This window comes from Lathamus discolor, chromosome 4 (genome assembly GCF_037157495.1).
Source record: "Lathamus discolor isolate bLatDis1 chromosome 4, bLatDis1.hap1, whole genome shotgun sequence".
NCBI lineage: Eukaryota > Metazoa > Chordata > Aves > Psittaciformes > Psittacidae > Lathamus > Lathamus discolor.
In genome coordinates this window covers 77,146,510-77,218,598 of record NC_088887.1, presented here as the reverse complement: position 1 = coordinate 77,218,598, position 72,089 = coordinate 77,146,510, and the positions used below count along the sequence as shown (strand labels likewise).

The following is a 72,089-nucleotide window of genomic DNA, read 5'->3' as shown; positions in this document are numbered from 1 at the left end:
TACTGTGTGCAGCAACACATTAGTTATAAACTGTCATCAGAGTATAAACCGTCACCAACCTTCAACAAAGCATATATTAATAGACTCAAAATTAAACCTAGGCTCTAGATAGGGGAAAAGAATCAATTAACTTTAAAGTTCATACTTCTATTAAAAAAAAAAAAACAACCAAACAAACAAAACAAACAAAAAAAGGAAAGCAGAAATAAACATATGTTAGACTACACTTCCACTTAAAATGACATCGAGGAAAATGTAAGCCACTATGCAGAATACACAAACAGAACAAAATTCCGGTCCTGGTACATTTCCTGGTAGTCCTATGTCCAAATAGCATAGATGTGAAACACCATGGGACACATCTTAACAGAAAATATAGTGTATCCTGAGATGATAAGTCTATATACATTTAGTTAAGCAAAAATTAGGGAATTAAGTATAATTAAGCTACTTAAACTTTGGAGCTGAGAATACAGACAGAAAGACTTGGGTTAACCACAGTTTTCATTGCAGGATTTGACATCCTAAAGTGCAGTCAACAATGCAGTGGTCAGACAGTAAATTTAGTGCATGGCTGCATGAAGGCACTAATTAGAAAGTGCTAAGGAAAGGGACAAGATATAAATTGTGCTTCTTTAGCACTTCATCCAGAACTGCAGAGAGGCTTTTCTTTCTGTTTTGGGTTACAAGCCTAAAAGTAGACCTCTACTTTTTAAAGATTTTATTTAACAGGTAACTGAACTGAATATACAGAGTGGCTGAACACAAAGAGGATTGTTGATTTGCAATTACTTTCCTTCAAAGAATTTAAAACTCCTATTTTAACACTGGTTTAGAAAAATTAATCTAGAGATCAGGATCACAGCCCAGATTTCTCCACTAACAGTGAGATGCATTCTTCCAGATTAAGTTTCCTTACCCCTGGAATGAGTTATGCTTTCTTCTGGCTGCAAGCCCGAATCTGTACTTCAAGGCACAGTGGTCAAACTTCAAAGGAATGGCTGTGCAGCATGATCACCCCCAGCTACTGCCCTGAGGAAGTGTTGAAATTAAACCTTGTCCTTCAGAAGAACCAGAGAATCAATACCTTTTGCTCAACGACTGTAGTCACACAACTGTGATGTAACAGTTTGCAGTGTTGTTACTTCCTCTAAGCACCTATGCAGAAAAATGTAAATCTCACTGAGACAAGATTTATATGACCCATGCATTCTTAATTCAGATAAGCATCAAGATATTAATTTTTGAAAGGAGTAAATGTGGTCTGATGACAACATTTAGGGTAGGGGGGCTTCTCTGAACTAATTTACATGTCCAAGGTCAGAATAGAGAATCATAGAATAGTTAGGGTTGGAAAGCAACTGAAGATCATCTAGTTCCAACCCCCCTGACTTAAGCAGGGACACCTCACACTAAACCATAACACCCAAGGCTTTGTCCAACCTGGCCTTGAACATCGCCAGGGATGGAACATTCACAACCTCCCTGGGCAACCCATTCCAGTGCCCCACCACCCTAACAAGAAAGAATTTCCTTATATCCAATCTAAACTTCCCCTCTTTAAGCTTGAACCTGTTACCCCTTGTCCTGTCACTACAGTCCCTGACGAAGAGTCCCTCCCCAGCATCCCTATAGGCCCCCTTCAGGTACTGGAAGGCTGCTATAAGGTCTCCACGCAGCCTTCTCTTCTCCAGGCTGAACAGACCCAACTTCCTCAGCCTGTCTTCATACAGGAGGTGCTCCAGTCCCCTGATCATCCTCATGGCCTTCCTCTGCACTTGCTCCAACAGTTACATGTCCCTTTTATGCTGAGGACACCAGAACTGTACACAATCCTGCAGGTGAGGTCTCACAAGAGCTGAGTAGAGGGGCAGGATCACTTCCTTTGACCTGCTGGTCACACTCCTTTTGATGCAGCCCAGGATATGGTTGGCTTTCTGGGCTGCGAGCGCACACTGAAGCCCGCTCATGTTCATTTTCTCATTGACCAACACCCTCAAGTCCTTCTCCACAGGGCCGCTCTGAATCTCTTCTTTGCCCAGTCTGTAGCTGTACCTGGGATTGCTCTGACCCAGGTGTAGAACCTTGCACTTGGCATGGTCAAATTTCATGAGGTTGGCATCAGCCCACCTCACAAGTGTGTCAAGGTCCCTCTAGATGGCATCCCTTCCCTCCAGCGTATCAGCCGGACTGCACAGCTTGGTGTCATCATCAAACTTGCTGAGGGCGCACTCAATCCCACTGTCCATGTCAGAGATGAAGATGTTAAACAAGACCGGTCCCAACACCGATCCCTGAGGGACACCACTCCTTACTGGTCTCCAGCCGGACATTGAGCCATTGACCACAACTCTTTGTGTGCAGCCATCCAGCCAGTTCTTTATCCACCAAGCGGTCCATCCATCAAATTGATATCTCTCCAATTTAGAGAGAAGGATGTTGTGTGGGAGAGTGTCAAATGCTTTGCACAAGTCCAGGTAGATGACATCAACTGCTTTACCCTTTTCTGTCAGTTCTGTAGGCCCATCATAGAAGGCCACCAAATTGGTCAGGCAGGATTTCCCCTTAGTGAAGCCATGTTGGCTGTCACCAAGCACCTTGTTGTTATTCATGTGCCTTAGCATGCCTTCCAGGAGAATGTGCTCCAAGATTTTGCCAGGCACAGAGGTGAGACTGACTGCTCTGTAATTCCCCGGGTTCCATTTTCCCCTTCTTGAAAATGGGGGTTATATTTCCCTTTTTCCAGTCACTGGGAACTTCACCTGACTGCCATGATTTTTCAAATATGATGGCCAGTGGCTTAGCAACTTCATTCGCCAGCTCCTTCAAGACCTGCAGATGGATTTCATCAGGTCCCATTGGCCTGTGTACGTTCAGGTTTTTAAGATGGTCTCGAACCAGATCCTCTCCTACAGTGGGCCCAAGGTCTCATTCTCACAGTCCCTGCGTCTGCCTTCTAAGACTTGGGCGGTGCAGTCAGCGCCTTTGCCAGTGAAGACCAAGGCAAAGAAGTCATTCAGAACCTCAGCCTTCTCCAAATCCTGTGTAGCCAGTTCTCCTGAGAGCTTCCTCAGGGGGCCTGTGTTGTCTCTAGCCTGTTTTTTATTTGCTACATATCTATAGAATCCCTTCCTGTTATCCTTAACATCCCTAACCCAGTTTAATTCTAACTGGGCCTTAGCTTTCCTAACCTGGTCCCTAGCTTCCCGGCCAACATCCCTGTATTCTTCCCAGGCCACCTGTCCTTGCTTCCACCTTTTATAAGACTCTTTTTTCCTTTGAATTTTTGTCAGCAGATCCTTATCTTTCCAAGGATGTCTCCTGGCCCTCCTGCTGCACTTCCTTCTATATAAATATATATAATATATTTATATATATAATATATATGTAAATATATAAAAGTAGAAATAGGTGTCTGCAGGATGTTACTGATTTCCTCTTTTTTTATATCCTATTTGTGTTGGGTCTGTCTGGGAAGGAGTTAACTTTCCCCACAGCAAGCCCTCCTAGTGCTGTCCTTCGTATTTGTAGCTAGAACAGTACTGATAACACACTAATTTTTTTTTTTTTTTTCTTGGCTGTCTATCCAGCTCCCTGTTACATCCAAAGGCCAGTAGGCTGGGGTTGGGAAAGATATTGCAGTTGGATAATGTGAGAGGACTTCGGTAGGGGTGTCACTTTGGAACAGCTGTCCCAGAAAAACAAAACAGATATTACATACCATATGATGTCATGCTCGGCAATAAAAGTTAAGAGAGGGAACCTAGAATGATTTAGTCAGGTAGAATATATATATATTTCACGAGATGAACACTTTCTTCTTTTTTTCTTTATAATTTAAAAGCTTTTTAAAAAGATGATAAATACTTCAACCTTCTTGATTTCTTTCTAAAATAAATAAAAACTAAAAGAAACAAAAGGAGAACCAATGCGACTTCAAACATGCAATTGTAAAAATTACTATTTTAAAACTCATAATCTTCTATCAAACAACACTGATTCTTGCTGTTTTCATTATTTAAGACAGCTCAACTTGTGTCTCTTATTAAGATCGATGAAGTTTTTCAGTAACTGAGACTGTTGCTACTTTTATGTCCAAACCAAAAAATACCCAAGGAAAAAGTTAAGAAATAAATGTTTCCAATATATTTTTCCATCCATCATTATGCAAGGTTTTTCTTGAAAAAGTTATCTTCTGAAGAAAAATCATTGATATTGCCCATGTAACTAAATTATTTCTCCATGACAGGACTTCACTCACATTTGCATTTACTCAGCTTTTTTTTTTTAGTGTTTTATGTTTTAAAACAAGAACAGTACCTATCACATCTGATCTCATGAAAGTTTCTCTCCTGAGAAGAGGCACAATAAGAAAACAACTGAGAGGAACAGGAGGAAAATATAATTTTTTCCTCAATGTTACTAAAATAGCATGTGTGTACATTATTTACCTTGCCTCTGATAAAACAGAGTATGTTATCCTGTGTTACAACAAAGAATATTAGGAGTTTAAAATTATAACAATGTACATCCTTGTAAATGGAAATTGGTTTTTGTATCCTTACATTTTCTTTTGAACTGCAGGGTGGGTGAAGTGAGTTGTGTGGGGAAAGCAAACATGTGCTAGGTACGGCTGCAACAGAGTTTCTTTTCTTCTTAGTAGCTCAAAAAGCGTAATGGCTTGGATTTTTAATGACAGCACACTGATGTTTCAGCTATTGATGAGCAGTGCTTACATAGTGTCAAGGTCTTATCTGTTTCTCACTCAGCCGTGCCAGCAAGTAAGCTCAATGACACAAACAGGATTGGAAGGGACCTTTGGAGATCATCTAGTCTAACTCCCTGGTTAGGATGCTAGCCAGCAGCTCAGCACACCTGATTAACTCTTTTGATGGCCCCAGCCCATGTACTGTCCTCTGCTAAGACTTTTAGGGCTAGACCTAAAATAAAATTTTTGGTCAGCTCTTTCAGAAAAGGCCCTATTTTAGGCAATCTGGAGTTTACATAAAGGAGCATTTCAGTGCATTAAGTTCAACTTGGGTGAAATGAATACATAAAGTCAAGACATCAAAATTAGAAAGTCCTGTCTTAAAGTATTTGTGAATCATCTATATCTGTGTATAAATGCTGAAAAGGCACCAACTTGTCATGCCAAGAGACACTGAACAGCTTTTACATGTATTAGGTAGAGCTAGTCCCTCTTTAGTGCATCCCCTTTGGAAAAAGGTAATTCATGTGGTAAAAAACACAAGCAGGGAATGAATTTACAGGTAAATAAGATAGATAATAAATAGGGATCCGGTGCTTGAGTTTGAGAGACAAATCTAACTTTTCTAGTGAAAACTCCGCAGCTTGCAGTTAGGTTTACTTTATACAAGTTCAGTTGCCTGGAGGTCACATTTCTAGTCTAAAATAATTTTCTAATTCTCTTCAGCTCACAGAAAGATAAAACAGTTAATTCTATCTCAAAATATGAGTTAGGATTCAACTAAATGAGATATTCCTTTTCTTTTTGGAGGAAGATTCAGATTTCCAGACCACAGGACCCTAAAATTAGACTTCTGAAAGTAACTAAAGTGTCAAACAACGAATTTCAGGTTAGTATCAGCGCTTATCTGCAAGTGTAACTTATGGAAGTAGTCTAGGAGAGATGACAGTATTCAAACCTGTCCCCCTGTCCAATGTTTTCGATTAGTGCGCTCAAGCTAAAATCAGAGTATTAATGTCAGAGATCCTCTGTTTCCCAAAATAGAAGTTAAGAAAAGGCTTGCTGAACAACCGGTTGCTGGAAAATACATGCTCCATTATCTTACACATACTCTATTTTGCTTGTTTTGTTTGAGTTTGCTTTAAATACGTGACTGTGCTTTCATGTGCTGGGATCATGTTTTCTTAGTAGCATCTAGTATGGGGCTGTGTTTTGAAAACAGTGTTGATAACACAGGGACATTTTAGTTACTGCCGAGCAGTGCTTACAAAAAGCCAAGGCCTTTTCTGCTTTTCACCCCAGCAGTGAGTAGGGTAGGGGTGCACAATTTGGGAGGGTAGTGGATACAGTCAGGACAGTTGACCCCAAATTACCAAAGGCATATTCTATTGTATATGGCATCATGCTCAGCAACAAAAGAAGGAGAAAGGGGAGATGCTTGAAGAGATGTCATCTATCTTCCCGAGTAACCATTATATGTGATGTAGCCCTGCAGAACTCCTGCTTGCTGTTGGGAGGTGGTAAATTAATTCCTCATTTTCCTTTGCTTGTGTGAGCAAGTTTTGTTTTAATTATTAAACTGTCTTAACTCAGCCCACAAGTTTTTTCACTTTTCTCAATTCTCTTCCCCATCCCACTGGGGGGGTGGTGGAGTTAGTGGCTGTTCGGTGCTTAGTTGCTGGCTGGGGTTAAACCACAATAATGATATTCTGGGTATCTAAAATACATTGCAACAGAAAGAAAAAAAAAAAAAAAACGCAAACAAACAACCAAACAACAGATGAGATTAGTTGCCTACTTAAAAACTATGAGAAAAAGGTGTTCAGATCTAAGGTACTCAACCTTAGATATTTTTATAACCAGTTGAGAGAAAAAGGGGCTTCCAGGTCATGATTTATGTCATATTGAGGAGCATATCTAAAAGTAGGTTAGATCACTTATGCCCTTAAAATATTTGCTTGTTTCCATTATTAGTTACAGTCACCTATTCTCTGCTGACTTTATAAAGATCCAGGAGAGAACAGCTGACACGTCCAGAACTGATGAATAGTTCCTTCCCTCAACCCTGTATTGCTTTCATTTCATTCGGATCAGAAAGAATCTGAGATACTTCTTTCACCATTTTCTTCTGAACTATTTGAGGTGGTTTTTTTAGAGTAGAGAGCTACAGAAATGTAAAGTAGATATTTGATCCTAAGACCAATTTTCTACTGCTCTGTCTCCCTTTATAATATTACAACTTAGATAATGTTATTTTTATAACTTATGAATGCTCTCCATGATAGGCAAGAGAAGATAATTAGGTATCATTGAGAGAGTCAATGTGTTAATTTACAGATTATCTAGCAAGCTAATTCTTTGTTAAAAAAGATGTTTTCTAAACTCTCCTGCCTCAGAAAGAGGACTTTAATGGCTTAATATAATTCCTTTATTTCTTCTGTGACAATTGTTTCAGACTGAAAAATTAGAGTGAATTCACATTTAAAATGGAATATTAGGTTAACCTAAGCAAATTGGACATACATAAATCTATAGGCCATAATGAGAAGCACCCATGAGTGCCAAGCAAGCTGGCTGATGTCATTGCAATGCCACTATTTGATCGATCACAGTAACTGGGAGATGTGCCTGAGGACTGAAGGAGAACAAATGTCACTCCCATCTTCCAGAAGGGGAAGAAAGAGGACCCAGAGAAATACAGTTCAGTTAGCCACACTTAGATCGCTGGGAAGCTGATGGAGCAGCTCATCCTGGAAACCATTTCCAGGCACATGAATGACAAGAAAATTATTAGGAGTAGTCAGCATGTCTACAGCAGGGGAAGTCATGCTTCACCAACTTGATAAGCTTCTATGTTGAAATAACTGGCTTGAGAGATGAGAGGAGAGCAGTGGATATTGTCTAACCAGACTTCAGTAAGGCCTTTGACACTGTTTCATCTAAGCTTCTCATAGACAAGCTGTTGATGTATGGGCTGGATGAGCAGACTATGAGGGAGATTGAAAACCAGCTGCATGGCCAGGCCTGAGGATGAGGATCAGCAACACAGAGTCTAGGCCAGCAACTAGCAGTGAACCCCAGAGGTCAGCCCTGTTCAACATCTTCATTAATGATCTGGATGATGGGGGAGGGTGTACCCTGAGCAAGCTTGCTGACAAACTGAGTAGTTGCAACACCAAACTGAGAGGAGTAGGTGATATGCCAGAGGATTGTGCTGTCATGCCAGAACAACCTCAAGTGGCTGCAGAATTGGGCTGACAGGAACTCATGATGTTCAGTAAAGGGAAGTGCAAAGTCCCACACACCTGGGCAGGAACAACCCCATGCACCAATACATACTGGGGGGCACCAAGCTGGAAAACAGCTTGGCAGAAAAGAACCTGAGGACCCTGGTGTACACCAAGTTGAACATGAGCCAGAAATGCAACCTGGTAGCAAAAAGGGTAATAGTATCCTGGGCTGAATTAGACAAAGTAATGCCAGCAAGCCAAGGGAAGTGATCCTTCTTTCCCCTTTATTCAGCACTGGAGAAGCCACATCTGTGTCCAGTTCTGAGCTCCCCAGTACAAGAGAAACTTAACAACAGCTGTCAAAATTGCACCTAGTGGGCAAGTTATGTGGTCATTCCAACTATACATTTTGAAATAGGCAACTAGATATTTTCAAACTAAGAAGCACTTTAGCATATATTACTGTCAATACAGGGCAGATAATTGCCTTGACCTAAAGTTGGTAACCACATAGGTAGTTCAGTCCTAAATTTTCCACTAGATTTAGTTTAAAGAGGTAGGTATCATGAAAAATCTCTGTACAGGTGGAAGTGAACTAATGACTCAATATATTTATGACTCCAGTCAAGTAAAATAATTTCCAGTGATTAATTCTTTCACAACACAGCTGCAAGCATTTTCAATTTAAGCCATGACACCAGAGTAGAGATTAATTTGTAAATTACCATAATGGCTTCCTGAAGTTGGGCAGACTAGTCAAGCCAGCTGTTTTACCTCTCACTAATACAAACTTGCTGTAATATACTATAAGGGAGGAAGGTTTTCTCAATATCCTGCAACTTGTGAAACATAATGAAAAGGGCATGCTTATTCCTTGCTTTTGTTTGTTTATTAATTTTTTCTTACATATAATAATGTTTGGGGGGGAGGGGGGGGGGCGGTTTGGGTTAAATGCCAAACTCAAATGCCAGTATTTCTGACTGAGAAATCACATAAACTTTTCTTCTGAAAGATCTTTCTTTAGAAGCTTACTTTAATTGATATTTTATTTTTTTTTTCTCAGACGGTACTGCTTCACCATATGGCAGCAGGCTTTTAACTAATAAGTTGGCACTTAGAGAAGAAAGGGAAGAATATTATGGTTAACTTTAAATCACAGGTGCGGTTCCAGATAAAAGGAGTGTGTTCAAGTGCCAGCAAGGCAGAGCACATTTAATTATGTCATTTGCCATTTCAATGAAACAAACAAGGACTGATTATACAGTTTTGACACATTTTAAACTGTGTTATTTTCCCTCATGTCCCAAAGTTTCTTTAGGATCAAAGTGATGAAAGCTTATTAAACTTCACTAAAAAGTCTCCAGGAAATGCTTTGTCGTGATAGATCAGTGTCTGGGTATCCCAGGGAACGGCATTTTATCAAAGCATTTAGATGAAACTGTTTTTTAAAGCTTGTTTGCATGAAAGTAAACTATTGTTTGCTTTAGTTGATAATTCTGCTTATGTTAGGGAGCTGGGATTACTTCGTGGATGTGATTTTTTTCATGGATGTGATTATTACTTCTAACTGCCACATCAATGTGGGAAGGTCAGGCTGACACAGAGGGTCAGGCTAAGACAGAGACTACCAGCCAATTTAATTTTTAGAAGTGCTCACCTGAAGCTCTACATTAATCCTGAGAGTTGGTCGTATATCTAACTGTGCAAACCCAATGACATTAGGTAAGTTAATTAGAACATCCACTGGGGGTTACTTTGGGTCCAAGCCAATGAGTAATATAAAATACTTCTGAACACACAAGGCTGGATAAGGTTTGATAAAAATAGATTGCAGAAATCAAGGTGGAATTAAACTCCAGATTGTATACCCCTAACTTAAAGTATCTGGATGTGGTGTCTGTTCTTTACGAGTTTCAGCTGCTGTAATACTTAAAAATAAAACCACAATTTTTTAGTCTCATCATAGACATCTCATGCAGCTTGAGGCTCATTAGAGTATACCACTTGGCTGTAAGCAGGTGATCCAAAAAGATAGTAGTCTCCCTTAAGATCTGTATCAGACTTTTCACTTTATGAGAGTGCTGTAGATACCTAGCCACTAGGCATATTTTTCAGCAGTTATGTTTAACCCCTGTTCAATATGGTTGATGGAAACTGAAGATCTAACCAGTCTTACGGTAAGTTTACTTGTTTACATTCCAATGCCTGTGATACTATACTGTTCCTCAATTTCAAGAAAATAATTTATATCAGTATTTACATCGGTAGTAATGCTGATATGTTGCTATAAAAGCCTCACTTTGGAAAACTTAACAGGTCAGTGTTGGAAATACAAACCCAAGTCATAGCCAGTGTGTTCCTTTATCCCTAAATTTTGTCTTTTGTCCTCACAACATGATATATTACATCTAATGAAAATGTTCACAACCTCAAAAAAACAAAAAAAACAAAAAAACCAAAAAAACAACCAAAAATCTATGGTGCATGATAACCTATAGAATAGTCACTCCAGTAAAATTTTTTTTGTTGTTTTTGAGTAACCTTTTTTACCTGCTACAAATTATTACCGGAAGAGTTCAATTTCATATTAGAAATAGTGGCATGTTTTATAGTTGTTGTTTTTTCCTATTGTTATAAAAACAAGTGAAGTTTAACAGCTTTTGTGTTTCATAGAAACTAAAAACAAAATGATTGTAAGGACAAGTGTAGATAGATAAATAGCAGTATTGGTTGTGAGCTGTAATATCTGTGTTATGATGTTTACTGACACAAATTAGGTATTTCCAAGTGGAAGCAAAGTTGTCATTCATGAATTTTCTAGGGAAAAGAGTTTGTATGCTCTTGAAAGGCAGACAGGAACTTCAGTGGCTGCATAAAGAAAATACCACAATTGGGTTAATTAAAACCCCGGAAGGAAGCCATGTCAGCAGCTCGGAACAATGACTCATACCCAAGGTCCCACACTGATTTCAGAGACATGTGTTGGTATAAAAGCTAGAGTAATGCGAGTGAATCAAGAGTATGTTTTAAAATATATTGCAATCATCAATTTACTAGACCCTATAAACAAAGCTGGGTGAATAACTGCTTAACTTAAAGTTTGCTGTATACCTAAGCTAGTGAGACATTGCTTTTTACCAGAACAAGTATATCAGGGAGGGTAAACGGAAACTTAAGAATATTGTTAATCTATTTTGATTTTTCAGGCTAACCAAAAATAGATTCACAATGAGCATAAGGAAACATTTTTCACTTCATCCTGCAGAGGAATTTGTTACTTCTGTGTTTTATTTTTAGATGAGAACAGGGATCTATCTGTTGCGCAGATTCAGGAAGTACCATACGGAAGTAAAAATTAAACTGGTGCCACTTTAATTGTTTCTGCAAATCAATTATTTTCCCCTTTTGTAACCCTTACAATAAACTTCTCACAGAACATTTCCAAAGACACACAGCAGAGAAAGAAAGAAAGACTACAAATCCTACTTAATTTAAAAGAAATTCATATTATGGAATCAATTTATTGCCCCACCCCCCCACCCCCCCCCAATATGTTGTCACAAAGTATTATGGTTTTTAGCTTAATTTTCTTGGAAAGGTTTAGATACCCTTGCAGAAACACAAATGGTCAGTAATGATTCTAAATGAGAAGACTGTTGCATATCAAGAAGTTAGTGATACACCCAACAATTAACATGAGTATTTGTAGGCCTGCTAATATCACATTGCCTTCAGGCCTGTGTTGTGCTGAAGATGCATCTTGGCCACTGGATAAACTTAGATGGCTAATTGTAACAGATGGACCTGTAGGCAACTCCCACTTGGCAATGACATTATACCACCTGCATGTCTTTATGTTAATGTAAAGCAGCATGTTCTTATATGAACATCCTTGTGCTTGACAGTAAAAATGATGGATAGAGTTGTTTTCCTCTAAGAACATGCTATCAAAACTTTAAAGATTAAAAAAAGAAATCCAGGAAACCTCTTCATGGAAATGATCCATGAGCAGTAATTGATATTAAGAGCTTTCAAGTTCCATTATTTTTCTGCATATTCTAATTACATGAGAAAAAGAATTTGTTTGCTTCTGTATTGATTTATCTACCTGTATTTCAGAACCCTAAATGTTTAAAAGCACAAATAGTGGTTTTATACTTTGGATTATATTTAAAATAACCTCTGAGACTGATCTTACTTTTTGACTCTTAACTCCAACTTGGAATCAGTGGGGTTTAAGTGCATACTTAAATATTTTGTTGTGGTGCTAAAAGGCACATGTTCGGTTTTATTCATTTTCATAAGAAAAAAAAAGGAGCCCTTGAGACAAGATCTTTAACATTTTTGCTATCTTTTCTACTAACCTTTCTGGTTACATGCAGTTCATTAGTTTCACAACCTCCAATATTATAGAAAGTATTTTATGTATTTCATTACAGCAAGTCCTAAATAAAGCACAAGAAACAAATGTTATATTAGCATCTCAGACTTCTTTCTTATTGCTGACTTCAGTTTACAGTTGCCTATTACCTATTTCCTATTATGTTAGGTTATATTATTACAATGCATGCTTGATTGGGCTTTATGTCTGCAATAGCAGTGCGGAAACATTAAGGTACCAGTACAGATGCACAGCCTAAAACATTAAAACTAGTACTGAAGATACAAATACCTGTAATCTAAGAAATTTAAGCTTTGAGTTTTCTAGAGGGGAGAAAAGTCAGTTACATATTTATGCCTCTATGAGGAGAGATCTCACAATATTTTCACACACTTCTCTAACAGGGCATATGGTATGATTTCATGTCATACAAAAAGCAGAGCTACTGTAGAATGTGCAAGGCAGCTGTTGGTTTTCCTGACAAAGTTGAAACCTTTTTTTTTTTAACCCTCCTCAAAGTTGGGTTTCTAAGATGAGAGCATTTTAACAGCTGATGCAAAGAAAATGCATTACTATGCCATTACTATGTATTTCAGAATGTTTCATTTCAACGCATCCTTTTTATTACACAGTCATTTTGTTTGTGTCCTACATTTATATAAACTTAATAAATGGACTGGTTCATTTATAATTAGGAGTTCATCATGCAATCATTCTGACCAAAATGAACATTTATGTACTATATAAAATTAAATTACATTAAACATTTTGATCATCCATAAAACTCAGACCATACACAGAGAAAAAATATGGGTTCTCCCAGGACAAAAGTAGTAGAGATGTCATATGAATGCTCTGAAAAAGGGTGACCATATGTGAAATAATAATAACATAATAAAATAGTCTTGATTTTTCTAAAGAATTATTGGTGTGCAGTTCTTTACATGGTGTGCTAAAATAGAAATGTTCTTAGCAGAAAAACTTGTACCTGTGTACTCTTAAGCTTGGCAAGTTAGTGACTGCTCCTGCCTATTTATTTGCTGTATGTAATTTGTTAGTTTTCTGGCACTGTGACACACTGTGTGCACTTCATTAATCTGTTTTAGTCTTCAAAACTGGGTGGTCCCATCCTACTGCAAGATGTAAACTGTCACTGGCCAATATCCTACCATACTATGTGCAGGAATTGTTCAGGAGAATGCTTTTTGGCATGTTCCACAACTGTTACTTGGAATGATGTGAACAGTTTTACAGCATAAATAGCCAAATTCCAAGGACAGGAAATATTCTATTGCATTATTTACTTTAGAAGGAGAAATTTTTCCAGATAAAAAATAATATTTGCCTTACAATAACAGTCCGCTCCCACGGTTATGATTCTATAACTCTTCACACAGTAGAAAGGGTTTATTTACTCCCTTCTGAAAGGTTTTTTGAGTGAAATCATCACATCCAATTTTTTCAATTCTATGTTGAATATATCTACAATTAGGCTCTCTTTCTAGTCAACAGAAAAAATAGGCAATTTAGACCATGAGTCATCTGACTTGTTTTACAGATTAAAGATGAAATGTGCCCTAAAAATACATATTTGTTCTCTTTTGACTCTAAATAAGGACTAGGTATTGAGCTCTAAAGGAGATGTCTACATTACAGACAGTTAGACCAATTCGTCTCCAGACTCCAAACATGTGAACAACTTTGGAAAAAAAAGAAAACCAAAAAAGAAAACCCAAACAGAACAGAAATCCCTGTCTCAAACCATTTTATTTTAACTCTTTTTTTTTTTTTTTTAACGATAATTCTTTGTTAAATCCACTTTTTTTTTTTTTTTTTTTTTAATGTGAAAGTCATTCTTTCAGGTATCTTTAAAAGAAGATTTTCTTTTATATTAGTCAGGAATCTTGACAAACATTGGTATTTCATTATTGTGGCTGTAAATTTTTTTTTTTTGGCACAATCCAGCCCTGTAGTATTATATAAATATGCATTGTATTATCTATCATACTACTTTCTTAGGTTTTAGTGTTTAAATGTACATTCAGTTGGAAGATTTAGTTTCTCACGTCATACTTTTGACAAGTTTGTTGCACTAAGGTTATGTAATTCTCCTCATAATGAAGATGAAGAAAAAAAGACTGAATAGCAGACATAATCTTAATTTAATCTTCTTACTAATTATTAACAACTATGTAATTTACTTCTGTAACTGCAAATTTTCAATTGGATTTTATAATGTAGGATCTTAAACCCAACAGGTATAAATATTTGAATCTCTAAATGAAAGTTTAAATCACCATAAATAGTCAGATAGCACACTGCACATATTGAAAATACAAAATTTATATTTTAAAATTCATAAAAATACTTGATTGCCTTGGGATTGCCTTTAGCTGAATTTATTTACAAAATCTAAAGAAATAGGTAATGATTTTTTCAGGCTCCAAGTCCATATCTAAGATTTATTCCAGCTACTAAAATATGTTGTCTTCTGTGAGTTATCTTCTGCATAGAGGAAGGCTCATCTTATTAAGCAGACAGAACTAAACCAAGTATTTTCAAATATAAGTAACTTCAAGGATTTTGTTGAAAAAAAGGAAGCTTGAAGAGCATATATGAATTTCCAGGTAGCATAGAGAAATTGAAAAACTTTGAAAACATTTCAATATCTGAAAAGCTTAGGTGCAAACACTGTAACATCATGGAAGTTTTTCAAACATTAGTAAAGAAAGAATAAGAAATACCCTAAAAACTTCTGCTAATGGTTCAAAATATTCTGATTTCTGTCAGAATTTTTATCTTTTCTTCTTACTGAGAAGCTGTAAAATTGATATTATAATGTTATTAAATTTAATAAAACAAACTGAATAGAGAAGTTTAAAAAAATGTGTTTATATTTTCAGTAAGTATGTTGTTTGGAAAATGTAAAAAAAAGCAAAACAAAACTAGGTTATCTTTAATTTACTGACTAAGAAATTAGTCCTGTTCATTACAACTTTTCTGCAAGTACAGTCTTAGAGGAAGCTAGTAATGCTAATGTGTTGATAAGTGTTTGACTAGTGATATAGGTACTTATGAGTAGAACAAAAGTTACCAAAAGATTTAAAAAAATCACTCTTTTACATGTATATCTTAGCTCTGTATTGTAAGGACCAAATGGAACCAGATGTACAAGTCCTAGAAGTGAGTACAAAAGCATACATTTTTGAGAGGTGTTTTGTGAAACAGCAGTTGAACTGTTATTTATAGCATGAACAAAAATCTTGAAATATATTTGCAAGGAAACTTGGAAAATGGAAGACAATATTTTGTTTTTCTGAAAACAATAACAATATAGACTTATGAACTCCAAATTGTTGGCTTTGCAGCTCATTAATGCACTCTCTTGGATTTCAGCTGTGTATATTTAAACAGTTGCACTGCTTTTCAGATAGGTTTTGTTGGCTTTTTACTCCAAAATGACACTGACATTGAGACCATCTGTCAAGCTGTGAAGTAAATGATAGTTGAGAATATCTTTGGTAATATAGTTATATACCATCTATTCAATAAAAGTAGGAAAAAAATAGATTACATTTGAAAATAATATCTATTATTTAGAAGGTTTTATGGCTTGATGTTATATTTTGGGGGGATTGCATTTTATATTTTATATTTTTATATTTTTATATATTTATTTCATATTTATAGAATATTTTATGGGTATTTTGTTGGTGGTGGTCAGGTTTTTTATCTATGCCTTGGAACATAAATTATCTGAAGAAGCAATAACTTTAATGTTATGTCCTTTCTATATTTTGGTAGCTAAATACTAATTACTAATACTTTGGGGATGCTATACAGTGAGAGAGATATTTAGTTTATGCAGATCAAAGTAATCATGTCAGCTTGAAAAAAGCACATAACTTATTATCTATAAACTATAATTAGGTTTTCATATGAATAAATAATTAAATAATAGCATTTGATTTTAATATTAGTTTATTATATATGTATATATATTTATAACTGATGTTCTATGAAGCAAAAAAAAATTCCCTAAAACCCAGGACCATTGCATCACTGCTGTCATATAGAAGATACAAGAAAGGAATTGCATGGCTCAGATATATAAAGAACAGAGACAACTTGTAGCTAAAACAAATGGTAAATAATGCTATTAATGCAACTGTGTTCCTTATTCAGCTATACGGTCTGAACTAGTGACTTTGAGAGATTAAAGGGTTTTTCTTCAAGAGGCAAGTTCAATAACACATCCATACTTCCACACTAGCACTGCTGGCTCCATCTGATGATGTTCTCAGGCTTCTTAAAAATATAGAAAAAAAAAATCACAAGGAACGCATGGAATGGAAGGGGGACAAGCAGATGCTTTTGGACTAGAACACTCAGAAACATAACCAGGTTTAATAACATCTATAAAGAATCATATCTTAAGGAGATACATTACATAAAACAATGTTTAGTATGCTTTTTTATGAATGTTAGATAGAATATCAATCATGAACAACAGTTCGATTCCAAGATAGAAAAAGATTTATGTCTCAACGATCTTTTTAGTTGACTTTGATTTGAACTTCAGAACTATACATTGAAAATGACATCTATAGTACATTCAGGTATTTTACGGTGTCGGTCGTTTCAAAAAAAATCTTGGTGATTTGTGTTCACAGATACATATCAAGTGCAGTCAATTTTCTTCTAAGATTCAATTGGAACTACAGCTATAAAAACAGGCACAGCAAAAAAGAATGTATCAGTACTGTATAACTCACTCCTCAGTATATTATATTAATGAAACATTTAAATTCTGACTCATTCTTGCAAAATCTTTGAAGTTTCAGAACTGAGATTCTTTAGTCCTGTATATATATATATTTTACAAATCCAAACTTTAGCTATTGCTATAGAAAACGACTGGAATTTTATGAGGAGTGAAATACTTGCACTTACAGAAGATTCTCATGGCACTGTGGTTCATGGTGCAATCTGACGTTCCCCTAGGCCATATGTTTTCTTCTTAGTATCATTGTTCCAAGATTTATTGACTTGGTTATTTTTGAAGTAAGAAAACAGATTAGTGCTCTGAAGAGCAGTTTGTTTTGGACTGAAACAACATTATCAAAAAGTTCTATGAACATGAAACCCTGCTTTCTCTATTTTCTTTAGCTCAGCTTAGCTGCTTAGTAATATAAGACCAACATTTAAAACAAAGTAGACAATGTTATAAAACATAATTTCCAAATTAGCTACTTTTTGTTTGTCCTCTTGCCACAAAATGCAGGACGCATCAAACTTAACTTTCAGCCTTTCCTTAGTTACCCATATTTATGGGAATCAGGAACAGGTTCAGAAATCTGTTCTGACAATTCTCACTGGCAGGAAAGTACCAAGAAAGAGTTTGCTTTCTTGTGTTAAGAGATAGTGCTTAGGTCTGAATATAAAGAAACTGGAATTGGGATGAAAATGGGATTCAAACAGGCCTGAGAAGGAAAAGAACTAAGTTTTATTACAAACTAGTATTTATGAGGGATGTACTTTGAAGGTATCTTTTGTATTCTAAGCCAGAAATCAGCACAACGTTTGGTATTCTAAACTTCTCCTCAAACATCCTGTTACCATAGAATTGCTTGAGTTGGAAGGGACCTTAAAGATCATTCAGTTCCAAAACGCCTACCATGGCCAGGGACACCTTCCACTAGACCAGGTTACTCAAAGCCCCATCCAGCCTGGGCTTGAACACTTCCAGGCATGGGGCCACAACTTCTCTGGGCAACCTGTTCCAGTGCCTCATCACAGTCACAGTAAAGATTTTTTTCTTTATATCTAACCTAACCCTACCCTCTCTCAGTTGAAAACTATTACTCCTTGCCATACAATGAAATAAAATGGTAATAACCCATTTTTATTACAGAAGGGAAAAAATTTTATCAGTAGTTAAATTAATGGATAAGTATTGTTTAGCTGCTACAAGAAGTAAGGATATCTGTTACAAGTGAAAAATGTAAGCTATAGCCTTGAAGAATTCAGCATTTCACGCAAGTCTAATGTCCACTTCACCATTCAGTACGCATTCAGCTGACTGCAGAGAATGATTTCTCAGCTTGAAATTAATGAAGAAATACTGCATATACCCCATAGAACAGATATTTAGGATACGGAACACATGGACAATTAAGATAGCTTGGAACACAAAACGTATAATACAGAAATAACAGAAGAAAAAATAGCACTCAAAACTTGAAATGAAAACTTAATGATGCATTCTGAATAAGTTGAATGATACTGACAAATAAGGTTCTTTTTCAGCAAAATCTTTCTTGTTCATTTACAGATGTACAGGTTGGCTAGAAGCTTAAACTCAACATGCAGCACACGATGCTAGTATTTACACCCACATTGTAGGTGCTTATTCTGTGGAAATAAATGGAAGTGATAGTTTTGCAGATATTGACATGAATATTACAGCTGAATGAATACATTTTCTTCTTGAAATTGCTATCAGTTGCACAGCGTAAGTTTAGATGTATTTTTTTCCAAACAAAATTAAGAAAGTGCATTTGTGACAAACACATAATCAGTTATTCCCAGATAGACTCATGTATCAAGATATTTTCCTGCTTGTGTGTCCTCTTTTTATATGCCATTTACAGTGTTTCATGTGTTGTTTTAAAATCAGGTACTTCTGATGAATTGCATTGAAAGCCAAGTAAGTTGTGTTAAGTATTTTTGTCATGATTCTAGCCTCTGTTAGTGAAATATTTTTTGTACTGCTGCATGACACTGCACTGTAACATGCATTTAAATCTTTTTCCTGTTTCTCACAGAATGAAGTCCAGATGATCCTCAGGGGGAAAAAAAAAAAACAACAACCCACAAAAACCCAAACAACAAAAAAACAGGCAAAACACCACACAACCCTAAAATGTCAGGCAACTCTAAAATTTCTATTTATTGCCACTACTATATCAAAGGAAGGAGAAAATTGTTAAGAAATAAGGGCTTTATCTCAAGAGACGTATCTGCATATAGGTCACCATAAACTATTTTTCTACTATGTATTTAATCCCCATTTTACCATGCCCTCGTGAGATCCTCTGTCTGCCTAATTAGGAACACCGTGAACTATAGTGATTTATTTCCCTTAGTGCTAAAGAAAGAATAAGAAGACATGACATTAACAAAACCTGTAACTTTTTGCTATCGTATAATTTTGCTGTCATATATCATTGCTTCCTAATTCTGTAAAACCCCATAATGCCATTTTCAAGTCTCATACTGTAAAAAATGCTGTCTGGTTAATACATATGAAGGATGGTATCAGGTAATCTGATTTGTATGTCCCTCACACATGTGGGTCATCAACCAAATAAAATGTTTAGGATATTTTTCCATTTAGATGAGAGCTGTGGTGTGGTCTGGACAGAAACTAATTTGAATAATTGGTCAAAACTCTAAAAGGCACCATAGTGCATTGTAGGCACAAGCAGCTTGTAAAGCTATTGTAATGTTAAACATTTATATATTTAGTAGAGGTAAACAGATTTTCAAGGTCTCCAGAAGGACACGTTTGTTCTATTAGGAGTATGATGGAGGCATTAAGCTCTCTTCACTGACTATGAACAGCATTTACAAATTTTGGAAGATTGTCTCACTTGACACCTGTACTTACCTTTGATATAGACATCCCAAAAAGTCAGAAGACTGGATCTTTTCCCAAATGTTCTCCTCTGACCAGTTCTGCACTGTGAAGGACTTTTAGACCTTGCCAAAAAGAAGCAGAATAAAATCGGTCTTTTAAAAAAAATGCTACTGCAAGCATCAGAACTAGCTTCTACAAGGAAGATCTGTTATTATGTGTCAGATATGGTTGGTCTCATATTGCCATTACATTACTAATTAAAAATTTGTCAATTTAAAAAGAAATATTATGGATAGCTATATTTAAAGTGAAGACTAAGAGCTTATATGCTTTCCCCTTAAAATTTTACTTTTGTTCAAAACATGGAGAATTGTAGTGTTCTGTGCATACTTCACTTTTATCTAAGCCATGTTTTCTTACAAATTTGTTGTTTTACTTCTACAAAAACTCTATGTATACTTAGGATGAATGGCAGGTCTAGGAACGTCTGTTGCTATTGTAAAACCTAGGGATGCAGCACTAAACATATAACTTTCATTTATCTTTAAGACCATATGCTTGATGTTATATTGACAGTTACTGACAATCTGATTTTTGGTAACACACCAAGAATTACCACAAAGAATGTAATGTAATTGTTTTGTACTAGTACATTAAACTTTGTATGAAGTTACTGTGGTAGAAGAGTAAATGCATATCAAGTTAATTTTACTTCCTCTATATCAGATTTGTACATTAAACTTTGTATGAAGTTACTGTGGTAGAAGAGTAAATGCATATCAAGTTAATTTTACTTCCTCTATATCAGATTTGTAAGTAAAAGATTATGCCTCTTAGATTTTAAATGTTACTGTTTTTCATTAGCCACTGGGAAGTTTGATTCCTGATATTCCCTGTAGTGAGATAACGATGTTCTAGATCTGGACATATAATCCCAAATGTTCACCAATCCCCTCACTATATGGGAATGAAGAAGTAAGATATCCTGCACTTCCTGAATGCTCCTCTCCATCTTAAGAAATTATGCTCCATAATGCACTCTAAGAGTCTGCTGGGCTGCTTAAAGATTGTTGTGCTGCTTTTCCAGAAAATGTTAGGATGACTGAAGTCTCCTGGAGAATCAGAGCCTCTGACAAGGATGTTTCTTCTGGCTGAAGTAAGAACGTTTCATCTGTGAGGTCGGCTTGGTTGGGTGGACTGAAGTAAACACAGAACACAAGATTTCCTTTGTTAACATGTCCCCTAATCACCCACAAACTCTCAACCTTTTCATCACTGTTTTTCAAATACACTATTTGCAGTCAGTCCATTTATTTTACACAGAGGGATACCCCCACCCTTCCCTTTCCTTCTAAATAGATTAGAGTTGTCAATTGCAATGCTTCAATCATGTGACTCATGCCACCGTATTTCAATGATACCAACTAGGTCATAGTTTTGTAGCTGCACAGTGGCTTCCAGCTCTTCCTGTTTGTTATCCATACTGTGTGCATTGCTGTAGAGGTATTTTAATTGGGCTGTGTTGCCTTTTTAGAGGAAAGTTCCTTTGCGGTATTCCACAATTGTTTTCCTTTGCTGACTCCTAACACATCAGCAGCACCCGGCTTTTCTCTGTTACTCAAACATCCATCCCCTCCTGCTGCTAAATCTAGTTTAAAGCTGTCCTTTTAAGTCTGACCAGCTTGTATCTAACACCCATTTTGATTTTTTTTCTGAAGTCCCTTGTTCCAAAGGAAATACATTTGATTTTTCTCAATCAAAATAGAAGAAATCTGTTTAATCTTTTCTCATCTTAAAGCTACCCCTTCATAACAGCATACTTTAAAGACTAGTCCACAGACTAGTCCACCACTGGAAAGCCTCAGCCTCTTCTGTTGAAGTGACAGTACTTCACACCTATGACAAAGATTTAAATAAGTCCTTGGAAAGAAAGTGAGACTCTTCAACCTTATATTCAGGGTATTCACTTGGACAAAGAAGTCTGTCTTCCTGAACTATCCTTAAAAAACAATAGATTTTATTTATTTTGTTTTTTACCAATTTTGTTCTTTGTTTTTATTTTTGACAGATATAGGATGAAGTGCACATACTCACTCCAAAGATTTCCCTTCCCTGTAATGAATGCCTTCAGGACTAGAAAAGTAAGATAGGACAAGTGGAACATCAGAGAATCTTTTCCATTAATATCTTACCTGATACTTGGCATACAGGGCATATACACATGCAAGTTTGTACTCCCTCAGGCAAAACTGCAACTCATTTCTATGCTAGTTTAAATGAATCTGATTTTATTTGAAATAGATTGAAGTACTGATGTGGCCAATCACTAAGTCTCAGCTGAAAACTATGACTAACAGCTGGAAGTGCAGATGAATAGCTTTCTGATCTGACTTCTAGGCAGCATTTTCTAGAGATTTCTTTAAGTAGACATTTAAAATTACAAATCAACAATAGTACAGTCAATTTCATGGTCTGTTTGCACACAGGACCTCCTTCACTCCCTGAGTTTTCCCACAGCCAGTGTGTTCTCTGTACACTCAAGCAGTTAGACCTAATGTGTGGCATCAATACTGGACTAAAGCAACTACAAATAGGCTCTATTTCCTCTTGTGTAAATGATATTATCTACATAATTTTTAACTTGTTTGAACATTCTGATCCCAGCTTTTTTCTAACTAATTTTTTGTATTGACATCATTACTTTCTCAAATGTGACTTGATAAAATAAAATAGTATTGATGTAGGTCTGCAAAATGCATCAGATAAAACCTGCTGTTTGACATCCGGCTCGAATGCAATTATTTTTCAGTGAACGCACCAAGCTAGAATTACAGGCATCCCTCACCCATCCGTTCTATCCCTGTCAATCTGCATATTTCCTATTCAGTTTTAACCTCTGTTTATTTTTTAAGGTTATATTCATTTTACTTTTCTTTTAGAGATACAGTCTGAAGTCTTGAAATTGATTCCATGGAGGTTCTACTACAGATGTTTCTCTTGGAAATTTGCTTTTCAGTTGTCTTTTAGTGCTTCACAGGAGACCGAAGTTGTTGAAGTTCATACCTTATTGAATTGCAAGACACCCAATATTTCTCACTTTCATCTGTGTGACTCTAATTGAAACAAGCCTTTATACTCTTTTTTTCACAGCTGCTATCCTGACTGACTTTTCTTTTATTTGATATGATTTATTTCTCCCAGTCCTTGAGGATTCTGACAATGCTTGAGTCATGCTTCAGACTGTCAATAGTGGTGGTATACTATCTACTAACTACTGTCTCTGCTGTCATTCACTTCAGTGCCCAAAGAAATCTTCAGAATAAATTCAGCTTCTATATTATATTACAAAATTGTCATCTATATTCAGATGGGGATTTTCTGGAAGAAAAAAAGACTGTGATTTTCTAGAAGAAACTTTCTTTTTTTTTTTTTTTTTTTTACTTAAAATGAAATTGAGAAGCTATTTTTCCAGAAACATATTTAGTAGATTATAGGATAAAAAAGTAATCTTGTCTTCATACCCACAAAGGAACACAGACCATGGAAGAGAAGCCCCAAAAATAACTCTGCCTGGCTACTCCCAGGCCTATCATGGGCCGTCAGTCCATCAAAGGCACATCTTCACAAGCGGAGAGGATCACAGGGAGGAACAGTGGTGAGCAGGAACCCAAACTGAGGACTCAGAGGAAGGGACGCTCTGTCCAGTCCCCTCCCATGGCTGCCCCAGGAGATCCTCAGCCCCAGTGTCCAAGTGTGAAACCCATCAGGAAGAGTCAAAGGGAGAGGTTCTTCAAAACACCTCTCAAATTGATGGGAATTGCTCCCTAGGGTTGTGGGACCTATTATAAGATGCAGAGAAGCATTTTGAGATTGTACAGGACTCATTACAGGATACTTATGGGAGGTACCAAAGACAGGAAAAAGGGAGGGGTTTAGATGATTTGAAGAGTAACAGTTGTGGGAAATAGAGGCATAAGGAAATAAATGGGTTAGTACATATATAAGCAGGAGCTGAGCAGTGTGGTTGTCTGGCTGTGCCCTGTGCCTGATCAGTGCCGTCTCTCCTGTCTTCACATTAAATTCCTTTCTAACTCTTCTGGGTATGCGCTCTCTGTCCTGTGTCTATGGGAGTGTAAGTCAGACAATTGGATGGAGGCTGTTTTAGTCTCTTTGAACTCCACATTCAGCTATTTTCCAGAGGGGCTCTCATTCATGTGCATGTGTGTTCAGGAGTCTATCGCCAGCAACCAAAATGAGTGCAGATGTGTGAGTGAGTGTGCGATCGTGAATGAAGATGAGGTTGAACCAGACAGAGAGCAGGTGTAGTGACCTGGGAGTGTATGTGTCCCTAAGAGTGAGCTCTGGCTGTAAGAGCACCTGTGATCTCCAAGGGTGAGAGCATAGGAAGACTGGCTGTGGGGCTGGGGACTCTGAGACAGCTTGGGGCAGTGTGAGGGAGAAGGGGTGCATATGAACGAGGGATACTATACTCAGCTAGAGTGGGGCTGTGGCTCTGGGGGTTCAGGTAGCAGCTAATAAGCAGACTGGGATCCAGAAGCAGCTACTGGGCAGACTGAATGCCTGAGGGAGGGGTCCATTTTGTACATACATACATACATCTGAATCTATATTCTCATCATCAGACCACAGTCTTGTCCAGGCAAAAGGGATGACACCATTGTGTTTATGCGAATGTTCTGAGTGAGGCTGTTGCCCACGTATGTACGTATATACATAAGTGGTATGTGTGCATGTGTTCTGTGTACTTGTGTCTGCTGGGAACTTTCAGCCCTGCTAAGGGCTGGACCTTGTGGTATGGAGCTGCAGCAGCCTCATCTCTCTTGGGTTGTCAGATCCTGAATGATACATCCCTCTAACAATATTAAGCATTAAAATTTAGATTTCAAAGTATTATTTCAACTTTTTGTCATTTTTAATACAGTATTTTAGTTTTATGTTTCATCATCTGTAAATTTTTTTTCATCTGGCTGACTAATGACATTTTATTATCTTATTCTAGCCATTAAGGATTGCTGTAATTTAAACATTTAATCTTCCATTTAGATAGAATCACTGACTGCTGGCTATTCAAAATGTTTTAATATATATATATATATATAAAATAATACAATGTGAAAGCACTTTATTATACTTTGACAGTAACAAACAGCAGAACTGAAAATGTAATAGCGATATTGCAGCTTTGCGGATTAATGTGTAACGACATTAAAATAAAAGCAACCCCAAAATAAATTTTGAAAATTAGAAGATAGAAAGCAACAGCAATGACAGAAAAAAAAAAAAATCCCTGAAATGGTTTTCATAAAACAGTATTAAACCCCTCAATTTTATTTCATTCTTTGCCACTATTCCAAAAGGTTATATTACCACTAGTTTCTCATATTTTATGAATATTTTAATGTAAACAAAAGTATTCAGAATGTTAATCTCAATTCAGATTTTTAGGGTTTATCCTGAATTTGTATGAAAAATCTCATCAGCCACAAACAGTCAATGAATTTACATTATGTAACATGAAAGGGAGGAACTTTAGCTGAATCCCTTCAGTTTTCTGCTTGGAGAAGACAAGAGGGGCTAAATTTCTTTAAGAAAACACTGTGCTCTTGTAATAATGTAAACCTATATAGACATTTTTCACAGGAAAACTGTTCGAAGAGAAGTGAAGCCACAGCCAGCCTAAAGTCAGAAAAAAGTTATGAAGAATCCAGATCCTGCAGTTTATCAGAATGTGATTTCAAATTATTTCTCAAAGAATGCAAAACTCCCCAAAAAGTCCTAAATTGTAACTTGAAATATTGAAAAGGCCTCTCTTACAACAGTGCTGGCTGCAGCAGGTTGCAGATGTTTTTAGCAATCTTACCAATGTTAACTGACTTACTATGTTATATTTTCAAAATATATTTCTAGTTGTTTGTACAATATGTAAAACAGTTCCCTTATAGTTCTGGTAAGTAGTTTTGTTAGGAATCTAAAGCAGAATAATACTGTAAATGTCTGAAAAGGAATAACTGCAGGTTGCTTTTGTCTGATGCAGTAATACTTCATTCATTTTGGTTTTGCTTTCATAGCTCTCCTCAAAGTGCTTGGAAGTGTCAGTGTTATTTTTATAGAATTTGATTGTAGCATTGATGTTACATCTTTCAGTAAAGGATGGAGCCTTAATGCATCTTGAAAAGCATCTGAGAATCATAATCTAGCAACCAATTTAACTGTAATAATTTTCTGTTTCCACATCATGCAAGCACTTTGTAGAACCATCCTTGAAAGCTTAAATATATTGTCATGTTCTATGGAGAAACACAAAGAATTCTGACAGAAAAGAGCAAAAGTGAACAATCTGCATGTTCTTAAATCTGCTGTAAAATATTCAGGATTCATAAAGATGCACTTAAAAAGCAAGAGTTTGTCCATCATCTATCTACATGTTTATACCTAAAATTTAATTTAGAAAATATTAGAATATTTCAAAATTAAAAAGAAATAAATCAGAATTTGGTTTGAATTATCTTTGAATTTTATTATGTAATTAGGAACTTTTCACTACTCTCAATTATGAGGAAAAATATGAAACAACAAAGTTAAACCTTAAAAAAAACTTAATAATGGAAGATTTTTTTTTTTTTTCAAAAACCTAAACATTAGGTTAAATCATAAACTCACTTTGAAATTATTTTAAAATATGCAGATGAATAATGTTTCTAAAACAGAAAGTGTTTCAACAATGAGGAGATATAACAAAGACTACATCACATTATCATGAGAAATAAGCATGAATTTGCATTAATTTTTTTTTAATGCAAGCACTATAATTCATTTATTACATACAATAAACATCAAAGCATTAACACAGCTACGTGGTTTCCTATTCTTAACCAAATATTTTCTATGTGTAATTCATTTTCAATTAAAACTACTCACATAAATGTTGTCGATCTCCATGAGTATCATATTCTAGAAAACAAGGAAAACAAGCAGTTTTTCATTAGCAATACCTAGAATACTGGAAAAAAGATAATTATTAAATAATTACTGTCATGTCATTACATTGAGCAATTAGCAGCTTAAAGGATACAGAGTAACTAACTGTACTCATGAATGTTCCATTTCTTGAACTAGAGTCATTTAGAGCATGTATTCCATTAAAAATAAATATGTTTTAATTTCAGGTGTCAACCTTTAGGAAAGAGAACAATACCATGAATATTTATTTATTGCTGATATTTATTCCAAAGATCCTAAGGGAAAGTGCTTTGAAGCATACATATTTATTAATGAATTCATAATATTACTAAGGGATACAAGTAAGAAGAACTGCCTAATTATTATTTATCATAAAAAGAAACAAAATATTTAGTGTAGAGTTGAACTCCATATTTTTTTCTAATTTTAATTGTCTAGGGTAAAAATCCAGGAGCTTTAATCCTGATGTCTCAGTACCATTTGAAACACTCAGGTGTTTCATGCCTGACCTCTACTTACTGATGAGGGAGGGCATGATTATTTTTTAGGTGCTTTATTTGCCAATCCGGACAGAGACCCCTATTCACAAAGATATTTTAAAGGGCACAAGAACATGCAGGTTAAGGCAAATAAATTCAGCTGAATATGAAATGTAGAGCTAGTGTTATAACTATGATGTTGACTGTTACGGAAGTATAGGCATTTTATTCACAGGTAGTTCACACTATATAAAGTAAAAAGGTAAATCTAAACCAGCCTAAATGAGTTTAAATTAAAATTAACATGACACCGACTCTCTACTCCCAAGTTGTGCGCCCCTAGCCTACTCACTGCTGGGTTGAAAAGCAGAAAAGTCTTTGGCTCTTCATAAGCACTGCTCAGCAGTAACTAAAACATCCCTGTGTTATCAACACTGTTTTCAGCACAAATCCAAACACAGCCCCATACTAGCTACTACTAAGAAAATTAACATGATCCCAGCACACGACAGCACAGTTATGTATCTAAAGCAAATCCAAACAAAACAAACAAAACAGAGTATGTGTAAGATAATGGAGCATGTACCTTCCAACAACCAGTACCATGTTGTTCAGCAAGCCTTTTCTTACTTCTCTTCCAGGAAACAGAGGATCTCTGACATTAATACACCGATTTTAACTTAAACCCACTAATGGAAAACATTGGACAGGGGGACAGGTTTGAATGCTATCATCTCTCCTAGACTACTTCCATAAGTTACGCTGGTGGATAAGCACTGATATTAACCTGTAATTCATTGTTTGAGACTTTAGTTCAGATATGGTGAAACTAGACTGTTGGTGCCTTATGGTATACTTTATTTTTCATTCTTGCCTCCAAAATGCTTAAGCAGTCTCATTTTCAGATAAAACTCATTCTTCCTTTAAATTATTTTGTTCAGGCAATGAATGAAGAACAGTATCTTCATCTGGGAGGTGCTCCAGTCCCCTGATCATCCTCGTGGCCCTCCTCTGGACTTGTTCCAAAATCAAACTGCCACGGGCTGAGATAACAACAGTCCAGTAACTAAGGTATAACACAAAACCACTACTGCTACCACCAATAACAATGATGATAATGGAAATAACAAGGGGAAAGTATACGAAACTAAAAGGGGAAAGGAAAGAAAACAATAAACAGCAGTGATGCAGAATACAATTGCTCACCACGCACCGACTGATAGCCAGTCTGACCCAAGCAGTGGTCTAGCCCTTCCAGGTAACTGCCCCCAGTTTCTATACCGGGCATGATGTGCTGTGGTATGGAATACCTCTTTGGTTAGTTTGGGTCATGTGTCCTCTCTCTGCTTCCTCCCGGCTTCCCCTCCTCCTTGGCAGAGCATGAGACTCAGAAAGTCCTTGGTCAGAGTAAACATTACTGAGCAGCAACTAAAAGCATTGGTGTTATCGGCGCAGTTCCCAGGCCGAAAGTCGAAAACACAGCACTGCACCAGCTACTAAGAAGGAGAAAATGACTGCTACTGCTGAACCCAGGACACAACTTTTCTGTATATATATTTCATTAGAAAAGTATCTTATTGTAGGAATCCATTGTATGTTCATAAATTTGGCTAATAAAAGTGGACTGGTAAGTGCAGGTCATGAAAAGTTTTCAATTTTTTTTTTTAATTTTAAAAACATTTTCTAAATTTTGTGATTGATTTTTTACTTAAAAAGTAAAAATTAAAAAGTAAGATTGCTTGACAATGTAACACTCTGAAAATTTCACTTCTAATCTCATTGCACCACATAAAACTAAGGCTTTTTTACTGCCTGAGGTCAGGGGTCTTCATATGGAAAGAACAGAAAAAATATGTGAACGTACAAGCACATAGTTTTTAATAATGCCCTGTCAAATTGTTTTCTAAACCTGCACAAAAAAAAACCAAAAAAACCAAAAAAAACAAAAAAAAAAACCACAAACAAAAACAAACCAACCCACACCCACAACATTTTTTCTCATGTAAAAATTTTGTGTACTTATTTCTTTCCACTACTAAATTAAAGTTACTGATTTTGTTGTATTTTTGCATTTCAGGGCCTTATATTTACTTGAGGAATTAAAATCCTGACAGCTGGCTTTCTCAGATTTGATAGTTTTCCCTGCAGGTACAAGGATTTCTAAAAGTGCTATTCAGGGAATAGAACTTGAAAAAAATTACTGAAAGGATCGAAAAAATGTATTTGTTACTTTCTATAATCATAAATAAAATTTCATATGTACTGAAATGTTAAGAAAGCATTACAGCTTTGGCAGTGTTTTATTTTTCCCTCATAGAGTTGTTTTCCCTTCCTTTCAAAATTAAATCTTTAGAGAGACATTTCAAAGGGAATTTTAAAATGTATTTACTTACCTTATATTTGTAGTGGAATAAAAAAACACACTAAGCAGTATAATAATTGACAGTGCTTGGAAATAAACTGTTGGTGATTTGCCTTTACTGTAAAAAAGTGGAAATTCGTCTTTGCATTTGACTGATTTAAAACTTGAAGCCAATAATGAGTAAAGGTCAGGAGATAGCTCTTAATGTTAAACAAACAAACTCTTTTCCTTTATATATCTGAAATCAGCCCTGCTAAAACTAAATACAGGAAAAACTGAATGATCTTGAGCTAGTCACTATTTTGTAATTGTGATGGCCTAAGGACATATGTAGTCACATTTGCAGTTTATAATTCAGGATATACTTGGGGCAAAAAACAACAAATGTAGCATCAGTCCACTAACTAATAGAATATTATAATTGCAGCTATCTACACAATTAGACTAACTGGGAACAAATTAAAATAAAAATCATGTAAGCAGTATTAAAAGAATATCTAAAAGTGAACCCAAGCAGATCACAAGGCAAAGAAGAAAAAAGCATTAACAATCTGCTCCTCATACTAAAGAGGAAGAAATCAGTACAAAATTTAATGACCTATACCCCTCGGATTTTAAAGTCAATGTTTAGCATGCTTCAGTTATTTTGCTGCATGTGAATTTTTGCAATGAAGAGAAAACCAACATGTTATACAGAAGACTCACTCTTTTATTTTCAAATCATTCTTCATGGTCGTTTTCTACTTGCACGCTTCTAAAGCAGATGGCAGGTTACAACACCGAATATTGCCCTTGCATGGTAATTTTCTTCTGTAGGTGTTTGAACATAAGAGCTGTTTGTTCACAATTATAATCATTGCAGAAGTCCTTGATTGAGAAAGGGAAATTTCTAAGGGGTTACACATTTTCTAATAGGCTATGATAAATTCTATGCATGCTGAACTCAAAGATTTTGTTTTCTAGATCTTCGGTGCATCTGTTAATGCTGTAGGATTATTTTGGGGTGACTACACTAATTAAAACTGATTCTTTGTGTTATTATTTCTGGAAGAGATTATATAGCCTTTTCAGTACTTTTCCTTCATTACTGAATTGAATAAAGTATTTTGGAAGAGCTAGGATACTGTTTTAACATATCAATGTGTTGTTTTTCTCTTTTTGATAATAAATAGCAACATATGAATTTATTACCTGTACTGTTGCACTCAAAACTAGACACAGAGAAAACTGACTTCACATCTAGATCTAGGGAAGTATTGTTTGCCTAACTAAAATCTCAATTACCAAATTGAAATGCAACAAAAAAGCGACTATAAATCCAGTTACAATATCAGAATAATAGTTTAAATCAATACAGAAAAAAGTCATTGATGGTAATACAGTAAAAAATGTTAAACAGAAGTCCTCACTACCTCCTGCAGGCTGATGCCCTGACCTGTTCTCAGCTGGTCTCCATCCCCATGACCACAAAGGTGCCTGGTAAATCCTGGGCTGTAGTACCCTGTAACAACAGGTTGATGATCATGAGATAGGGACAACTTTGTTATGTTATTAACCTTATTCACAGTTGTGAAGCCAGAACATGGTAAATTATCATCAGATAATTAAAAAAATCCCCAACTAAAACCAGTTTAGATGAAACCAAACCCAAATAAGACCCAAGACTGCACTCTCATGTTAATACAAACCCTATGGCCTTTTACCAATCATAGAATCATAGAATGGTTAGGGTTGGAAAGGACCTCAGGATCATCTAGTTCCAACCCCCCTGCCATGGACAGGGACACCTCTCACTAAACCATCCCACACAAGGCTTCATCCAACCTGGCCTTGAACACTGCCAGGGATGGAGCACTCACAACCTCCCTGGGCAACCCATTCCAGTGTCTCACCATCCTAACAGGAAAGAATTTCCTCCTTATATCCAATCTAAACTTCCCCTGTTTAAGTTTTAACCCATTACCCCTTGTCCTGTCACTACAGTCCCCGACAAAGAGTCCCTCCCCAGCATCCCTATAGGCCCCCTTCAGATACTGGAAGGCTGCTATGAGGTCTCCAAGCAGCCTCCTCTTCTCCAGGCTGAAAAGCCCCAACTTCCTCAGCCTGTCTTCATACAGGAGGTGCTCCAGTCCCCTGATCATCCTCGTGGCCCTTCTCTGGACTTGTTCCAGCAGTTCCATGTCCTTTTTATGTTGAGGACACCAAAACTGCACACAATACTCCAGGTGAGGTCTCACAAGAGCAGAGTAGAGGGGCAGGATCACCTCCTTTTCATGCAGCCCAGGATACGGTTGGCTTTCTGGGCTGCGAGCGCACACTGCCAGCTCATGTTCATTTTCTCATCAACCAGCACACCCAAGTCCTTCTCCGCAGGGCCACCCTGAATCTCTTCTTTGCCCAGTCTGTAGCTGTGCCTGGGATTGCTCCAACCCAGCTGTAGGACCTTGCACTTGTCGTGGTTGAACTTCATAAGGTTGGCATCAGCCCACCTCACAAGCGTGTCAAGGTCCCTCTGGATGGCATTCCTTCCCTCCAGCGTATCAACCGGACCACACAGCTTGGTGTCATCGGCAAACTTGCTGAGGGCACACTCAATCCCACTGTCCATGTCAGCGACGAAGATGTTAAACAAGACCAGTCCCAACACTGATCCCTGAGGGATACCACTCGTTACCGGTCTCCAGCCGGACATCGAGCCACTGACCACAACTCTTTGTGTGCGGCCATCCAGCCAGTTCTTTATCCACCGAGTGGTCCATCCATCAAATTGCTATCTCTCCAATTTAGAGAGAAGGATGTCGTGTGGGACAGTGTCAAACGCTTTGCACAAGTCCAGGTAGATGCTGGACTTCAACATTAACACTGTATTATTAAAAAATCTTGATAGTTTTTCTTAAGGCCTAATCTCATTGCACCCTATAAAACAAAGGCTTTTTTACTATCTGATGTGAAGACTATGAAAAAGTGAAATTGTAGACAAACATTTATAATGTCACCAAGGGACACATACGGATTTTGGAGTCAAAGTCAATGAGCAATTACAGACCCTTTTAAATGCTAATTCTTTTACTAGGTCACTGTCAGCTCACTTCAATATGTTCATCTGTTTAGGCAGTTTACATAGCTCTAGCACCGAAAGAGAACACTGGTAATCTGCTTCATTATCTTCTCCTATTCAGCCTTAAAATTATTATACATATTTCACGTGTGTGAAGATACTGGATCTGCTCTTAACTCTAAACTGTATTTTATATAAAGTGATTGATATAGGATGAAGGCTAAACTACCTTTATTCTAATTCTTAAGCCTGTGCTTTTTCTTCCATGCTGTTTGTGTTCCGTAACAAATCTTATAAATCTTTTGAAGCCAGATTGCTACTCCTGACTTGGTCTAAGTTTAAAGAACCAACAATAGGTTTAAAAAAAGTTGCTGCCTTTCAAAGCACCTAAAATAGCTAATAAAAAAGGAATTACAGAATGACCTCATAATTTCATCATCACATTATTCAGAGTCTGACATGCCATCTGACAGTTCCCTGAAGAAGCCAAAGTCTATGCTGATATCCAGGATCTGTATGCTGTTCTGTTTATTCCCCCCACTGCACCTGGGAACTAGGACTTCGCTATTTCATAGTTGCGACAACCAAGGCTTCCACTGATTATCACATCTCCAACCAGATCTTCCTTACCCATGAGTTGCAGATCCAGGAAAAAAGGACTTGCCTGATAGGCCTGTCCAGCATATGTATTCTGAAGTTGTTCCAAACACCCTTCAAAATTTCCTGGATTGCTTATGTCCTACTGTGTTAAACCTCCAGATATCAGAGAGGTTGGAGTGACCTCTAGGAGACAGGATCTGTTGTCTGGAGAGTCTCTTGTGTTTCCTAAGATATTGACTATTTCTTAGCCCTCACTGGATTCTCTGTGAAACACACCTATCACACTGTTACCCTCAGCTCTGATCCTGACTCACTAGCTCTTAATCTGCCTGTTGACCTTTCTACAGCAAAACTCCATGCATCTGAAATGCTCCTTCATATAAAGTGCAACCTGCCTTCTCTCCCCATTCTATTGCTCATGACAGCATACCACTCTCCCAGTTATCTTCATAGTGTAAAAATCCTCTCTCTGCACATGGACCTCAAGGTCCCTGAAGGCACTACCAGGCCTGGCTGTCCCTGCCCATTGCTCCAGGGCTCCTTCCACCCTACCCATGGCCCAGAACCCCATGTCAGGCCCCTGGGGCCATCATCTCCAGTGATGCTGCAGCAGGAGCAATCTCCAGCTCTCCGAAACGCTGCTCTGCCTGGCCATGAGCCTCCCAAGCTGGGCCCACCCACAGGATCACGTCCTGGTGCATCCTCAGCCTGGCACAACCAGAGAAGGTGCCTGATGCCCAGCACTGGGGCTGCCATGCTACCCTGCTCCTGGATGGGGGGTGGGATGGGGCCTGGCTTCCAGGTCCTGCCCTGACACCCCATAGGAGGTCCCCGCCTGTCTTCTGTTAGGGAGCAACCACACTCTTGCTGATGAAAATTCTTCCGATTATCAAGACAGGATGGAGTCTCAAGAAGTATTACTTCATCAACCCAGGGATTACTCAGTCTACCTACAGTAACTGAAATAAATTAATCTGTAGATTGAATTATCACAGGTGGGGATATATTGAAGCCCACAAGAAAGATGCACACTTGGTTCCAATCTTCACTATCTTCTGCAACAGTGTTCTGCGAAATCTTAGAGAATCTGTGTGGCCAAGACACCCCTTCTTGTGTTTGTCTCAAAACAACTCCAAAGACTAAAGGAACGCTCCTTGCCGCCGGCGCAAACGGCCTGGGGTGGGCAGAGCAGGCACCGCGCTCCAGGAAGCGGGGGCGGGTTTCCTGTGTGTCTGCCCTCGGGGCGCGAAAATGAACTGCCCGGAAACAGGTGCGCAGACCCTGAGGAGGCAGCCCGGGCACGGCGTTAACCGCGCCTGGGGCTCGCCGGGTTCAGGAATCTACCTGAAAGAGTTTCTGCTTTCTGACCAGGAAGACGCCGGTGGATCTATGGGGTGATAAGACTGTTTTTCTGTGTTCTTGCTTTCCTTTCTCTTTAGTATTTTGTCCACAAATAAGAACCTGGCGCGGTTTTAGGGAAGTTTACAATAAAATTAATTATTGTTTTGCTTTTCAGTCTCCGGAGGGGCTGTGGTTTCTACTGCCAGCCGTGCTGTGTTGTAAAATAACCCCATAAAGTAAATTAAAATACAACAAGTCTTGTTGTCAAATCTGCTTCCTTTTATTTTTTCTTTAGATACGGTTAAGTACAATGTTGTTAAAGTTTTGGGGTTATGCTCTCTTAATGCATGTGTTCTGGATTAGACTTCAGTATACTTAGAAATGAAATGGAAATGGATTTATGATTTTGTAATCTAAGTAAAGTTGAATTTTTTTTCTGTTGATTAACAACTAATCCAGAACTAAATGCTTTTCTGACTTCAGCCTTGTTGGACTTGAGAGACAAAGTGGTAATTGGTCATAGCCAGTATGTGTTCATGAGGGGAAAGTCTTGCTTAACTAACTTAATCACCTTTCATGATGTCACCCATCTAGTTAACTAAGGGAAACCAGCAAATGTGGTGGTCTGGGATTTTAGCAGAGATTTTGATACTGTCTCTCACAGTATCCTCCCGGACAAAACAACATACACCTGGACAATCCGTAATACATTGGGTGAGCAACAGGCTGATGGGTTGGGTTCAGTCACAGTAAATGGGATTACATAAAGCTGGCAGCTAGTCACCAGTGGGGTTCTATAGGCTCAATTTTAGGGCCAGTGCAATTTAATGTTTTTATAAATCATGCAGATGCAGGGAAAGGCTCTAAAATTAGAGAGTGGTGTGTTCCTGAACAGGCTTTCCAGGGAAGTGGTCATGGCACCAAGCCTGCCAGAGTTCAAGGACCATCTGGGAAACAGTCATATGATTTAGTTGTAGACAATCTTGAAAGGAGCAGGGAGTTGGATTCAATGATCCTAATGGGTCCTTTCAAATTTGAGATATTCTATAATTCTGAGATTTCCATTAGCTTATGTCTTCCTATATTATACCATGAGCCTTTGAGATTCAACAAGAATATGTACCTACTAAATTTCAGTACCAGTATTGGAAGTAAAAATTTATGCCATCTTTCTTCACATAAGATTAGGATGAGAAGGTACTTAAAGGCCCATTTAACTTAACTTCTGCTGCAAAGTCAAAAGTATGCTTTGATAAAATGAAAGTCAGTTTTTGGTGGTTTTTTCTTTCTTTTTTTTTTTTTTTAAGAGTCTGAGACAGGTGTTGTCCCATGGCTGACAGGTCAGTCCTGATAAAGCTAAGCATCTGACAATCAAGGTAAAAAAAAGAGCATACAAATCAGTCTTACCCAGAAAAGCTAATGGAATATATCTTAAACTAAAGAAACACAGCAGCTTTACCTTGTATTTAATGAAATAACCCTTCCGTTTTCAACGACTTAAAATATTGTTGAAGGCATGTATATGTATAATTAACCTACACATAAAATATATATAACCACATATATAATTCCATATATTTAGCTGCACAGTGAAACTGCATATTGAAATGTAGCTTTCATTGTAATACTTATGCTCAGTGCTGTAAAAACCAAGAGGACATAAACAATCCGCCTTAAGGACAAGAAAATCTAAATGGGTGATTTATCTTCTTTCCCTAGAGCATGACAAGACATACTGTAATCCACAAATAGATTTGTAAATCTTCCAAAACTTTATGCTTATCATGTAATATTAGGAAAAGAGGTCTGATAACATGAACTGATTATAGAGGTATTTGGATAGCTCAGAATACTTCTCCATATGTTATTGGAAATAAATGAAAGCTCCCTTTAGATTCAAAGTGAACTTCAAGCTGTTTAACTGTGTGTACTGGGTCTGGCTGGGATGGAATTAATTTTCTTCTCAGGAGCATACAAGGAGCTGTGTTTTAGATTTGTGACTTAAGCCAGTGATGATATACACCAATGTTTTGGTTATTGCTGGACAGTGCATGCACAGCATCAAGGTATTCTCTGCTTCTCATTCTGCTGCAACAGAGAGAGGAGGGGCAAGTGGCTGGGAGTGGACAAAGTGGCAAAAGCTGACCCAAAGCGATGAAAATAATATTCCAGACCAGAAGAATATTCTACACTGTAGAACATAACTTGCAGCGATAAAATTGGGGAAATAGTAATTCCAAAACAGCTGCTGTTCAGAAACTGGGTATTGATCTACCTCTGGGAGAAGGTGAGTGACAAAGGCGATTTTAATTGCTTTGGTTTGTGGCTGGTCTGTCTGTCCCCTGCCCTTCCACCCCCTTTCCTTCACCTGTTTTAACTATCTTACTCACTACCTATGAGTTTTCAGCTTTTGCCCTTCTTCACTCCCTCATCCCGCTGGGGGGATGTGGATGGTGAGTGAGTGTCTGTGTGGATGCTTAGTAGCTGGCTGGATTCAACCTAACAAAGTCCTATTTACTAGCCAACATGTCTTGATAATGACTGGAATTTGCTATATTTAATATATAGTTGTTGTAACTGTTTAGCTGGTGCTTGGCAGGTAGTTACTTGCTGCTGCTTGTCACAATGTTGACTTCTTTACTTTCAATACTGTTTTCCTTGCCCCTTCACCCACTCCTTGGTCTACTCCCTTTCTTGCTGTACATCAAACTCCAACCTGCCTGCTTTCAGCTTTGTCGTTTGTTGTGTTGTTTATCACTTCACCCAGAAGGGCTATGATTAGAACACTGGTCTTTAGCTTAATCTGCTGTTTAGGCCCTGCACTGCTGCCATTGCAGGGAACCAAATTGCGGAGACAGTTACCAATCACGCTTTTCTCCTCTTTCCCTCTGGAAGACAGTTTGTGGGTGAAACTTAAGAACGGCACCTCCTTATCCTTTGGGCAGATCTTTCCTGCCTTGTTGCAATTGCCCTTCAGTTCCTAGAATCTCCCTGTGTAACTAGAGTGGTGTGTGCTGTGAATCTGGTTTTGTCTTTTCCTGAGGTTAACCAAAGGGTTGGGAATGCCATGCAGGGATGTGCCCTGAGGCAGCCAATTTATGGGTGGCTAGGTGTGTGGGAGACCTTAGGGAGGTGCTTAGAGTGCTTTACAGCTCCAATGGTCAGCAGAACTCCATCAAGGACAGCTTAGGGATCTATGATGGTGGCAGTGGAGGATCTCTGGGAACACAGAAGGCACAGGCTAAAGTCATAATTCTATACCTGGCAGAACTAAAATTATTTCTCAAACAAGACTTAAGTGGTGTGTTCTGTGTGCTGTAATTTTATCACCTTTATCTTGCCTGTCCACTAACCATGTTAAATGCAGCCAAAGATATCTACTAGATCAATTTTTGCATGGAAAAATATATACCTGCTCATCCAAACTGTCCGCTTCTAATGTGGTATGTGGGAGGGTCATAGTTTTCATATCTTGTATTTTGTGCCTTTTCATGATGGTTCACCTAGAGGTGGAAAAACAGAAGTCTGCAACTCAGTTGCCTAAACTAAGATGCCTAGTATCATTTGGCATAAGACAAGTCTGGGGGAACGATGTTATTTTCAAAGTCATATTGTTTGATTTCCCACTTAGATTTTTGTTTGGTTTTTTTCTCGCTAGTGCACATCTGCTTTCTTAATCATCTGTGATTTTTTGGGGGGGGGGGTCTGCATTTTAGTTGCAATTTCAAATAAAAAGATCTCATTTATTTGATTTTGTTTTAATATATAATAATAATCCATAATTTTAGTACCAGAAAAGCATTTATGAATTTTATAGTATATAATTTTTAAGGCATAAACAAGTAGAATTTGCTCCACATGCAAAATTCAAGTTTAAAATACCTTCACTCCAGAAATTCAATGACAAGAATAAAATCAATATTAAATCTTTTTGAAATAAACTTCTGGATGTTAGAAGCAAAATTCGCAGGAGACAGAATGCCCATTTTCAGAAAGAACACCAATCTATGCTCTTAATGAGGAACCAGTTTATTCTCAATGATCTAAGTAACAATAAAATCAGGTATAAAACAAAATTAGCAATTAAAGCAAAGCAACAAAAAGCTTATTTCTCACCTAACAGAATCGTGCAGAGTGCTCAAGTGCAGAAGGAACAGATAAAGTTTTTGTGTACTTTTTTTTTCTTTTTTTTGCTGAGTCTCTTTCTTTAGTGGTTGCCTGGAATCTCAGAAACTAAACACTGTTGAGTAGATTGGTTTTATTTCTGAGGTGTGGTATTCACTGCAGCTGTTGACTGTAGATTACCTGCAGGTCTGCGCTTTTAGTCTTCCTTGTAAGTCATAATGTTCTTTTCAGAGAAGCAAAGTCTTTTTGTTCTTGTCAAACATCAGATCAATCTGGACTACCTGTTTATTTCTCAGTGCTGCTTCTGCATCTGAAATTTCAAACATGCTTCCAGCATGTAGTCAAAGAATACCCATGAGGATATCATTCTGTCTTAGTCACACTGAAGAGTACTCCCCAGGAATCCATCACTCTATTAGCAGTTATAATAACAGGATCCAAATGATGCAATCCTGAAAGCTAAAGTCTGAGAATGGTAGCTTTTAGAATAAGCTGATATATCTACCAAACAGTTACAAGCTAGGGACCTAAGTTGTTTTTTATATCAAGGAAGAACAAGAAATAAATCTCTGTCCAACAGGCCACTGAGATTTTTTTCGTTTTCTGCATTTCTGCAGATTCATGTGACATAATTTCTGAATTCAAAAATATCCTGCATATTTCATATGCCTCACTGAGTCCAGTTGCTGGTGCTGAAATGCTCATGACACTAGCTAAGCATCTGAGCATCTCCTTTTAACCCCTTTATCATTACCTCATTTATCATGCCTCCCTCCCAAAATTGTGGGCACAATGTGTACCTTCTTCTGTTGCTGATAAAAGAACTGACAGAATTTGAAGAATGCAGTGTACTTTCTAATTCAGTTAGCAGGTAATGTGTTTCCATGGTGTATTATGGCAGATGCTGTGCATAGTACTTTCTGCAGCCCAGTCAAGATAATTCAGTCTTGCTACATGGCAAATATAGGTGTGTGTCACTGTCTTTCTTGATTGAATCGATTCTACTTGTAGTAGAAAAAAAAAAATCTACTTGACAAACTATCTATTCATGTTCAAAACTAGATTATATTTTGATTGGGAAGTCACTTGTACTGAGTCTTGCTGGGATGGAGTTCACTTTCTTCATAGCTGCCTGTATGTTGTATGGATAACACACAGTGTTATGACTATTGCTAAACATTGCTTAAAACAGATCAAGACTTTACAATTTACTTCACTGTTTCATTTACTTTAATTATGAAAACCTAGCTGTCAATTTTGAAAATCTTTAGGTGCTTTTCTTCCCTTTTTAAGGAAAGTGTCCATTTCATGCTGGTTAGAGCTCTGGTGCCTTATGTTAAGAACTTAACATCACAAAGTTTTCTTACTACTGTGATAACAAGATCATTCAACTCACAAAGGAGCTACCCTGCTGGCAGTCAAGCTGTGTGTAGGAAAACCTAAAGTAAACTTCTTATAAAATAATTTCAGGACAGTACACATCTGGGAGGCTGTGGAGGATTTTGGATATAATGTTCAGTGCAAAAAATACCCTATCTCAGGCCAAGTGAACAAATAAGAGCGAGGCTGACTCCAGAGTACTTAGGTTGGAGAAGTCAGAACTGTGGTTCCTCTGAGCTCTCCATTCGTTTTCTACTAGGCACTAATGCAGATATAATTCTATGGGCAGTTTCTAGTACTCATGAATGTGAATTTCTCTCGTACAGCCAGGCACCATCATTTATTTGTGATGAGGCTTAGCTTTCCAACCTTATTTTTATTTTCCTGTTTTTCTGTAAAAATTGCCTGTGGTATTGGGAATTTTATTGATCTGAATGTAGGTAGAGGCTGACCTGACTTTTTGTTTAAGAAGTTGAGAGTTACAGGCCTGTTTCTTCCATCCAGTTTGCATATCAGGTTTTTCTTATTTTATGGAGTCCAGCAAAATTTGTTAATCAGTTGAACAACAAAATGTGAGAAGTGAGCTCTCATAAGAATAATTGAAGGTGATGGAAAAGGCAATGTAAAGGTTTGGGAAAACTGAAAACTTGAGTATTGTGCTGTCAGTATTAGCAAACTGACTAGTAGTGAGACTGTATTTTTGTTATTATTCTATGTATCTGCATATCATAATTCCTTATAGATTTTTCATTTCTTTAGGATCTCTTACATTAACTGTAGCATTCTGTATAATTTTTCTGTAAAAGCAGTACATTTATTTAATAAAATGTCAAGTATAACCACAGAAACGAAAAAGTAAGGGGGGGGGGGCGGAGAAAGGAAGGAAAAGAAAATCAGAATATGTGTGTTCTGTGTCAGAAGTAAGACCTGGCAGGGTAAAATGTAAACTAAGAAGAGCACAGAGTATATAGACATTGGGTCCTTTGCATAGTCTGCTTCTTGTACTCAGACCATGCATAGAAATGAAGCAACACAGCTGGGAGCCACTGCCTGGAAATAGCCTGTTATCAGAAACCTGGTGTAAGTGATGGAATGTCATAAGCAAGGAGTATGTGGTGTTCATTTTAATGATGATGGCTTGTGTATTGAGAGCATCTGGTGCCTGACAACATGGCTTTGCTTATGTCTCAGTATGTGTGCTTTGTTTTGTTGCTTACTCAGGTGATTTAGTACAATATTAGTGTGGGCTAAATGTCATAAAATAAAAAGAATTGTTAAAGTATTCTAGAAGTAAAAGAGATTTCATTCTCAGTATTTAAAATACCATTATGCTACGCTATATTTCAGACACTTGCAGTTGTTCTTTTGTTGCAGTTAAAAATAGGTAAGCTAACAACAGTCTTTCAGATTTTAAAAATACACATATTTTAGTCTATTGAAATTATAGTTCTAAAAGCTGTAGTATACTCATTAATCATTCCTTTACCATATAAGCAAGCACAAACTTTAAATTTTTCAGCTTGATTCTCATCAAAGATAGTATCTGCTTGGCAAGGAAATAACTCAAGGAGACATGTAAAGAAGGTGAGTTGTAGTTTAAATAAGAAATCCTTACTGTAAATATTATTATGGTTACTCTATACAATATAAAATTACATATTTTATATGATGAATAAAATGGCACAGCAACCAGATTATACAATATACATGTTAATAATAAATCTAGTAATATATTAACATATAATATAATCTGTAATTGTAATGTTTGATTGTATATTATTGTTTTATATATTATCAATTCTCTATCATGTAATAAATTACATTATACAAAACATAATATATAATGTATATGTTTATATATAAATATGGATTTTTTTAAATAGAAATTTCATGTAAGGTATGGTATAATTATTTACTATAGACGTACGCTGCACCACCAACTGGCTGCCCAGTCAATCTCTCAGCAGTGGTCCCCCAATCCAACCTTTCTACAGCTGAGCATAACACCATATGGTATGGGATATCCCTTTGATCAGTTGGGGTCAGCTGTCCCAGCTGTGTCCCATTCAGCTCCTTGTGCACCCTCAGCCTACTCATGGGTGGGATGGTGTGAGCAACAGAAAAGACTTTGAATCTGTGCAAGCACTGACCAGCAGTAATGAAAACATCCCTGTGTTACCAATGGTTTCCTGCACAAATCCAAAACATGGCCTCATAGTTAGTATGAAGAAAGTTAACTCTACCATAGCAAATGTAATTACAGGTTGTCTCCACCTTAGCACCAGTTTTTGAAGTAATTCTATGATGGGAATCCATTCCTGAGATTCTTTAGGAGGCATGTGGCTTCAAAAGTGAGAACCTTTTCAAAAAAGGACATGGAGTTCATCTTTGTTCCTAGCTCACACAAAGGAAGAGTACAAGTATTTTCTTTTTTTCAGCTTCAGCCTGACAAAGAAAAGGAATAAATGAAAAGAATGGAAAGAAACACTTAAAGACATCAGAAGAGGCTGTAAGAATATAGCTTAATTGCCCTCTACACATGCAGTTGACTCTTTTAATGAAAAAAAATCATTATCCTACAGTGGAAGAAATAGGAGTGGCAGGAGGAGGAATCAGCTGAGTATGTATGTGCAAGGAGCAGAACCTTTGTAATTTGACCTCTCCTAGATCTTGTGAGGACAGTTTCAGCTGCCAGGCAATCAAAGACTCTTGCTGTCTCTTCTCTACTCTTAGGTATTTTGGGCAAATTCACAGTAAGGTAGTAGCATGTCTTCCTTCTCTGCTGAAGCGTATTGCATTACTATGTCTGCCGGTAAATTCACTTCTGCTAAATTCCTTTTAGACTTAGAATAGGGATAATCTGTTAGACTATTTATAATGCAGATTTTTGGAAATTCAATTTAGCGACTTGCAGTAAAAAAATTAATCTGTATGTTAGATTAATGTAGAAAAGTTCACATTAGCTTATGGCAATTCAAACTTGTTAACTACTGCTGTTGTGGCTAGGGTTGCAGATAACTTATGACATGCCCTATATGTGAATTTATCTCATTTTTATTTGATTGCTTGCTTGTTTTGGAGGCACTGAAGTGCATTATGCTAAAATTGCTTCTTAGTCTTATTCTGTAATGACCAGCTAAGCTATGTATCAGAGGTGTAATAGGGAAAATTCTACTGTATATACATAGATATAAATAGGAAATTCTTTGATTTTTGTTGGTAATAACAAAGTGGATACCCATAACAAGAAAATTGAATCAGTCTGCCTAAAACTGATAGGCGGGTAATAAAGAATCATTTCCTACAGCAATCTCTATTGCTAAAGAACAGAAGATAAATATATATTGCAAACCTATTCAGAAGCAAGCCACTTGAAGGGATTCAAAGTTGAAAAACTAAAATTATAAGTGCCTGAAGTTTTTTACTTCCTAGATTAACGCTTGCAAGATGTAAGATAATTCAGAGAATGGAATTTGTAAAATTGTAAAAGTCAAAACATGTTATCAAAGACATTTATCACTGGCCAACACATAAATTGCTGACTGCAGGCCATCCGTGTTCAGATGAAAGTTCTAGAAGTTGAACTTGCAGAAAGTGGAGCTGCACATAAAATTAAGTAACATCACAAAGCCTAGGAATAACACATAGCATTTGCTCTTCAGTTTTGGAAGGACAAAAAAAAGTTATTAGAACTTCAGGAACCAAAAGTAAGAGTTCAGAACTACATTTCCAGAAAATAAGATCATAACTCCCTGCAGTCTATTAAATACACATAAATATACACTAATACAAAATTTATCATACACTCACAGTAGCAGATACAGTGATGTTTTAGAACTAGATAAAACAAGCTATGGACAAGGCGATAAGAAGGTCAAAAGATTTTTCAGAAAAGAAGTACTTTATTTTCTTTCTACGAATGGTTAAGTGAGAGTGTTGGAGTTGTGGATACATCTTTAAGTGTAACCAAAATACAAATAGTAAGTTAGAAAAGACAATAACTAAACATACAGTTACTGCCTCAGGAATAAGATAAATGCTCCAGGAAGTGATATATTCAAGTACAGGAAAAGATTCAGGTTTTCAGCGAGGTCTTACTTCTTTTCTCAGCGAATAAGCAATTCAAGTGGAATAATTTTTTTTCTTTATTGGAACTTCATTTTCAATTAATTCAAACTAATTTCATGTTCAATAACTAAAACCTTTTTTATTCTTGTTGACCTTTTTATTTTTTAATGAAAAAAAATCAGGGAAAAGAAATAGCCTTTTGAGCTTTTAGAAGGGAAAAGATGGGGGCTAGGGGCCTGGCATTTTTTTGTTTCAGAAGTTTTTAAGATTAGATACTGTTTTCCCATTCAACATATCAAGAGACATAACAGTGGCACTGTCTAATTAAAAAGCAATTACATTTTATATTCAGATATTTTGATGTTATATCATCACAATGAAATATCTTTTTTATGTGCGCAACCAGAATTTTATGCTTAGTGGTTTAATTGCAAAACTGAAAAGGAGACCCCCAAGAAACAGTTTGTCTTCATCAGAAAATATGCTTACATCTATGCTGGTTTTGGCTTAATATCTTTCATTGTGGTATGAAATCTTTGTTATTAATTCTGATTTTTTTTTCTCAGTATTTTAAACAACTTATAATGACAGTAGTTATGAAATCCATACACTGATATAATTGCATCAAGATAATAGTATTCATTTTCTTTATTTGATTGATTTGGTATAATAACATTCTTTTTTGATGACTCTTATCTGGAAATCGCTGTAGTCTTTAGAATTGGAAAGACTGTAGGAAAAGAGAAATTACTATGTCCATGCTCAACTTTTTCTACTTTTCAATTTTTCTGCTTTTTACTCCTCTGAGTAATTTGTTCTGTTTCTATTCCTGTTCTAGGAAATTAGTGCCAGTAAACTGCCCATTATAGGACTCTAAATGTCATTCCATGGAATGGCTTTATAATACTCTTTTAAATGTCTGGTTTTATACTTGATCTCTTGCCCCCTCAATATATGTCAAGTGCAATTCCTTTTCCGAATTTTTATTGATGATAGTGGAATTGAACCAGACTCTAGTGTCCTGAATCCCAATTACAGTGCAGGCAGATTTAAATTTCGATCACCACAGAATGTCGTACTGCTGCAAATTTAACTGTTTTACCTCTGATTAATTGTATATTTGACCTTGTAATATGTCATACTCAGCTCTGTCAGTCTCCTATGGGATACTAAGTCCTCCGAGAAAACCAGTAAGTATTACAAATAACAGATTAAGTCTTCTCTTGAAGCTAAATCCATGACTATATAAGCTAAGTTCAAAAAGTTTCCAAGAAGCTTGATTTATCTATGACATGCTGGCAAAGCTCTCAGTTGAATTTGAAAACACTGACAACATATGAGTTATCACCTGCACTTGATACTTTATCATCTGTACTCAATAGTCAGATTTATAGCATGCCAGTTGAAAAGTCTAACTGAAGGTTTAGTAATACAGTTCTCTTTGTAGATCTAGTGGCATCCCCCATCCCCATCCATTGGGGGACAAAACAATTTGCATGTTATTTTTTTATTAGTTGTTGAAATATTTGCAGATTAAGACCCCTCTTCTTTCTTCCAAAGAATTACTATAAATTTCACCTCATCTATGATAATTAATCAATTTTGATGGCTAAATGTTAAAAAAAAAATTATCAGGCAAATTGGTAGGTTCAATTTGGAAAGTATTGAATGCTGAGTAAATTGGAGCTAAATCTCTGCTACTAATGCAAAGATTTGTGTTCTTGAGTAGTTATCATGTTTTCTCCCACGAAGTTACTTGCTCAGCTTAATTTTACAGTAAAAACCAAAGTGGAGACAGTAACAAGTCATGATGTTCACTAACAGAGTCAGGGTATGTGGAAGGTGAGTGTCTGCTCCTTTAAGTGTATCTGGACACAGGAGATGGAAACCAGAGTGTAGATACCTGACTAACACATGATACCTGCTCAGTGGCATGAATTTTTAAGGGTATGTGGTGTGTGACAATGTTTATTTTCATGGTTTTGATTCCTTGATTATTTGTTTTGCATAATTATCACTGGAGGAAACAAATAAACAAAACCCCAACAACTCAAAGCCACTGAACCCACCCCCCCACCCCCCGACCCAAGCAATCAAAGATAAAAGACCAGAGAGCAGAATTCCTGGTATCTCATTCCTCACTTCTGTACACAGCCATGGGAACCTGATCTTCCATCTTTGTGGCTCTGAAATGTTATTTCTAGTTATGCAGTCCCTTTAACAAGTGCATTGATTTTTCTTTCATTTACCAGATTTTTATTTTTTAGTAAGGAATTTTTATACGGTAGGAAAGCTATGGTTTGCAATTGAGAGAGATCTCAGGTTTATTTAATTAGTGACCAGTCTGACCATAAAGATGAGTTGCAAAGAGTGTGCACAACTCTTCATTGTTGAAGTCTGAGTCATTTATATCTAAGTTCCTCTTCCACTAGGAGCTACAGGTGCTATTAAGAAGAAATATATTTAGGAATGAGGGGAAAAAAAGAACCAAAACCCCGTAAAATTACTTATTACCAGCTTGGAAATACTATTTCAGGAAAGGGTCTGATGTTAAAAATCAGAAATTATGATACAAATTACAAATGAGGAAATAAAATGAAATAAACTGACAAATTTCTTTAGCACAGAGGAGAATATCAAGGATGATAGAGATTTAGAAAATACGACTTGTAAGTAGAAGCTGAAGGAACAGAGGTTATTTAGCCTAGAAAAAAAAAAGAAAGTGTTTGAGAGCAAACAACAGTATTCAAATATATGAAACTGTAAAAATGAGATGCTGGCGGATTGCTTTCCGTATCCTCTGAGGGTAGAACAAGAAATAATCAATATAGTATGCAGCAAGAAGTGTTTTGATTTGATACTGGAAAACATAATTGCATAAACAGTACTGAACTTGTCAAGGAAGGTACTAGAATTTCAGTGGAAATCTGAAGAATGTCTTGGCCAGTGTACTTTGTCTTGTTCAAATAATCTTTGGCTGAGATCAGTATTTGAAAGGGTAGTACAAAATAGGTAGGATTTGCCTGCTAGGATTATCTGCTCAATGGGAAACTGAACCAGCAGTGTTCTCTTGCAGCCCAGAAAGCCAGCCGTATACTGGGCTACATCAAAAGAAGTGTGACTAGCAGATCAAAGGTGGTGATCCTGCCTCTTTTCTCTCATAAGACCCCAGTTGTATTCTATGTGCAGTTCTGGTGTTCTCAACAGAAGGATGTGGAACTGTCGGAATGAGTTCAGAGGAGGGCCACAAGAATAAGGGAGCTGGGGCACTTACCATATGAAGAAAGTTGGGGCTGTTCAGCTTGGAGAAGAGACCTCACAGCAGCCTTCTAGTATCTGTAGGGGGCCTACAAGGATGCTGGAGAGTGACTCTTCATTAGGGACTGTAGTGATAGGACAAGGGGTAATGGGTTAAAACTTAAACAGGGGAAGTTTAGGTTAGATATAAGGAAGAAGTTCTTTACTGTGAGTGGTGAGTCACTGGAACAGGGTGCCTGAGGAAGTTGTGAACGCTTGCTGGTGTTCAAGGCCAGGCTGGATGGACCCTTGGGCGATACATTTTAGTGCGAGGTGTCCCTTGTCCATGGCAGGGGGGTTGGAACTGGATGATCATAAAGTCCTTTCTAACCCTAGCTATTCTGTTATTCTATGATTGCAGCTGTGCTTGCATCTACAAAACTCCAGAATTTTAAAGAACTTTAAAGCATCGTTTAGGGATCTAATTATCTGGGTGAAAAAAAAAATTAAATGGAACTTACGTGAGCAACAGGTATATCAGTCACTTCTAAATGTGCCTGACAAACTACTCTGAGGCAATATCTAACTGTCAAGTGCATCAAGAACTGGTTAACTATAAAGCTGTGCTTTGAGATCAGAAGAGGAGCAGGTGGGAAAGACTAGGGACAGTTCTCAAGTTCAGATTCCAACTAAGACCAGAGATCAGATATAAAATCATGAAAGTTCAATACAATTAGATGTCATTCTTTCTGTTTTGATTTTTGTTTTACTTCTGTATGTACATAGTGTAGACTTTTTTTTTAATTTATTTTCTCTTCAGAGTTCAGCTACATTCCAGCTGGAAGCAGAACATAAGCACCTACTAGTGTAGCATCTGACTCAAGTTATAACTACGTATTGGAAACTAGAGATCTTAATCCAGAGTTATAAATATCAAACATAGAATTTGAATATATTTGGATCAACTCTCTTGTTTTGATTTTCAAAGGTTACTGATCAAAAATTACTCTGCTGGTTTACCATATATTTAGGAAGAGAAGTTTTTTTTTTGTCAACAAAACTGAACTTTCTGTGTTATTCTGGTCTGCATAATATGATGGAGTGTTGCCCTATAGCTGAATAGAAACAGATGTATATGGAGAAAATAACAAAAACAGCCACAGATGGTGTATCACATGTATAACTCCTTAATTTATCCCTCTTTGTGTGATACAATTATCCCGGCAAGTAGGCTGTATTCATCCTCTTTTCACAGATTCTGCTAGCTCCTGCAGGGACACATTTCTGCGTCATGCTGCAAACTGCTAGGACAGCACACAAGGTTTCATCACTTTCTCACTGCACCCTCTCTAGGTCCCTTCCCTGTCCGTTTTGCCTTTTGTTTGTTTATTTTTGAGTAACGGTGATTACAATGAAAGTAGAATTATTTTAGTTGTTTATTCAGAATGTTGATGTGTTTTTCTTCTTTAGGAAAAAAGTTCCAGCAACCTCATCCCATTTCCTATATCTTAATTGCAAATACAGGATCCTCTTTTCCACAGGAGAAAGTGTTATTTTAACTCAGTGTTCAGAATTCATATTTACCTCATGAAATTGTATAAACTCAACTTAATCTCAGCAGTGGTTGCTTTACTCTGAACTTTACATAAGAAGTATTAAATTGGGACTTGGTTTGAACACCGAACTGCTCAGCATTTTCCCATAAATTTTTTAAGTGATTTCTTATCATAGCCTTAAAGATGCCTTTAAGCTGGCTGAAACTGTGAATATAGAAATAATTATTCATGTAAGCATTGAATTAAAAGGTATTAACGAGTGTCTTATTTCAAGTCTTGTGGCAGGTGGCTATAATAATGCAATGATGTGTCACCAAAGTAAGTACTGGAGAACTGGAGGGGAGGATACATTGTGAATGAATGAATATCAGTTGTTTTCTGTTTTTTTGGGGTTTGAATTTTTGTTTGGGTTTTCTGAGGTGTGGGTTGTTTTTTGGGGGGTTGTTTTTTGGGAGGGTTGGTTTTTTTGTGTATGAGGGGTTTTTTTCTCTTTTTTCTCTCCTTTTTTTTTTTTTTTTTTTTTTTCCTTTTAACAATGATCAGACAGTTTTAATCCATTCCCACACACTGGAAAGTTGCCTTGTGCCATTAACAGTGCAGAGCTATGCACTTCACTGAATTACTTTGGGTCAGCTTTGCATAAATCTGTAGCTTTATGTCACTTTCTACCTAGTATAAAATAAAGCTGACACACAGATCAGGCAGAAGACATTAAATTAAAGTTCATTTTAAGCAAGCAGACAAGCAACAACACTGGAACAGGTTGCCCAAGGAGGTGGTAGATGCCCCATCCCTGGAAACCCCATCCCTGGAAACATTCACAGTCTGGTTGGACAGGGCTTTAAGCAACCCAATCTAGTTGAAGGTATCCCTGGTCATTGTAGGGGAGGTGTCCTTCTAGATATCCTTCCGACACAAACTGTTCTACAATTGTAACAAATGTATAAATATGCTGTTCATATTTAGTATTTTAATGGTCAGATTAAATTTTCTTTATATTTTCTTTAACAACAAACGGTATTATTAGATACATTTCCAAACAGGAAAAAAACGCTGAAGTGAAGCTAAGAAATGGCTCATATTTGTAAGAGTGAAGAATAAAAAATCCTCTTACATTGACTAAAGTCAGATAAAGAAATCTTTGAGAATGTCGTCTTGTTGTCATACTTCAATTAATGGAATGAACATTAGTATAAAAATAATTATAAGAAAACAATCTATGTTAACAGTGACTTTTTTTTTTTCTCTGTGGTCATGGTGCTATGCATAGGCAGGAACAACCACAAAACATAAATGAAAGGAGAAGACTAAGCTGTAATCTTGCCAGGTTTTGAAATTGCTCTAGTTCAGTTATTCCACAGTTTGCTATCTGCTGCTTTCTGCTTCTCCCAAAACATCCTAGATCTTTCTGGCCAGATCTCTTTCCTCTGGCTCTGTTGAAGACAGCATCAAAACTCCATATGAAATCCTTTGCACTATGTGTTTAAATTTCATTCTCCTGCAACCCTCTTTTCCCTTTATCCTGTGCTTAAATTGGTCCCCAAGAATACACATGTAAAGTAAGCATCCCTATACCTGCTTACACGAGACTGACATGCTACTCTGACTTTACTACATGCAATTCTTTCTAAATTTCTTCTTTTATTAGGTTTTTGACAGTTCTCATGTTTTCAGATGGAGGAGACAAGCTCCATATTTTTGCTTGGACTACAAAAAAAATCCTATAATTGAATTTACTAGAAAATCGCACATTTCTGCATCAAGATAAGGTTTGCACTGTGACAGTTAAGATGTCAAATAGCAGAAATGTAATCTTTCTTTTTATTTTTCTTCTTTTCTTTTTCTGAAAAACTCCAGAATTTTCTATGAATTTGTTATTTATTGGAATTGTTTTATTTTCATTCCCTTCTGTTACGATAAAAAAATGACAGACATGATATGCCATTTGCCTTTTTCACTCCAAAGAAAGCATTGTAAAAAAAAAAATAAAAAAAATTAGGCTTGTGTCAGTATTGAGAAGCATTCAGTAGAACAGTTCTGATTTTTGGTTGTGACAAAAACTATGGCAGATATCTGTTAGATACTGATGACTTCTCAAAAATCATATATTCACAGAATGATTTGGGTTGGAAGGGACCTTAAAGATCATCTAGTTTCAACCCCATGCTCTATCCCTGGCAGTGTTCAAGGCCAGGTTGCAGAGAGCCTTGGGCAATATGGTATAGGGTGAAGAGTTCCTGCCCATGTCAGGGGGCTTGGAACTTGATGATCTTAAGGTCCTTTCCCACCCTAACCATTCTTTGATTAATGTTCTACACTTGTTAAATAGTAAGTAAAAGCAAGGTGATATGAGAAACTATATTTAGCTGTTATTACTGTTAAGAAACGTTGGGATCAAGTTTGTCTAAGTATCCAACTTAGGTCAGTTAAAATTCTTTAGCGGTTTAAGTCAGTAGCTAGGTTCCTTTTTTGATGGCAGTGAGTCTTACCTCACCTGTTTCACAGGTGTAAAATTAAGAGCTGGAAAAGAGAGTGACTGGTTAGGTATTTGATGTCATGTCTGTAGCAGAAGGAGTCTAGATTAGTGCTCTGGTCATTTCCAAACTTCATTAATATATCTTGGTGTATATGTTAAGTGTATCTTAGCATCAATGCAAAGAAAATACAGTTCTGCTCTAATTTATTTCTGTCTTTAGAAACTGGAGAACCAAAACTCAAGGCCTGTGCATGCCATACTTTTTCAATTTAGTCTGGACAAAGCTTTAGATTAGTGAGGCATGATGTCTGTGACAACTATTTCTTATAGTACTGTTTTTTTCCTAGACATTCTCTAGGCCATCTTTTCTGTATGTTATTTCTCTGTTCAGTGAATGACAGTTACTTCAACAAGGGACAAAAAAGTTTAGATTTTCTACTCCTGTTCTTCCAGTCCTTTGAACCTTCTTCTGTTTGACTGTTTTTGTTGAAACAGAGGAATGACTGTTTTTGTTGAAACAGAGGAATTACTGTTTCCCAGTCACTAAACTAGATTATATTTCAAGATTTCACTTCGAAGCATTCACATTATTAACTTTGTAATTTTGCTTCACCTATATAATTTTTTTTTGTTCTTCCCTTGCAGAGCAAAAAGTGCTTTACTAGAATAAATACTTGTGTTTCTAGTGGTATAGGATGCCATCCTTTATTTTAAGCATTTATCTTTGAGGTATTTTTCTCAAAGTATATGAACTTCTGTACAGTAGAGTATTACTTATTTAATTCTAGAACGTCATGTAATAGTTGCATCATGGATTCAACAAAAAATGTCATTAATTTTTGTTGCAGCTGCCTTTATGTTTTGAATTAGTTTATTTCAGTCTAAGAGGACACTTAATCACACTTGTTCACACACAGAATTTTACTTATTAAGCAGCACTTTTTTTCTGGAGAGACATTTTATTTTCATGAAGAAGATGGTAATTTTTGCATAGATCAACTCAGATGCTGCTGATACATATGTAAAATACTAGAAGCAGTTATTAATATAACAAGCTCCAAATGAAAAATAATATGTTGGGTTTTAGTCTAAATAAAATCCATAGATTTTAATGAAGGTTTCCTTTGTTTCACTAGCTATTTCTTTAATAAATTGAAAATAGATGTATCTACTTCTACTGCCAAGAATAATGCTTAGAAATAATTAATAATAGCAGCAATACTACTTCTCCTATTCCTCCTCGTAATAATGCAAACCTCTTAAAAGATTATGTCTTAGTATGCAGGTTTTCCAACTAAGACCTATTACCGATACACTCAGACACATTTTGCTAAATTCAGGTTTTAGTTATAATTTACACTTCTGTTGTTATGATCCTAATTATTCTTGTATAGGATAATATTTGCACATTATCTATATAAAATTTTCAGTGTGTTACAAAAAAGAAAAGGTAATCTGTGATAAACACTGCAGTGTGTTCTGTGTTTGTGTTATCTTGGTCTCTCTCTGTATCTGGAGGTTATATAAACTATCATCAAAAGAAATACGGAACTGGGTAATAGATATTCTGCTCATATTCATAGAAAATGTGTTAAAGTACTCAGACTTTACTGTAATTCCTGGCAATTTGTTGGCTAACATTAAAGCTGTTCTCATCAGTCCCCAGGCAAGCACTACGGGGACATAAGTGTTTGAGGAGTCTATAATTTTGGTCCCTTTTTTTCCCAAAGCATGTATTTTCATAGCATGCTTTTAAGCATATGTTCAGGTCATTAGGCCGTTTCAGAGTTTCATCATTTTCATTAGTCTAATATAAATGTGTATCTATAAATAGATGATAGCTTCCCGTAGACTCAGATAATACTGCCAAATGAGGCAAAGCACATAGAAAATGTACTTTTAAAGTCTAAGTCTATACATATAGCCCTCAGACACTGAGTGAATTATTCATGTACATGCTGTAGCCCTCATATAAGTTTGCATTAGCAAATTCTTTGGTTTATTTGAATTTAAATGCATTAGTGGTAAACCGATAAAAAAGGAGAGGAAGTAGGTAAGACAGGAAATAAAAAATAAAATACATCATGTGCCAAAAAAAGTACGTTCCCTACTTGAGTAAATACTTTTCACTCAACAGACAGCTCTCATGTGAATAAACATTACTGTGCTAAGAGTTTCTTCCATCTGTCTTTTACATCCAAATAGGGATGAAAATAATTATATAACTGTTGTTGTTTTTGCTGTTTTTCCTCAGGGATTTGTATCAGTGACATGTTTCTACCCACTAAGAGTGAGCATTGCAAGATGATCTGGTCATTCATGAACCACTTGGCTTTATGCTGTAAACAGAAATTTAACTGTTGAATTAGAAAAACTGCCTGCATCATAAAACTAGTGTCTTCTACTGATATTTTTGTGAATGTGTGTGTGCTTGACTTCACAGTCTCATCACCTCAGACAAAATAAACAGGTTAGTTTTCTGTGGTTTTGAGTTTAGTGAGCCTCTAACTTGTATGTCCTAGTGGATAAATTGAATGTGGGTCATCTGTGCATCCTTGCACCAAAGAAAGCAATATACATCTTGGTCTGCACTAGTGATAGTGTCGCCAGCAGGATGAGGGTCATACTTCCCCTCTGTTCAGTATATCTGAAGTGTTATATCCAGTTTTGTGCTCCCCAGTAACAAGGACTTTTTACAAGCTGGAGCAAGTCAATTGGAGGCCATAAGGAGAGTCAGCTTTGGAGCACATTCTACAGTGAGAAACTGAGGGATCAGCCTTCAACGTTGCCTCCGGAAGCCTTGTTACTGTCTACAACTACTTTGTCAGAGAACGCAGAGAAGATAGAGCCAGATTTCTGAGAGTTGCACAGCAATAGAACAAAAGTTAACAGATGCAAGATGGCATGTGGGAAATTCTACTCAGATAAAAGGAAAATGTAAGCAAAAAAGAATGGGCTTTTCTCTTTTTTTTTTTTTTTTTTTTTTTGTTTGGTTTGGTTTGGGTTTTTTCCCCCTCATAAGCATAGTCAAGCTCTGGAACAGGTTGCCCAGAGAGGCTGTGAGATCTCTATCCTTGGAGATGTTTAAGATGCTACTGAACATGGCCCTCAACAACCTTATCTGACCAGACCTGCTCTGATCTGTGGATTGGACTGATTTCTGAAGTTCCCATCCAACCTATTGTTTACTAATTCCATGATGCACAGTGTGACAAGTAAAATGTTATTATTTGTATTGCATACTCTATAAAATCTTCATTAAAAAAAAGTCTAAGCTTTATTTTATATATTATATATATATAATTTGCGTCTGTGCTTTAAGAACAAATTATTGTTAAAGTTTACACATAAGCTTATTTTATACCTCAAACGCTGCAGAAGTCTGCCAAGTTTCATTTTTAATTCATGAAAATTCGGAGCTTTTTCCCCTCATTTTAGTTTTATCCTGTCTTAAGGAAAAGAAACTTCTTACTGGAGTTGATTCTGTAGATCAGTCAGTCTTACTGGTATAACCTCTGTAGTTTGTTTAGTGTAAAATAACCAAGTAGAATTATCTGTATATAGTATTACATTCAGTTTGACTGTGGCAGGTAAGCCTTCCGCATCTTGTTGGGGGATCTGTTACTTGCATTGATATCTTGATTCCCATGTCTGTGACTTTTCTTGTGTCTAGTTTAGTACAGCCACTGTTTAAGGGTGATTAAATTTAAATGTCCTACAATTTTACACTAGTTCATAGTAGAGCTCCTTGTCATGCTACATTTCATTACATCATTTATGTGATGTGACATGGTTAAATGAAGTGTGAGGTGATACAAAGTAATGAATCATCAAGCTTAGAGACAGAAATATAAAAATAGAAACACTAAGTCAAAGCTGTAAGAAAACTAGCAGCTAATACTCTTGCTTAACTTGTGATAGTGTTTTCTAAAATATTTGTGCTATCTGATTCCTATAATAGATACCATTATGTGTAAATGGAATACTATTCTACTGGACAGAAATAACTGTTCTAGTCAAGACTGGTGTTAAAATTATTATGCAAAATCTGTAACTAAAAATCCATTACTAACAGAACTGTAGTATGGTTCTCTTTGAGATATGAGCATTGAAGCTTTCTTTACAGGGTATTTCTTTGTAGAGTAGATTTTTGCCAAGCAGGATCTGATCCCTGAATTTTGAGTTTTTTCCCAAGTATTATCCGAGACTGTTGTATGATCTGGGAACTGACAGATAACCTACTGCGTTTATGTCATACTTAGATTGGGAAATAGGGATAACATAATCTAATTTGTTGTCAGCTGCTTTCAGCTGTTATTTGTTCTTGATTTCTTTCCTGTAGTAAAGTAATTGGTCATGTTTATCTGTGCAGATAATATGAGCTTTATTACTGCAATATCAGAGCAGCTCTCATCAATCACTTCTTTAAATTCTGCTATTCCCTGTTCACAGTATTAAGAAAATCCTGTGGCAAAATTATGGACTCATTCATTTGAAATAAGCCCTTTAATTTTAATCAGGTTGAATAAAAGATTCCAGTGCCAAATGTAGAACATTCAACTTGATGCCTTGGATATAGATATGCACAGCCAAACTAGATAATGTATTTCCTGTCAATGTATAAGAAGCTGCTGATAGGGGCTGAAGAGCATTGACGTATATTTATTTAAGACGGAGTTTGCCCAAAAGTTCATAGTGTAAGTAAAAAATCACCAAATTTGTAAGGTCTCTGTTACTACTAGGTGTTTTGGTAAAGAAAAATATATTATTTAAACTGCAGTGGTTTTTATGAAAAATGTCCTATCTAAACTACTTTCTTGATTTTTCACATATAACATCATTGTTTTTAAATAAAATGTATAAATATATGTATTCATCATATTTAAAAGGCTATAGTCATATTTAACCTCTTTGGGGAGACTTTGACAACATCTCTAAAGTGAAAATCAGGACTCAGAGTGGGGATCCACAGCATTTAATGCAAAAATGTGCTTGTCTTTGGGAGGCAGCTTTTTTCATCACTTGCAGATTTCTTAAATTTTAGTATAAATTTCATACTTAAGCGTAAGAAAAAAAATATTTTTAAGCGGGAATCATAGAATACTGAGGGTTGGAAAGGACCTTAAGGTCATCTAGTTCCAACCCCCCTGCCATGGGCAGGGACACCTCACACTAAACCATGTCACCCAAGGCTCTGTCCAACCTGGCCTTGAACACTGCCAGGGATGGAGCATTCACAACTTTCCTGGGCAACCGATTCCAGTGCCTCACCACCTTTACAGTAAAGAATTTCTTCCTTATATCCAATCTAAACTTCCCCTGTTTAAGTTTTAACCCATTGCCCCTTGTCCTACCACTACAGTCCCTAATGAATAGTCCCTCCCCAGCATCCCTATAGCCCCCCTTCAGATACTGGAAGGCTGATATGAGATTTCCACACAGCCTTCTCTTCTCCAGGCTGAACAGCCCCAACTTTCTCAGCCTATCTTCATACAGGAGGTGCTCCAGTTCCCTGATCATCCTTGTGCCCCTTCTCTGGACTTGTTCGAACAGGTCCATGTCCTTTTTATGTTGAGGACACCAGAACTGCACACAATACTCCAGGTGAGGTCTCACAAGAGCAGAGGGGCAGGATCACCTCCTTCTACCTGCTGGTCACGCTCCTTTTGATGCAGCCCAGGACACGGTTGGCTGTCTGGGCTGTGAGCGCACACTGCTGGCGCATGTTCATTTTCTCGTCGACCAGCACCCCCAAGTCCTTCTCTGCAGGGTCGCTCTGAATCTCTTCTTTGCCCAGTCTGTAGCTGTGCCTGGGATTGCTCCAACCCAAGTGTAGGTCCTTGCACTTGGCATGGTTAAACGTCATGAGGTTGGCATCAGCCCACCTTGCACGTGTGTCAGGGTCCCTCTGGATGGCATCGCTTCCCTCCAGTGTGTCAACTGAACCACACAGCTTGGTGTCATCGTCAAACTTGCTGAGGGTGCACTCAATCCCACTGTCCATGTCACAGACAAAGATGTTGAACAAGACCAGTCCCAGCACCGATCCCTGAGGGACACCACTCCTTACTGGTCTCCAGATGGACATCGAGCCATTGACCGCAACTCTTTGCATGCGGCCATCCAGCCAGTTCTTTATCCACTGAGTGTTCCACCTATCAAATTGATGTTTCTCCTATTTAGAGACAAGGATGTCATGCAGGACAGTGTTGAATGCTTTGCACAATTCCAGACAGATTACATCAACTGCTCTACCCCTGTCCATCAGTTCTGTAGCCCCATCATAGAAGGTCACCAAACTGGTCAGCTGTTATTTCCCCTTAGTGAAGCCATGCTGGCTGTCACCAATCACCTTGTTGTTTTTCATGTGCCTTAGCATGCCTTCCAGGATAATCTACTTCAAGATTTTGCCAGGCACAGAGGTGAGACTGACTGGTCTGTAATTCCCTGGGTCGTCTCTCATTCTCCTTCTTGAAAATGGGGGTTATATTTCCTTTTTTCCAGTCATCAGGAACTTCACCTGACTGCTATGATTTTTCAAATATGATGGACAGTGGCTTAGCAACTTCATTTGCCAGCTCCTTCAGGACCCGCAGATGGATTTCATCAGGTCCCATGGACTTGTGCACGTTCAAATTTTTAGGATGGTCTCGAACCAGATCCTCTCCTACAGTGGGCCCAAGGTCTTCATTCTCACAGTCCCTGTGTCTGCCTTCCAAGACTTGGTTGGTGTGGTCAGAGCATTTGCCAGTGAAGACCGAGGCAAAAAAGTCATTCAGAACCTCAGCCTTCTCCAAGTCCAGGGTAGCCAGTTCTCCTGATAGCTTCCGGAGGGGGCCCACAATTTGGCTAGTCTGTCTTTTATTAGCAGTGTACATATAGAATCCCTTTCTGTTATCATTCATATCCCTAGCCAAGTTTAATTCTAACTGGGGCTTAGCTTTCCTGACCTGGTCCCTAGCTTCCCGGACAACATCCCTGTACTCTTCCCAGGCCGACTGTCTTTGCTTCCACCTTTTATAAGTCTCTGTTTTCGTTAGAATTTTCCTCAGCAGCTCCTTATCCACCCAAGGAGGTCTCCTGGCCCTCCTGCTGCACTTCTGTCTAGTTGGGATGCAACACTCCTGAGCTTATAGCAGGTGATCCTTGATTATCAACCAACAGTCTTGGGCCCCCCTGCCCTCTAGGGCTATATCCCATGGAACCTTACTAAGCAGGCTCCTGAAGAGGCCAAAGTCTGCTCTCTTGAAGTCCAGGGCAGTGAGCTTGCTGCACGCTCTTCTCACTGTCCTGAGGACATTTGACCATCTCATGATCGCTGCAATCAAGGCTGCCCTGGAGCATCACATTTCTAACCAGCCTTTCCCTGTGGGTGAGCATGAGGTCAAGCATGGCACCTCTCTTTGTTGGTTCCTCTGTTACTTGCAGAAGGAAGTTGTCTTCCACACAATCGAGGAACCTCCTGGATTGCTCTTGGCGGGGCATACCATCCCTCCAACAGATGTCAGGGTGCTTGAAGTCCCCCATGAGGACAGGGACCTGCAAGCGTGAGGCTTTTCCTATCTGTCTGTAGAGTGCTTCATCCAGAGTCCTCTTGATCAGGTGGTCTGTAACAGATTCCCACAATAATGTCTCCCATTGCTGTTCTCCCTTTAAACCTGACCCACAAACTCTCTGTTTACTGCTTACTTGTCCACAGGCAGAGTTCCATACTCTCCAGCCTATCCCTAATATAAACAACAACTCCCCCACCCTGCCTGCCAGGCCTGTCCTTTCTAAAGAGCCTGTAACCTCCCAGTCCAACACTCCAGTCACAGGAGCCATCCCACCGTGTTTCTGTGATGCCTATTATATCATACCCCTGTAGACGTGCACACATCTCTAATTCTTGTTTGTTCTGCATGCTATGGGCGTTTGTATAGAGGCATCTAAGCTGAGCTCCAAATGAAGCTGGCTCATTGGCTGGAGCAGCTGGAATATCTGTATATTGCTCTGAGCATTTATTATAGGTGTTGGCAACTGACTGGAAGATAAACTTATTTTAAAAATGTAAAAATCTTGTCATCTGAGAAGAATTATTTTTGCAGCCCTATTAAGCAAAAGAGTTTTCTTTTAATTTAATAACATTTCAATTTTTTTCTAAGAAGTCATTTAAGGCAATCCTTTCAATAGTTTTATATATATAATCTTATTGCATAAAACCATTGTCATTCGTCATTCATTGTGAATGTCTTTTCAGTATCTCAGGATGTCATTTTGTTGCATATACTTGGATAGTTGTTGCCCACTCTGATTCTTGAAAAATATATATACATATTTTTTTAATTGTTTGGGGGATATTTTGCAGAGAAAAATGGGAAAAGAAATGCTGAAGGAGAATTAAAGGGATATTACTCTAAAGAAATTGGAAACCTCACCATAGTAATGAATAGCTTCAGAATACTGCAAACTAGAGAGAATTAATGACTTGTTGAAATGTATGCTATGTACCAAAAAGTAGATCACTAAATTCCATGTGCAAAATAAAGTTACTGTTATTTTTTCCTACCTCTTTTGATCACTCCATTGGGAACTCGTTAGTCTGGTTTTGATTGTTAGCTGTAGCTGACCAGCCTTCTCAAAACTACCAAGTAAGAGAGAAGAAAGAGAAAACATTCATTAAAAGAATGAAATTTCAATATAGCTATATGTGTACAAAGTCCCTAGGAGATATTTGAGTATCTTAACTTTGTCTGTAGCTTACTCATGTACTCCAGAAACTTATTATAGCTGTTATATTAAGGCTGGGGATGCATTGATTAGAAAGTTAAAATGCTTGCTTTATATTATCTAAGATTTCCTGTAGCCCAAGAACACTCTCTATCAAGGACGTGCTTTGTCTTCATGTCACCAAAATAGCAGTTTCACCGTGGGGAAAAAAAAAAAAAAAAAAAAAAAAACAGAACCAAAAACCAAAGCAAAGAAACAAACAAACAAACAAACAAAACCCAACAAAAAAACCCCACCCAAACACAACATTTAATGGTACTTTAATAGTTTTTGAACTTCCAAGAAAAAATACAGCCCACTTCCCAGCTGGACACTTGGCTCAGTGACACAGAAGATACCTGCCAGGCTTCACAGTTTCCTAAGATTCAATACAGCAAATGATAGATACTGTGAAGAGTAGATCATCCTTAACGAAGACATCAAATATAAAGCTATTGGACCAAACTAACCCTTGCAAAGTTCTGGTATACTTTACCAAGAAATAAACATTGCATTGCTTTCATTTCATGCCCTACAAAGTTTAAGGAAGTGTTTTGTTTATTAACTTTCTGTGTACAAGATGATATAATCCCTTTGTAATGAAATCTGCTAGTCCAGAGGCAAGAAAATCACATTCTGATCCCACCTGTCTCAATGTATGTATGAAATAATATCAAGTTATTAAAATTGAAAGCATTTGAACTACATTTAGATAAGACCCATTAATTTGGAGTGATCTGCTTTTATTCACTTATTTCGATCTAATTTATGTCTGGAAATTGTAAACTGTTAGAATATTTTTTAATTTAGACAGTATACTTAAAGCATTTGTACAAAACAATACTACTGTTTTGGAGTGCAGTGAGCTGACTACAGTTAAAATCCACACAATCACACAGCTGCTTACTCCCTACCCTCTCCTATGGAAAGGGGAGAAAATGGAAGGAAAGTGAGATCGGGTAAGCTGTCTTAGTTGTGCCTTCCCCCGACTTCTTGCCCACCTCAGTCTGCTCACTGGGGAGGCAGAGAGCAGGAGCAAGAGAAAGTTTCAGTGCTGTGCAAGCATTGCTCAGAAAAAGCCAAAAGACCAGTATGCTATCAGCACTGTTCCAGCTACAAATACAAAACATGCCATGACACAGGTTGTTACGAAGAAAATCAACTCCATCACAGCCAGACCCAGTGCATGGAGCAGTAACATTAAATGACTGAGTGACTAAAAATATGAAAGGTAAACTGTAAATGTCAGAACCCATTTTGTCAATTTTAAAATGTTTTTCTGGGTGTGTTCATATATCATTATGAAGTCAGATAATCTGTTGTGTTGCAATATGTATGGCAGTCCACTGAGAGAAATGTAGTAGTTTTAGATTCCCATTTTAAGTAGCTGAAGGTTTTCAATTGCTCTTGAAGAGAGAAAATGTTGACACGGGAGTCACGGACAATGCAGAGACGATCAATGTGATCAAGTAATTGCCAAAGTTTATTGCATATACACTGGGTTATATACAGATCTCATTCTTCCAGCTTGCATCATAGCCTTAGATACAGCAATTCCATTGGCTTACATTCAAAGGTTAACTTATGTCATAAGCCTAGCAACAGCAATTCCATTGGCTAAAGTTCAAACATTCAAAAGTAAACAATGTTGACTTGCTAAACATTGCTTGACGACCACAACTTTTCAACATCTTTATTCTGCAGTTTCGCATCCTGTTTCTAACTGTAAGACTACACAGCATCAGCAATCTTACTTGCCTAATATGCCTCCCCAGACGCTCTGGTTATGTTAAGGCCCAAGCTCTGTTTATTTCAATCAATGGGGCACGAGTTCTGTCCAAGGTCTCCTGCCTCTGCTCACAGCTATGACAAATCTGCCCACAAGAAAACATAAGTGTTCAATCCCAAAAGCTACTTCTGTACTGCTGAATAAAAGAGAACTATGGAATGCAGTCAGGGGCTGGACAGCTGGCCACAGGACATAGTCCTAACTTTTAAAATTTTACTTTTTCACCTGTTCTTCTTCTGATACGCAATTAATCTTAGAATACATCTGTTTCTCTTGTACATACAGAAAACAATGTTTCAGATGAGAAGATCTACACTGTAGGTGTTTACATCTGGTCAGATAAAACCCTCAAATTGCTGAGAGTGGCATGTCCAGACTTTTAAATGTATCTATGAGAGTAAAGGTCTAAAATTATGACTGGTGATGCAAAGTCACCTCTTTTGCATTAATTTCCTCTCAATTTTTTTTCTTTCACCCGTCTCTGCTGTTATTAATGTCTGAATAATAACAAAATTATCTGTAGGTTGCTGTCTCTAACGTTAGGTTTTCAATATCCAGCATATGTAGCACAGAGCTCAACACCAAAACCCTAAGACGTTTACATTATTTATTGAAATACTCTGAACTCCGTTTATCATTGTAATGCTATCATTCTTTAATACCTCAGCAATAAATACATTACAACCTGAAACCATAAGAAATTTGTTCTTTCTATTTTTGTTGTCAGGAGTGAGGAGCAATATGATTAGTACTGTATTCATGCTATGGTGATCTCCTGTGTTATGTATCTCTTTGCTGCCACTGGATTTAATTCAGAAAGTGTTAGTATTTCATTACATTAATCATCTATTAAGAAATAAATTGTCTACATTTTCTCCATAGAGTTTATGTCTAATTGAATCCTGCTGATCTAAACTTTTGCAATTTAGGGTATTGATTTAGATATTTTTCCAAAATATGTTGTGCAAGTTCATCTAAAGACAGATCATAATTAAAGCCAGAGTTCTTTTGAATTCTGAATAGAAGAGGAAATTAAAAACAAATAATATGGCTTTACAGCTAAAACACAACCTGTGGTGTTTACATTCTTTTGATTGTCCACCCCATCCCTCTGGAAGTGGGGGTGAGGAAGAAGGAAAGTAGTGAATGAGCGACTTCGTGGTTCTGAGTTACCAGTTGGGCTATTTTAAACAACGAGGTTTTATCATTCTATGGTTATATGTTCCTTGTGTTTGTATTATACACATCAGGGATTATTCGTAGCTGTTTTCATCAGCTCAGAATATAATTAGCTAAAATTTATTTTGAAAATAAACTACAAGTTTTTACAGTAGGGCCAAAAAACAAACATATATTTAAAAACTTTCAAACTTTAGCCCTAAATATTTCTAAACACAGTTAAGGACTGGAAAGTTTGTGTACCATTTCTGTTTCAGAATTCTTTGATATGTTAAAGACAAGGCGTGCTTTCAGGATAGCACAGGATCACCAACGCTGTTCAAAAGGTTTGCATTATCTGTTCTGTCAATACAAAAATAATTTATTTTTCTGGGGCTATTTCATAAGCATAAATTTAGTTGGGCTAAAAAAAAAAATAAACGTGAGAGGTTATCCAGTGTCAAGGTTGTCAGTGGGTTCCAGATTAAAGCAGATTTAGTTTATTCCATTAACAGCAAGATGACATGACATGCTAATTCTCTTTCTGAGTGGTTTTGAATGAATACTTAAACAACTTCAGCTGAGATAAACAAAAACCTAAGAGCAATTAGTTCAATCTTGGGCTTTAATTAGTTTACTTAAAGAGACTGATGATCTTCAATCAAAACTTCCTTCAAAAAAGGCTAACATTTCATCAAGAATGTGTAAACATTTTGTTTATAAAACACTTTTAAACAACACTGAGGCCCTAAGATTAGAAATCAAATATGCAATATGTTTCTCACCTTAAAGATTTATTAGGTTGTATCTTACTGTGCAAAATTGTGCAGTTTATGGGGAAAAAAAACATACCAAAACAACATGTAAACTCTAGAGAGGAAAAATATTCAAAATGCTTCAAGCATTTTTCTGATTCACATAACTTACTTTTGTTTAGTATGCACAGATCAAATGTTGCCATAAAAAGCAGAAGTCTTCTAGCTGTATGAGCACAAAACCCTACAGAATTTTATTAGAGATCTTTTTCCATTATGAAATTTACCTTTTCCACTTTTCAAGCTATGTTTACAAGACAAAACTAGGATTCCCTTCAAAAAATACAGTTTTGATATTCAAATCTACAACCTAATAAGAAATTTTTGGTCATTCTACTTAGTAGAGCTTGATTGACACTTTACCTAACTTTGTCTAGTTAATTTTTGCCATGCTAATAACACAGCCTAACCCTTGTTTAGTTTTGGAAGCCACTGTATCATTAAAACCATTTTTCCCCCTGTTTTTTAAAGCTTCTTTCTTCAATTTTCATTTGATGCTGACAAGTTCTGTGTAGTAGTAGTAGTAATACTAATAAATTTGAATGACATTTATATGAATACAGTTTCTAGCCAACCTTGAAAAAGTATACACATCTAAAGAAAAGCACTATCTTTGTAATACCACTTTTATGATAGACGGTGCGGCTGCATTTTCTTAAACTAATTATTAAAAAAAAAGGTATGACTTATATAAAGGAATTCTGAGTCCAACATACCCCCAAAAAATACAAATAAAGTAATTTGAGGTTTAATGTGATGCAGATAGATTGTGTGTTCTGAATATAAAACAGTCTTAGAAAAAATGTGCAATGGTAAATACTGATATCTAAACGTATGAGAACTTGCAATACAACTCATTTGGGAAAATACATTTAGTTTTGAAACCTTAAAATATGACTGACCCCAAATAATAATCCATAAATTCTCTGTTATGCAGAGAAAAAAGTGTCAACAAAACTCCAGGCTCCAAGTCTCTGTTCAGTAAGAGGGACACAATCACCACCAGTCTAGTCTAATATTGACCAAAATTAAGAACACCTTGTCCTGGGTTCAGCAGTAGCAGTCATTTTTTCTCCTTCTTAGCAGCCAATGCAGTGCTGTGGTTTTGAACTTTGGCCTGGGAACAGTGCTGATAACACCGATGTTTTTAGTTACTGCTCAAATGTTTGGTCTGACCAAGGACTTTCTGAGCCTCATGCTCTGCCAGGGAGGAGGGGAAGCCGGGAGGAATCAAAGACAGGACACCTGACCCAAGCTAGACAAAGGGGTATTCCATACCACAGCACGTCATGCCCAGGATGTAACTGGGAGTCACCTGGAAGAGCGAGGGCACTGCGGGTTGGACTATATATCAGTTGGGCGGGGTGGGGTGAGTTATTGGTCGGCAGGCGGTGAGTTGTTGTATTCTCTGCCCTTGTTATTTCCTTTATCATTATTATTATTCTTGGTGGTAGCAGTAGTGATTTGTGTTATACCTTAGTTACTAAACTGTTCTTATCTCAGCCCGTGGGAGTTGCACTCTTTTGATTCTCCTCCCCATCCCTCCGGGAGCGGGGGGAGGGCAAGAAAGGGGGTGGCTGGGGGGGTGCTGGTGAGAGAGAGACTGCGTGGCTAACTTGACAACAGGGTTTAAACCACGACACACCTATACTGGCAGTTGCCCAGAACATAAGTATCTGTTCTTCAAGTGTAGTATAAAACGTTCATGCTCATTTGTCAGTGTCAAAGATACCTAAATTCAGTGGATATTGCCATTTATGCTAAAGCTAAATGCAGCTTTCCTTTAACCTTGCAATGAACATTTATGTGAATAAGATCTGCCATTTCTCAAAAGCCTGCAAAGATCCCTCGCTCCATCCAAATTTATTGTTTATTTACAACTTTCAGACCACTCCAACACCACACATGTTGAACCCCCCCCCCTCCCCCCCCCATGAAACAGATCACAGAAGCCAGCATTATTTATTATAGTTGCTAGTCTCTGGACTTGAAAAGGAAGAAGCAATAGGAATTTACATGTGAAGTAAACACCCATAATATTCACATTCTGAAAGTTTCCCTTCTGGCTCTATTCTATGGATAGTGTGCCAACCAGCAGTTAAGTGTGCTCCTGGACAGCATCTTTTAATTTGATTTCAGCATGAAATAATTGCATTCAGATATCAGGATATTCACTGCACAAAGTGTGCTTCTGTTCTGAATTTGAACACTGTAATGCAGAGTTATCTCTTGGTTGCATCTATGCTGCTAAAATGGTTATCAACTGGATCACTAGAGATCTATCTGGAACAGTTAAAAATTAAGCCAGATGAAAATTAAGCATGGATGACTGTGATGAAGTGCCTGGCCATCTTCTGTAGCAGAATTAATATAGTCAGATTTATTTTTTTTTTTTTTTTTATTATTTACTGCACTGGAAGCTTTTCAAGAAGAAGTAAAACAAGGAGAAAAAGACACTGACTCTCTTTTGGGAGCAGATAATATCATTGTCTTCTGAAGTTAAGCCTATCTGAGAACCTAAGTCTTCCATGTTATGGATGAATAATAAACTGGTTGTTATACAGAAGGCACAAACTTTGTTTCTGTTCAGCATCTGCTCTGATGAGAAACGGTGAAGTCTTTTGAATCTCAGGTGGATGCAGACAGCTACATGGGGTGAGTGGGGAGGATTGAGACAGATGCTTATCATGAGAGAGCGGAGGGAACCCAGCTGATTCCTGTTCCTAGTGTTTTCTATTTACTAGCTAAAATCATTTGTTTGCAATCAGAAAGCTGAACGGCTGTGTGGGGTATATCAGCTCCCTATAAAGAGGAAAGAGAGCCCTGAATCAGGTACTCTTAATCACTCTTTAAACGGCATAGAGTACCTAAATGTCCACGTTCAATGTTCTGAATTATCCAGTAATTGCAATGCCTAAATTCAGCTCTGAGACCTGAACCTGGCCTCTAATTACAAATTTTTGCTCTCAATCTGGTGACATGAAAGCAATTCCAAAGCTGTATAAACTGTGAAGATGCCAAATCTGAAAAAAATTATGCAGTCACCTCTTTCTAGAATTGGAGAATTTGAATGTTCAAGAATGGATTTAAAAAAAAAATCATAATAATAATTCTTGGAATTTAGACTCGTGCAGCTGCTGCTGTTGTTAGTGAGGAAAAGAACATGAAATGTAAAAGAGGAGGCTGAGTTTGTCAGTTACACTGACAGGGCATTCAAGCTGATTTCCAGTTGTTCTGCACTGAATAAATGTACTCATACTGCAGTAAAGACTTTACAATGATTTCTATGTCTCACACTTGGCTTTGTCACCCATGCACATCAGCTGAATGCTGGAAATAAAACTAATTAAAATCCTGCCCTTTTCCACTGTAAGAAAAGACTTCAAACAACCACCATAATCTTAAGCCAAGATAATTATAAAATGCAAATCTGTATCAGATCTATTCACATCTTGTAATCATTAATGTTTATAGCAAATAAAAACTTCAGTTTCAAAAAAATTCAAAACCAAAGCTTCATTTAAATTAGTTGCATTTCTCAAAAATAGTATCTTTCATGTGGAAGTCCTGGCTTTCAAACTTCTCAAGCCTTACAACCCTCACATTATCAGGCTTCCTGCAGATTTTTGCTCCTATTGTAGTAACATAAGGATAAAAAGGACCTCATGGATTACTGAGTCTTGTCCCCTGCTGTGTATATAATCCTGAGCCCACTGAAGTCAATAGGAGTTTTAGCTTGTTCTTCAATGGTAGCATGATTAGGTCCAGAGTATCTCAAAAATTAAATTAAAACTAAAAATTAAACTTTTTTTTAACATGTTTTCCAAATAACTTAGTAAAGATAATATTCAAATGTCTTCGAATACAAATGTAACTGATTCTGTGTAGTTATAAGTTCTTTTAATATTCCTAGTTCTATGATGAAAATCTTAAAAAAAAGCACTAAGGAATTATTATTGTCTATGTCTAGTCATTAAAAGTCAAAGCATACTGAGCTTAGATATCTCAAGCAAAGGACAGGTTAGAGGCAGATGGCCACATACTTTAAGTTAAGTCATTGCATTCCTAAGAAAAATGCTCCAGGGAAAGCAGGTATCTGAGTAACAACTATTGCAGATGTTATTCATAGGGGACATAAAGGCCTACTGCCCCTGAAGATCTGTATTTACCCTGATTTGTTTACTTAATTAGGTCAGAGACAAAAAATTAATCCACTGGATTAATCTTCCAGATCCACACCCTCATGCAGTGTAGCTGATGGATACTCTTTCACATCTTCTAGCTGTGATAAGAAAGGAGGAGAGCAAGGTGGACTGAAAATGAATGCTAGCTTACAAAACATTCTGAAACAGTCAGTATTGCCCAGTTTATTTAACACTGTAAAAATTATTTGAGCAAACTTCAGTTATCTGAAATTACTTGTCTGGTCAAAGGCAGTGGAGTTTCCCTTCTGATAAACAGAGAGAAGTGGAGCACCTCTGGAGTGCAGTTCACCCAAGCAAACTGAATACTAGATTTCATTCATTTTTTTAATAGCATTTTTTTTCCCCTCAGAATTTAGGATAATAGAAATGATAAAATAAATTATTGGGGTATTTTAACTATGATTTTAAACTATGCCAGTGGTACACATTGTAGGACATCCACACCTTTAAAGATTTTTTCCAAAGAGACTGGTAGAAATTCCAAACAAATATATGCCATTATTCCACAAAGCAGAAAGAAAATATGTACAAGTATGGGTATTTGAGATTAATATTATCACAACTGTAAATTAATTGCCATTAACAATATCTTAAAGCCATCGTGAAACCTAATTAACTACAGTTAGTAAATCCGTAGTTTGGGGAAGAGTTGTAAGCAGTTGTAGGTTAGAAGCAGTCTTTAGAGAAGTGCTACTACAAAAGGATTTTTTGCTAATACACATTTGAATTCTTCTAGGCTAATTAAAAACATGATGCTTGAATCATGTTATTAGGTTCAACAAATCAAAAATAATAAGAATTTTTGCATTACTGTATTCATGTGTAAAACAATTGTTTCAGGATTTGCATCAAAACATATAATGCAATTGTTACTATACTCATTTTTTCCAATATATACTCTTCAGCTTTCTAATCATTATACTTTTCTGATCATTCCTTGTAAATATTTTCTTAAAAAATCAGTCAAGCTTAGCTGTCCTTTTCTGTTTAAAATCCACAAACTCATAATTTATTTCCTTATTTTGTAGATTTCTTTTACCTCTTTCCTCATAGGAATGAAAAGGCACGTTCAAGGACTTAAGGATTTGTTCCTTAAAGTAAATATTTTCACTGTGAAACATACGAATCCAAAACTTAGTTAAATTCAGCCCTAACTAATTAATAATATAAAATTAATTATCTTTATATGAATATTTACCTTATATTTTTAAAAAATACTAAAAAATATCTATGAAGACATATAAAAGCAATCCTACTTTTACAGCACTACCTTTAAGTTATATGTCATAGATAATGTTAAATAGTACATTTTCTGTAGTTAGATGTGTTTGGCAGGAATTCTCCTTCGTAGCAAACCTTGGTTTTCTAAATATTCATTATTTTAACTATGTTTCTATTTTTGTAAATAAGTCTACCATTTTTCATTGATAACTGAGCAAAATTATTTGACAATGGGAGCTTTGCTAAAATCTCTAATACATCTACTTAGCTAGTCATAATCAAGAGACTTTTCTAGCTAAAAAAAAGCGAATAGTTAAGATTTGTGAGGTTTTGTGGATTGCTGTTACAACCTACAGCAACCATAATGAGATTAATACACATTTTAAAGAAGTTTCTAGTCATAATACAACCAATTATTCTCCTAGTGATTTTGCCACCATAAACTGCATATTTTAACTGCAAATGGATGGATTTTTGAGTATCTTGTCTAAACCCATGAAAATAACCTCTTTTAGTTATGTATTTTATGTATTATGTGTAAAAAACTTGTAATGAACAAACAAGAAACACATTTTACATAAAGTGAAAATTTTATTTTTAGCATAATAATGCAGTTAAATGTTACACACACGTAGTACTTACCACTTTTTCTCACTCTCTCACTAGCCCCATGGACCTTTGGCCAATAGTGAAAGTCATCTGCCAGCAAAGACTGGGATCTGTAACGTGTCTTGAAGTGCTTTGCTAGCAAGACTGAAGTTGATGGTTAGTCAGTAGTTTGCATACAGAATGTAGGATTGATTATTTGCTAGTTAATCCCTGCATTAGCATATATATGATCAGTATGCTAAGTAATTTCTTTTTTTTTTTTAATCTACATTCTGTTATTTATTAATGGTTTATGTAATGTTATTGTTTGAACTAGTTGAATGTAATTCATACAGTGAATGAGTGAAATTCTTGCTCAGAACAGTTAATTACAGAGTAATTAATATGAAATAATTTAATTCATTTAACTACCATGTTATCTCAGATTATAAAGATAAACTGGAATTTAATGTCATTCTTTCACTAAAATAACTCAAACTAAAATAAATTAAAGCAATTTCATAGGATGCAAAAAAATATTGCATATTTTGGAATATTGTTATTTCGCTTAACTATAACGAAGATTTTAAATTTAAAATACATTTGGTTTAATGTCAGAATCTTATAGAATACCTATTTATCAATATAAAAGTTTTGGAACTATGCAGTAAGTAATTCGTAGTGTATCTGTAGCTCTTAAAATTAAAATAAACAAAAAAAACTGAGGGCTGAGCAGGTTAAAAAAAAAAAAAAGGGAAAATAAAATTCCTATTAGTCATTCATCAGTTCAAATGGAATGCTCCACACGGTGTTTCTTTCTGGTTTAAAAATATTTCAAAGAAAAATTGAAACAGATACATTTAACCTGAGATAGGCAGCACCTAAAATTTATTTTTCAGCTATTGTATTCTAATTTTTTATGTATTTAAAGTTTGGAGCCTAGTAGTCTTTGATACTTTGTTTCATTTCCTTAAAGTGTCTGTATTAGAACAAGCACAGAACAGAAAGATTTTTCTTACAACTTCCTGACGGAAGTTTACATGCGTATTAATCTTCTCTTTCATTTACACAGATGGCTTGTCTTTCTTTATTTTCCCTAAAGCATACAAAATCGATCTTTATACTTATTATGTCATACATAACACAGTTTGTAATAGTACTATCATTTTATATGATGTAGTAAGTGATATTACTTTACCAATATTAGTGAAAAATACATATTAGTCAAAGAAAGAAATCAGGGAAAAAGTATATAATGGTTTTGGCTGTCCATCAGTTCTCATTAGCTGTCTTGGAATAAGAGCTACAATGTCATGGCAGGCTAGTACTTAAACAAAATACCAGGAATGTATGTAACTAAATTATTTATAGAAAACACAAATTAAGCAAAGTACAAGGTTTCATATCCACAAGCAGTATGAAAGTATCACCCTAGCAAATTCCCTTTACTTATGTTTGCATTGTTTTCATACAAGATAAAATCATAATTAAACAAAGGCTTTGGGGATGGTATGAGATATAAAATTTTACAAAAATACCGAGTGAAATGCAAATTATATGGCAATTAGTCTATGCTATTTTCTTTGCATTCTTCGTATGCATGTTTCAGTCTATGCCCTGATAATTTGGGAATATTTATTAAAAATAATACTTGGTCTGTGCTCTTCTGAAAAAAAAAGGTACCACTCTCATTCATAAGATGGCATGGAAACCCTGCCTGCGTGGAACTTGCAGTCTGGGGCATGCAGACACCTCTCCTTGGGGAAGAAATAAAGGTAGGATGATGAAGTTAGACCACAAACAATCTGATACCTACCTAATCAACCGTAACTATCACCTCATTGTTCCAAAATGCTACATGGGCAGTATTAGAAGAAGAAAAACAGTCAATACTGGTGATAACACCTTTTCCAGCTTCTTAAATGTTTTTTACAAGCCATA

At 36.7% G+C, this 72,089-nt stretch overlaps 2 long non-coding RNA genes across 2 annotated transcripts; one reads left to right on the top strand and one right to left on the bottom strand.

Annotated features, from left to right (window-relative positions):
• Positions 1–26,908: 26,908 nt before the first annotated feature.
• Positions 26,909–70,264, bottom strand: LOC136012734 (uncharacterized). Its single transcript, XR_010611925.1, has 6 exons — positions 70,203–70,264; positions 60,173–60,247; positions 38,195–38,285; positions 31,219–31,284; positions 30,489–30,593; positions 26,909–26,982 (listed from the first exon to the last, which is right to left on the bottom strand). It is a non-coding gene; the product is annotated as an uncharacterized LOC136012734 (long non-coding RNA).
• Positions 34,751–54,816, top strand: LOC136012733 (uncharacterized). The gene is made up of 5 exons (XR_010611924.1): positions 34,751–34,835; positions 36,880–37,069; positions 41,807–41,871; positions 42,726–42,796; positions 53,879–54,816. It is a non-coding gene; the product is annotated as an uncharacterized LOC136012733 (long non-coding RNA).
• Positions 70,265–72,089: the final 1,825 nt, after the last annotated feature.